This window comes from Acomys russatus, chromosome 28 (assembly GCF_903995435.1).
Source record: "Acomys russatus chromosome 28, mAcoRus1.1, whole genome shotgun sequence".
NCBI classification, from domain to species: domain Eukaryota; kingdom Metazoa; phylum Chordata; class Mammalia; order Rodentia; family Muridae; genus Acomys; species Acomys russatus.
The window spans coordinates 22458294-22530382 of record NC_067164.1 but is presented as its reverse complement, the minus strand read 5'-3'; positions in this window follow the sequence as shown (position 1 = coordinate 22530382).

The following is a 72089-nucleotide window of genomic DNA, read 5'->3' as shown; positions in this document are numbered from 1 at the left end:
TCTTTGAGAAAGCCAGTTTATGACATTCAGTAGGTTCCAGTCACAGTCCGCATGTGTCCTGAAGACTCAAGTCCCAGGCCGGGAGAAAAGGATTTCATCCATATGTATTTCCCTAGGCCCAAGGTTGAGAAACAGGGTCATTTTCTTCCTTACATTCTTTTTGCTGCACAGTCCCCATGTACACGGCTACTGGTACATTCTGCAAATGCAAACATGAGAGATGGAACAAAATGATTCTGTGGTTATTATCATTTTTATAGGAGACTTGGGTAACTGCATTTCAATTTCCAGCCACTCTACCAGATGGCTGAAAGCATCCCTTCTAAGTCCCCAGCCGCCTGAAGAAGGAGCTCGGTGTGTCTGGCTGTGCCAGTGTTACCCATTTCTTATTTGAAGTTCCATCCTTTTGTGAACCTGAAAGCAAAGCCTTAGCAATCTCTAGGAGGCTCTCTTGTAGGTATCTGTCTGAGGATTTATCACCAGGACACCCCATTTCTAACAGCAAGTTCGGGGCTTCTGATGACAAAATGCTGCCCTAGGTTTTGATGTTTCCTTAAAAGCAGGGCACAGTGTAACACATGGGCGAAATGATAGCTAAAAATTTAAGAGCACCGAGCCATGATGTTAGTTCATTGGCTTCAGGTTGATACTATTTGCTGGGGCAATTCTGAGATGATGCAGTGTCCATTTCTTCGGGGGCAGTGACTCCTGTGCGTAATGTTGTAATAAGTTGTTGGGTGGACTGTGTTTCCAGCTAGTCATCCCCGTCCATCCATCTTGATGATGGTTGAGCCAGGAGGCAGGCCAGCTCCTCGTTTCATCTAAAAGATTCTTGGACCCTTCAGTTTGGAACCGGTGTATTTTATGTACTTATTTGGAATGTTTCAGAAGCGTCTTTTAATCTTTGTGTTACGGGATTGCTTAGCTGCGTTTCACTCATGGATGTTACCATGCATCCCTTCAATCGTCCAGCGTATGCTTACTGCACGCTAGGCACACGCTGTCATGGTGCCAAGTGTTGTCCTGTCCGTGAGAGATGAGGGAGGAATGCAGGAGGGGCTACAGAGGGGGGACAGTTAAAGCTCCTTGTGATAAGCAAGTGTGGTGTGGGGTAGGAACACACCAAAGGGTTTAGTCTCAATTTAGCAGGCGGGGGAGGGTTTTCTTCCTGGAGTGCTGTCCTAGGCTAGCTAGCGTGTGTAACTACACTCTCAGCTGGCTCTTTCCCCGACTCTAGTATCTCAATTCCTTTAGCTAGCTCATCTCACTTCTCATCTTAATAAATATCAGTGATGGGCACATTCTATAGTTTTTTATAATTATATACTTCCCTAGGCATTCTCAGTCATAACCGTGGCTTTACTACCTGTCATACACAGATGGTGCTGACAGCATCTCTAACCAGGCTTCGAGTACTACATCAGCAACTCACCCATTATTCTACTGAGTAGCAAGTGATGAGTTAGCACGTCCTAGGCTGTGCCTGCACCACTCTCACTAGTAGTCAATGAATCTTCAGCCTAGCTGGCAAGGTTGTCAGGATCTATCTGGATCATAAAATACATAAATATGTGAGAATGGTGCACGTTAGGACTAAGACCAGGGAGAGGGAAATTGCTAAGGGCACTTGGGGAAAATCAAGAAAGTCATTGTAGAAGGAAACTAGAAATTTCCAGGAGAGAATAGAAGGAGTTTCCAGGCAGAGAGAACCTGGTAGTGTGTACACACAGTTTTGAAGGCATTCCTGCCTTGTCCAAAGATCCAAGTTAGGTATGGTGATCCACAGGACATGTTGTGGGAATCGCCTGACAAAATAAGGCAGAGAGTATCGACAGTTGGAAACAGCTACATTTTTATCATGGATGGCACATACATGACATTGGGGGAGCCAGAAAACAGTCATCAAATTGGCAAAGGATGGAATCAAATGTTTTAGGTGCATTTTGATGTGTCCATGTTTAGCATAAGAATAAGGCAGAAAATTAAGCAAAGGGTAAAAGGCTCTGAGCTATAGAAGTGGTAATGAGAAAAATGTCTTCATAATTAAGAGCATAATAGTGGTTTAAATATGAATGGGCCCTGTTTGTTGAGCCCATAGGGAGTGGCACTATTAGGTGTGGCTTTGTTGGAGTAGGTGTGGCCTTGCTGGGGGAAGTATGTCACTGTGGGCATGGGCTTTGAGGTTTCAGAAACTCAAGACAGTTCTGGATGCCTCCTGATCCAGACGTAGAGCTCTCAGCTCCTTCTCCAACACCATGTCTGCCTGTATGCCGCCATGTTTCCAGCCATGATGATAATGGATAAACTGTAATCCAGCCCCAATTAAACATTTTTTTCTTTATAAGAGTTGCTGTGGTCATGGTGTCTCTTCATGGCAGTAGAAACTCTAACCAAGATAAGGAATTTTCTGTAATAGCATGTGATGGGTGAGGTAAGAAGAGTCAAAGAAGAAACTATGGTTGCAAAGTGACTTAGTGAATTCTGTTAACCGAGGTACAAGCAAGATATGAGGTAGGAAAATATGATGTGCTTACTTCTAGACAAGTTACAGATGCCCATGGAACATTCTAGTAAGCACATTTAACTGTCAGTTGGGAACAATGAATTTGAAGCATGGAAGGGGATGGACAAACACACTTAAGATCGTTTTTTACCATGTGGAGGCATGTGGATTGTGTTCATGGTCACTTAACCTCCAAGAAAGTATTTACTACTTTAAGAGTCTTTAAAACAAACCAATAGGTCTACAAAGACCTACTAAATGGCTGCTGAGCCATTTAGAATAGGAATGAGCGTACGATCTGGTCTGGCTTTCACACTCCTCTCTGGGAGAAACACCATAATGTAAGAATGATGAACCAGTATGGATGAACCAGGTGTTACAGAGTGTGTATGAGACACAGAGTTGGCACAAAGATCAACAGGATCACACAGGATTATGAAAGATGTGGAAGAGAAGAAACCAAAGACAGGACTTAGTAGGATTTCTCCAAAGAGAACAGAGACTTCCTAGATTCACCTGCCATTTCTTGAAGGCCCCTTTGTTAGTCTGGGGTTCTAGAGAGCAAGTATCAACCCAAGAGTCACGATCATCAGCAAACACATGTGTGACAGTCTTAGGAACCCAGACACAGCTCAATAGCAAAATTAGAGTAATGAAGTAGCAACAAAAATAAGTTTATGAAAAAAAATAAGTTTATGCTTGGGGGTTCTTAAGACCATCAGAAATACGTGTTTTCCAATGGTTGTGACCCACAGGCTGAGAGCTAGTACTCTAAAGCAACAGAACTCATAGAATGAATCTCTCTATATAGAAAGGGAATTTATTACAATGGCTTACAGGCTGTGGCCCAGCTAATCCAACAATGGCTGGCTGTGCATTAAAAGTCCAAGAATCCAGTAGTTGCTTAGTTCAGAAAGCTGGATGTCTCAGCTGGTCTTTAGTACATTCTGGAATCCTGAAGAAATAGGCTATAATGCCGGGGAAGGAATGGGCTTGCTAGTGAGGGTAAGAGGAAGCAGAGAAAGAGCAAAATCTCCCTTCTTCCATGTCCTTATACAGGAGTGGTATGCAGCCTTCCTAATGCTGCGACCTTTTAATAAAGTTTCTCATGTTGTGGTGACCTCCAACCATAAAGTTATTTTTCTTGCCACTCATATTATAGTTTTGTTACTGTTAAAAATCATGCTGTGCATCTCTGATATTTCCTATGGCCATAGGTGACTCTTATGAAAGGTTTGACCACCAAAGTGTTACAACCACTGCTATACAGGCTTCCATGGCCCAGATAAGATCTGGATTAAAGATTCAGATTAAAAGTAGGTCTTCTGATTTTAAGATCCAGATTAGAAGTGGTTCTTCCTACTTCAAATTAAACAATAATCCCTCACAGGCATGCCCTCCATTTTTGAGTTTTATTTCTAGAGGTCGTCAAGGTGATGACAAAGGTTGGCTAGCCATCACATCACCCAGTCATCCAATCCACTCCTTCATGCACAGCAGAACCCAGCCTGGTCCTCACTTATTTGGTGGCTGGTTGAATAAATGGGTCTGGAGTAATTAGAAGAGAAAGAAAAAGCAGAGGAGGAGGATGAAGAGGAGGATGAAGAGGAAAAAGAGGAAAAAGATCACCACCATTACCACCTCCCCCCAAACAGCAGCAGCAACATCAATGAGATCTCCCCACGCCCCCCAGAGAACTGTTCATCATTGGCTGTAACCTTTCTCCTGAAGCGCTTGTGCAGGTGGAATATAGCTTACAACTAGGGCAAGACTGCATCTGTTAGGGCACTAATTACAAAACATCGTTATAGCAAGGCCGGCCTTTTTATTTTTCTTTCTGATGTTCAGTAAAATTGTGTAGCCATCGATTTCCTGTCAAACCATCACAGGATAATGGTGCATCACCAGTCATTGGCTCACAATAGTGCTAGGCCTTTAATCAGGACCCATCCTGTTGGGCCTTGCACCCTCTGTTCTTGCTGTGTGTCCATTTAAATGGTGTGTGATAGCCAGGAATTATGAAAATGCCTTTCTCCCTTGACCTCTCCCACCTTCTTTGTTTTTCATCTAACCCAATTTACACTGTATTCTGTGACTTGCATTGCTAATTAACAGTTGCCTTTCCGCTCTTTACAGATGGGCTTACTTAGGTAGAGTACAGAATTACCACAGAAACAAAAGAAGGATGTTGGGTTATAAAACTTCTGATAAAACATATCCCTGCCTTCCACACATGCTCCAACACACAGCTCTTCCCAGAGCTTGGCACCTTCGGTTTATTTGACCAAAGCTGCCATCTGCATCTCTCTTGAGAAGCATTTCATGAAGCGTAGTGTCCGGCCTTGAGACTAAGGTCCTTTGACCCTCACCTCCCAGCTCTAAATGACTGTGTTATGGCATCCTGTATTTACTTCTTTTATCTGACTGACTTTTAGATTTTTTTGAAGTTTAAAGTTATTTTTCTGTATTTTATCTCTTGTTACAGAAAAGAGTATGCTTTTATAGACGGAGAAGTATAGAAGCCCCGTAAATGGTTTTTTTTTTCCTAAGTGTTTCAGGCTTTGTGTGTGTGTATGTATGAGTGTGTATGTATGGTGTGTGTGTATGTGTGTGTGAGGGGTATGTGCATGAGTGAGTACAAGTGTGTGCATATGTGAATGCATGTGTGTGTGTGTGTCTGAGTATAAGAGTGAGTGTGTGAGTGTGTATGTAGGGTGTATGCCTGTGTGAATGTGTGTATGTGGGTGTGTGTATGTGTGTATGTATGAGAGGGTATGTGCATGAGTGTGTGTGTGTGTGAGTGTGTGCATATGTGAATGTGCATGAGTATGAGAGTGAGTGTGTGAATGTGCGTGTTGAAAATGACCATCCGAGTCACTTTATTGTCTTCTCTTTACAGCGTCAGTAATTCTCCATGCCCTTTAACCAGGAACACGGACATCAGCAGTATAAAATAATCCAAAGATCATTTGAGGAAGCGAGAGCCAATGCCTCCCTGACCTTAGTCATTTGCTCGTCTCTCACTCGAGTCTCAATTGCAGCTTTCCCTCTGTCTCCACGGCCCCCATGTACTCTGTGGTTCACAGATCTATTCTTGTAAATGGGCATCGAGACAGACTTAGATCCCTGTGTAGGACTCTCGCAAGTCATCGCAGCGGCTTTTGTTACAGAGAATACATCATGCTAAGTCCTAGAAAACTCCCAGAAAGGAATTGCTGTGGTTTTGTAGCCCAGGAGTTCAGGTTCAGAGATCCGAAGGTTCAGCCCCTGTCCTCCTGCGCCATAGAGCTGGGATCTGTGTCCGCTGCCCTTCCATTGAGCTGCTGTCCCTCAGAGAGAATCCGGTGTCCCTGCTCATACTTTCACGCAAACACCTTTTAAAAGAGGGCCAGAACGTTGCTTCTGGATAGACATTCAAGAGCCTGGCTTCTTCCTCTGCTCTTTTGAAAGCTGGTGGTGATAATGCGTGAGTGTAGAAATGGAGACGGAGGCGGAGAGGAGATTGCTAGACTTAAGGATACGGATTCGCTCTGTCCACGTCACAGTTGAGTACGAAGCGTGAGAGACAGAACTTCTCCGCGGGAAATGGCTAAGTCTTGGGGACGAGGTGGAAATGAATTGTTTACACTATAGGACAGGTCTATGTGTGACTTTGGTGATAATCGGAAGGCTCCACACTTTTTTCCCTCCCAGGGGAATTGCTTCAGTCCTTGGGCGGTTTGCAGTCTCATGCAGTATTAGCCACCATTTCCTCCCTCCTCCCCCCTCTCCCCCACTCGCCTTCTTTGGTCGTCTTTTTCTTCCTGTCTCTTTTTGGCTCTCCTTGTGCCAGACCTGACCGTCTGTGGCTCTCCGCTCTGGCCTAGCTCCTCCACAGCACAGTGGCAGAGGTCCAGCTCCTCGGAGTGATGAGCGTGAGGGTGTGTCTGCGTGCAGGGGAATATTTATGGCTTTGTCAGCTGTTGGCACCGCAGAGATGGGCTGCGGATGATGAGTGCTTTACCGGGGTGAGTTAGGGAAGGAACTGGAGCACAGCTCTCAACAGCAGGCTTGTCCCAGTGCAGGGCCTCCCCGAGAAGTAGAAAATTCCTCCACTCAGCAATAGCCCCGGGGTCCTTTGCTGTTTACCTCAGAGTATCCTCTGGCGACTCATCGCTTTGTCCTCTCCACTGAAGGTGAAGGGGGTGAAGGGCTCATGTACTTCTGTCTACCTCATCCTGACTCTGTGACTTAGCTGACCACCACTCTGGCCCTCATAGTGATGCTTACTTCTGTGACTATGAGAAACAGCCTACAGTATTGTGGCACATGCTGTTACTATCGACAACCTATCTGAAGGCTTGGGCTCATCCATTCATTAGCGTTCCAGGTTGCCAGGAACATGCTTGCTGTGCCCCTTGGAAGAAGGAAGGCCCTGATCTAATAAACCAGGATATAAGAATCAATGATGGAGCCCAGCCTGCACCCAGATTGGTTTGATTCCCAGTTTATGTTCAAGGTGGATAAACACGCTCCATGCTGTTGTCATATGGGCTAGGATGAGGCAAGCATGATTTTGACAGTCTCAAATAATCTGAGAAAAGAGAGAGAAGGGAATATTATCTCATGTCACATGAAAACTGCATTAGAATAAGGACAGGCTTCCTCATTTGCATGTAGTATACAAAGCCCTTTCAAGCTATGGTGGCATGGCTAAGTAGGTGTGACAGAAACCTCATGGGCTTCAAAGCCCATGAAAACTTTACTGTCTGGTCCTTCACACTAGAAAATCACCAGCCACGGAAACAAATGTCCCTGGTTCATAGTCCCCATATTAAGTTAATAGCTCTGCTGTAAAATGTGCCACACACTGGGGCGGGGGTCTTAAAACCACAGAAATTCAATAGTCCAAGAGTCCAGAAGTCCAAAATCAAAGTGTAGTCATTTCTTCTGAAACTCTGGGTAAGAGTCTTTCTTGCCTCTGCCTCACTTCTGATTGTGACCCACGGTGTTCGCGTGTGGCTGTCCTATGCTGTTGAATCACCATACAGTTGTTTTCACCTCATTCTCCTCTCTGTGCCTGTGCGTAGTAGTTTTTCCAATTTTATGAGGTCACCGATCAGACTGGATTAGAACCTACCTCCATACCTCATCTTAACGATTTCTTTACTTTTCTTTCATGTCCATTGATGGTCTGCCTGCGTGTATGCCTGTATGAAGGAACTGGATCATTCTGAAATTACGGGCAGTTGTGAGCTGTCATGCGGGTGCTGGGAATTGAATCCAGACTCTCTGGAAGAACAGCAAGTCCTCTTAGCCGCTGAGCCATCTCTCCAGCGCATAGCCTCATTTTAATTGGGCCGCTTACAAAGTCTATTTTCAAACACAGTTGCATGGGCTAGAATGTCAGCTCCTCGTTTAGGAGGGTGGAATTTGACTCATAAGGACTCCAGTGTGCAGTATTTTCCTCCCATCACCACTGCTCTTCCTTCTTCTCCTGCCTACTTCGCTTGATGCCCTTTTCTTTCCTTTTGATTTCTATTTCTTCCCCTCCAATTAACAAACACTTACGACCTCTCCCCTCTGCTTTCAACCCTACCCCTACACTGTAGTCAACTGTAGCATAGCGAAGATAGTTAAGAATTTGCTCCTGGGGTCCACAGCTTACCATTCAGTGTAGAAGAGGAAGTCGCCCACTTGTAAGTACTGCTAAAGGAATTTGTCTAAGTACAGTGGGGTGTTACTCTTTAAATCCTCAAATATTGCGTAATAATCCTGTAAAATCACTGGTGTGGCTCTAATGTTTAAGGTACAGATTTTCTGCACTATTCTTTATAGATGCCCTCTGCATCTCCTTTTTGTCCCTGCACCTTCCCTCTCTTCTCCCTTTGGCATCTCCAATGCCAGATGACCTCATCTTTTGAGCTAGGAAGGACAATGGCAGGTGGCACTGAACTTGGTTCCTCAGAATTAGGTAAGCAAGAACTTTATCCACTGAACCATGTCCCCAGCCCCAGTTTTCATTTGTCTTAGATGAATTTTTTTTTTCATCATGCCCCAGTGATGGTAGAGTGCAGTTCTGCTCACAGAGTCTACCCTAGAAGGACATGAGAAGTCACCGCCCCAGGTTGAGGATTGCACGTTCATTAGTTAAGGAACCTTTAGCCTCCTCTGAGGTACAGCTGCTAGGGATGCTGGCTTGTGTTTATTCTGCTCACAGTTTTCTTTTGTTGTGCAGAAACTTAAATTTTCTGTCACCCAGTTCCTGAGCCCTTGGAGTTCTGTTCATAGAGTTCTTTTGTCCCAACATCTTGAAAACTATGTCTTCCTCTAGCATTTTCAGCATTTGGGGTTTAAATTAAAGCCTTTGATCCACTTTATGTTGACTACAAGATGAATGGTCTGGATCTAATTTCACTCTATTGAGGGTAAATTTTCTGTTTTGCTAGCACCATTTATTTAATCACTTATCTTCTTTTTACTGCATTTTTTTTTTTTTTTTGCCATCTTTGTCCAAAAAATTAGGTGGCCTAAGCTTTATTGGTTTATTCTGGGTCCTCTATTCTGTTTCACTGTTTATCTGTTTTTATGCCAGCCCGAGGCTGTCTTAGTGTAGTGCAGGCATTGTGAGAACTCCAGCTGAGTTCAAACAACAAGCTTGTTGTTTGCTATTTGTGATCTTTTGTGTTTCCATATGCATTCTTAGATTGCTTTCTAGACATCTCTAGATTTTTAGATTGCTCATTTCTAAACATTTCTATGTATTAAATTCTTAGATTGCTTATTTTAATTATTAACCTAAATTATTTAATTTAATCATAATTATTTAATCTAAATTCTTAGATTACGCACTTTAGTTATTACTCTAACTTATTTAATTTAATCTTATTTAGTTAAACTAAATTCTTAGGTTGCTCATTTCTAGACATTTCTAGATAGGAAATAGAATTTTGATGAGTGTGACATTGAGACAATAGATTAAGTTTAGGAGGTGATCCTTTCCATGCTATTAATTCCTTCAGTCAAGAACATGGTTGTCTTTCCATTTTCTCATGTCTTTGCTTTTCTTTCTCAATACCTCAAACATAAAAATCTTTCTCTTCTTGGTTAGGTTTATCCCTCAGCATTTTTTTTTTTTTTTGGTTACTTTAGTGCACGAGATGTTTTTCCCTCAGTCTCTTTTTGTGAGACTGTTTTTGTAATTTTGATATTGTATCCTGTAACTTTACTATAAGTTCTGTATTAGGTCTAAAAGGTTTTTGGTAAATGTCTATTAAATTATATAGTAACCTTTAAGTATAGCATAACATTGTCTGCAAATAAGACTAGTTCAGTTTCATCCTTCCCCATTTCATCCTTTTTGTGTCTTGCTTTTGTCCAATTGCTTGGGTAAGAGAGAGGGGTAGGCATCCCTGCCCCATCCCTGAATCTCGAGGACATGTTCTCTGTTTGTCTCCATTTAATATAATGCTGCCAATTGGTTAGGGGGCTAATAGCTAGAATTTACAAAGAAATGCAAAAATTTAAACATCAAGGAAAAAAAACTGCCCACCAACAAATGAGCTAATGAAATGAAGAGATAATTTTTAAATAAAGAAACATAAATGACCAATAACTGTGCCTAATACCCCCAGTTTTCAAGGGGATGCACAATGAGACTACTTTGAGATACCTATACCCAAACCAGAATGGCTATCGTCAGGAAAGCGGACCAAAAAATGTTGGGAAAGTTGTGGGTAAAATGGAATCCTTATTTGCTACTGGTGAGAATACAAATTTATAAAGCCATTATGGAAGTCAGCTGGACATTCCTCAGAATATAAAAATTTAACTACCATATGATGCAACTATTACACTCCTAGGCATATGCACAAAGCATTCCATATCATACCACAGAGGCATTTGCGCATCCTTGTTTATTGCTGCTGTATTTGTGATAGGAGCCTACATGTCCACCAGTAGTGGGTAATGGGACTGTGGTACATATACATGGCATGGGGACTATCATCCAGCTGTAAAGACAAATGAAATAGTGAAGTTTGTAAGCAAATTGGTGGACCTAGAAAGTATAATCTTGAGTGAGGTGATCCAAACTGAGAAGAAAACTACATGTTTGCCCTCATATTCAGATCATAGTCTATAATATATATGTAACTAGTTATAAGTGTAGGTGTAGTTTAAAATTTAGAAAGGCGGCCAAGAGAGGCTATTATTAGGAGATTAGAATGGATGGGATGTAGGCAGAAAGACAGATGAGTCATGAATGAGATTATATAGCTATTTTTCTTTCTAGTTTCAACTCCCTTCATGGGAGCTGCTGCTGCTGCTGCTGCTGCTCTTCCTCCTCCTCCTCCTGTGATAAATGAATTCAGCTTTCTGAATACTGCAATAGCAAAAACTATGTTTATGGTTCAAATGAGTCTTAGTCCTTAGAGGCAGTCATGTTGGAGATTAGACTTTCTCTTTAATTCCATCAGTTCAACAGGAATGAGACACAACTAGTTGCTGAACACACTTGTCATATTAGAAAAGTCATTTTTTAAAATTGTTTTGGGAAAGGAGTTTTGTAACCTGAAATTTTTCACTATTTTTCTTTGTTTGTAGCTATTTCCAGTTATTACATCATCGTGTAATTTAATATGTAAACTATATCACTACATATGAAGCATGGGTTACAAGCAACGTGCACCATATTTTCCAGCATAGGAATAGATTGTAGAATTACCGGTCACTCAGCATCGTCTCTACTAAGTACAGCCTTGCTAGGGTTAACAATGGTATCCCGAGAGTGAGCTTTAACATGCTCCCTACTCAAGTGGTCTAGTAACAGTTGGATGAAATGATGGGACTCCACTCAGTGAAATTATGGGAGCTGAGTGGGTCATGAGTCCTGTTCTGACTCTTCCTTGATGTCAGGGTTCTGTCGCCCCACCCCCATGCCTCAGTGGACACTATTGATGAGCCTGGTACCTGCATCTGGTGTGTTTTTCCAGGACTGAGGAAAATCCAGGCGACCATTGCATGTCACACTTGCCCTATAACCACCCACTCCAGACTGCTATGTTGTGTGGATGGTAGTTCCCATCAGCCCCCTGGACTGTAGCCATGCTGTGTCGGTCATGATACAGAAGTGGGAGTTTCTGTATAAACAGAAAACCATGGCAGAGAAAGAAAAATCATGGTGGAGAAGAAAAGTGATAAGAGAAACATTAAGGGAGTCACGATGCTATCAAGTTAACCCACAAGGTCAGAGGCACATGGGAGGTGTTAAATATTTATTGAATGACGAAGAAAGAATGACTTTTGGGTTTTGGCACTATGCTGGATACATAACTTATGAGCATCCATCTTATACCAGATGAACAGACATTACGCTTTGATTGAATGACCTATTAAGTATGTTTAGTTTTAAATGCAGACATAAATAGATTTAATCTTTCCATGGTTCGAATTTCCTCCCATCAGCTTTGCCTTAATTATCCACAAGTGTTCCAAGCCTTCATTAGCTAAATAGGATGCAGATGATGGCCATTAGTCTGGTATATAAATCCTGCTGGCACATTCAATGGCTTTTCACTTGGCTAATTGAAATTTTCAGTATTCATGGACTACAAGAAAACACTGTAATTTTATCATTTATTTGGGTGCATAATTTTCCCCCTTTGGTTGGTGTTTATAATTATGCAGTTAAAAAAATAAATGTGAGTGCTGAACTTTGCCTGGGGGGTATGCCATTTTTAAAGCACATGTGTATTAATGTTCGTCTAAGGCATGAAAATGTGTATTTTATGACGAGACCCAAGGATCAACTTACTAAGAAAGCATCCGAGTGTGCACTCTGGGGACCTGCCCATTTAAATGTAAGAGACTTCAAACTGTTAGCGACAGGCGTAGGCTCAGTCTTGACATCCACCAACAAGTGAGAAATACATTGGGCCTGTGAAGTGCAGATTGGAGGCCCTAAATGGATGTGTTTTATTCAGGTGCCATTCCCTTAAAAGGCTCTTAGCTTTCAATTGTATTTGGCCATTCATCAAAACCAGCTGGCCCCTGTCTAATGGTATCCAGCTAAAAGTGAAAAATACACCTGTCCACAGGCACACATCCACACCCAGGGATTGGAACTCCATAATGCTGCCATCTGAATACATTAATTTTTATAATCTAATAACTTCCAATTTAACCAAGTAAGTATTAAATGTTTGCTGCTTAAAAATCTGTATGGGTATTAGATGGTGGAAATAACTTAGTGGTGGCAGAAGACAGTTTCTCAGTTTCTTTTTCTAAGCCTAATTTAATGGGGATAGATAAACAACACGTGATAATCCTGAGAAGGGAACTATGGGACATGTGGCATCTCCTCTAAGTGGCCCCCACCACTGCACACCAGTCCTAGCAGAGAATGGGTAAGCAGCTCCCCTTCCGAGGCTTTCTTCATTCATGCTGCACTGGATTCCCATTAATTACTCATATTCTACCAGTGATCTCTCTAGCCAAGAATTAACTAGGCTCATTTCTTTTAAATATGAAATTATTCTTTTTTTTGGGGGGGGGGTCTTGTTGCCTTCTGCCTATGGAGTTATTTCTACAAACAATTATAAATGTTACCGGGAGAGACAAGTCTAAGTACTCTAGTCTTTAATTTACCGTGTTAATGCTTCAGAGTCCAACGGAAAGCTGATCTGTGAGTGTTCCCTTTGTGGTTCACCTGTTGTGATGCTTGACACCGTGAACGTGACTGGATGTCCTGATAACTGACAGAACATGATTTTGAGGTACTATCTGTAAGGATTAGTGTGAAAATCTGTAAGCATTAGTAGAACACTGAGACCATCTGCATTTCCCTGTGTGACCAGCATGTGCAGTCTACTAAGGGCCTGGATGGAACAAAAAGGTGAGGAAGAGTCAGTCTCTCCTCCCCACCATCTCTCTCTCTCTTCCTCCCTCCCTCTCCCCCCATATGTATTTTTCTATTTTCAGATATCAAAGCTGCTCCTGGTTCTTGGTTCTCTAGACTCTAAAAATTTATACTGAGAGCCTGTCTCCTTCACAAAACCCAAAACCTTGGAGTAGCAGTCAGACCACGGGCTCCATAGTTCTCAGATCTTCATCTTAGGTTGAGTTGCACACCTTTGGCTTCCCTGGTTGGTCCTCTAGCCTGAAGATGGCATCTTGAGGGACTCACTCCTGGGCCATCTTAGTGGAACAAGTCAGATTGTGTAATGTCTGCTCAGCTAGGTTGCTATATAGCCTATTGGTTCTTCCTTGGAGGATGACTAATACACCTATAAAATTGCTTGTGCCTCAGAAAGTAATGCCGAGCTGCCTGTGCCATTCTGTTGAGCATCCTTCTGTTAGTAGATGGGCAAAGAAGCAGCTACCATACTTATGAATTTCCAAACGTTGTTCCTGATGAAACCAGAATCCTCTGGTTTTTCATTTTGAAAACTAAAGGCCCCCAAGATCAACACGGGTCCACGTTAAGAAGGGACAAGGGTCAGGCTTTAGGCTTCTGAGCAGGGGTCCACTTTTGATGTTCTGTCTAAGACATCCTAAGAGACCAGCAGATGTTAATCTAGAAAAAAGAAGTCATGTTTAACTAAAGCAAATAGTTACAAGGAAGGTCTGCCCTAAGTATATGCATGTTAAACTAGAGTATAGCACAGTACGTTCAACCATGTGCCACATGGATCTCCCAGCTGTGGCCAGTTGAGTGCTCTCAGCTCTGGGATACAAAGAGTCATGTGGCCCAGCAACACATGTCCCCTTTCTAGGGCAGCGTTTCATGTCCCCATGTTTGCATGGGATATCTCCTGTCTTCAGAGAGTCTATGAGGTTGGCCGAGACCTTTGTTGACCCTGACTGGAGCACACTGCTAGCCTCTATGCCATCCTGTGACCTTCCTCTTCAACACACACCAAGAATACCCCTTGCATGTAATTTCCATTTCACAGCTTGCTCTGTAGGGAATCTAACCTGTGACCTGCATCTTCAGATCTTTTTCCTTCACCGAGAATGTCCAGTGCCCTCATGACCCGAGGCACTTTACTGTCCTCCAATCAAAACCTGCTTTTGAATTTATTTATTTATTAAAGGAAATGACACCAGAAGGTCTGCTTTTGGGGGAGTAGATCTGATGAATTTATTTCCTTTAAGATATAAGAGACTAATGAGATGCAAGCATGACATTTCCAGCGTCTTTTCCTGTAAAGACCCCTGCACATAAGCATGTTATGAGGGAAAGCCTACTGCTAAAAACATTAGCAACACGAGAGACATTTCAGGCATAAACACATAAAGATGTCGAGGCTTGTATTTGGGGAACTTGCTTTAATTGTGGACGTATGATGCCGTCCACCCTGTGCAGGTCATCTCACAAACAAGGATGGAAGTTGGGGAATTTGAATACACACTGTGCTTCCCTGTGCTTGTGTAATGGCGACAAACACATCATTATGCAAACTTTCGTGGAGGTGACTCATTAGGAGTTTCTCCTTTTGCAGGAAAATATTGATGCCGTAATCAGGAAGGTCACAGCGTGAGAAGGTTACCGTGCTTTGAGTCTTTCATTCCTGTAATTGAGCCGAGCTTGTTATGGGAGGTTCAGAAAGCCCACCCAAAGTCACTCACAATAGTTGCAATTAGGAAACTGGATGTCAGTTAAAGTCTTTTTAAGGGAAATGAAGTGAAATTGATGAAGCGTATAAGTAAAATCTCCTTAGAAAGTAGCTAAATTAAGGCTAGGGACTATCACTGATCCATGCCCTTCCTCTTTTAGGCTCAGTCCAGGTGTTAAGACTTTACTATGTGTTGTCCTTTGGCTGAAGCTGTTTCTACAAATACAACATTTACAGCTGGTCATATGATTGTCTCCTCCTCTCCCCCAAGCCTTTTTTTTTTTCTTTCCCCATTCCTGACTCTTCTTTTTTTTTTTTTTTTTCTCCAAATGCATTTCTCAAATCACCTGGGACTGTCGTAAAGAAATGGAATGGTGGTGTTTAATTTTGTGGGTCATTTCTCCTGGGGCTATGGTGCTGAAATCTGAAGTTTCGTATATTCCTGGGGTTGTTAGAGATGATTCAGTCTGTAACATGCTTGCCATGCAGTCTGAGAACCCGAGTTTGGATTGCCATGTAAAACCTGGCTTCAGTGGTGCATGTTGGTAATCTCAGCACTTGGTAGGACTGAGGTAAGCACATCTCTGCCGCTCGCTGGTCAACCGTCGTAGTTAAATTGAGAAGTTCCAAGTTTAGAGTGCCATCATCTCTAAAGATAACATGATAACCAAACAAGGAAAACGCCTGACCTCTGATCTCCGGGTGCACATGCACCAATGTGCACACACACCCAAGCATGTACACATACCCTACCCCACATAAAAAGGTATTTTAATTTGTTCTTGGTTCTTCATAGAAGGTGTGTGTGTATGTATGTGTATATGTGTGCATGTGTGTGCATGTGTGTAACAGGGTGTGGGCGTGTGTATGTGTTTGATGGGTGCGAGTATGGGCCAGTACCTGTCACAGTGCATGTGTAGAGGTCAGAGGTCAACTTTGAGAAGTCAGTTTTCTCCTTTACTGTGGGATCTGGGCATCTCATGCCTCAGTTGGCCAGGTTGGTACATAAGTACTTTTGCATATGGAGCTATCTTGCCAGACCTGTTGGTATGCCTTGGGCTTAGTTAAAGATGCAGTTGTGGTCCTTGAGGCTCCCCACTTGTTAGTATTATGGTAGCTGGAATTTAGGCCTTACCCAGATCCTGACTCCTAGTTAGATCAGAGAAGGACACTTGAATTCAGTGGCGAGCAGAGAAACTCTGCCACCAGACTTCTGTCTCCTGGGGAAAATTTCGTTACAACTTCTGGTATACAAGCCCTGTTAGAGATCTGACTAGTTGCTTTTAGTTAGGGGCAATTTTGTGCCCAGGAGATCCTTAGAAATGCCTCAAGACAGGTTCCTGGTACAACTGAAGCTGGCAGCGGGAGGCTATTGGCTCCAGGTAGAGAGAATTCAGAAGTGCAGCAGGTGCCCTGTGATGGGTCCTCTCTGCAACAGAAACTTGTCTGCTCCTAAACGTTCAAAGACGTGATATAGAAACATCCACGTAAGTGGACAATAGTCAATGTCTAAGTGCTAAGTAAAGATGCACTTTGCCATTCTGTAGGAGTGGTTTACCCCTCTCCCTTCCTCTTCCTGAACTTCACTTTACGGCATTGTTATGTGGGAGTCTGCCTTCCAACAGAGAGTTGCAGAAGGCAGGACGCTGTGAGACAAGGAGCCCAGCTACCCTTCTGTTATCAATCTTGCATCTATCCTATGCATATTCATTGCCCACTTTCTGTTCACTATTGGCTACCTTAGAGTAGACCACAAAGGAGATTTAGTCATTTAACATGTGCATTAGTTTTGTAATTAAATTAAGAAGTAGAGTAAATTACAACCCGAGGTGTTTGTGTGGCTAGCAATGGCTGCGTGTGTGTTTGTGGGATTGTTCAAGAGGAACAACTTTACCTGTAAACTCCCAGCAACACTGGGTGCTAGAAAGCCTTGTAAGTGGCATATCACGCCAAGAAAATATACATACCAACACGTATAGGTAAGAAGCCAGCCACAGGGGGAATGAGTGTGCTAAGAAAAACAAACATACAAACAAACAAAACAGTGGGAGGGCAATGCCAAGCCATGGCATGATTGTGTAGAGCCTCTCTCTGAGGAGAAAGTTCTACTCTAGAGCCCAGGCCCACAGTGAAAGTCACTCAAAGACATCATCAGTTGACTCTTGTCTGTGAAACAAGGCGAGAGTCATTTCCTCATTTGCCAAATGGTCTAACCTGAGGATGGCGGCTTTGAGAATGCCTGCCGAGGGACAGACACATTTCAATGCAGGGAAATCTGTGACAATGGGACATGAGGTGCCCTCAGGCCAGACGCAAAATGGGAAGGTGACGCGGCGACGATGGCGATGTCCTCCACTCTGAAGCTCTGATGTGTTTGTGCCCTTTCTATTTTGCAGGGCACCATTTTTAGCACACTGGCTGGCGAGAAGTCCTCAGCTGACTACAAAAAGGTAAGAAGTGGGCGTGAGGCAGCCCAGTGTCGGAGGACTGCCTGCTTCGGGCTTGGCGACACCTAATTGAGAAGCTGTGAGCTCTGAGGATGGTCTGATGGCGTGCTGTGAAAGCTTTTAGGGTATGAAATGTAAGGCTCATTTTAAGGATGTGGAAATTGTTGCTTTACAACATTTTGTTACAGAGAAACACTGATTTCATATCTTTCCATGTTGCTATTAGCTGATATTTTGTTATATAAGATGAGTATCAGGGGAGTACTGCAAACTGAACTTCAGGCGCCTATATTTTTGATGGTAAGTGAAATGCTTGTGAAACATAAGCTCAATACAACAGCGAAATGACTCCGCACTTTGGAAACTGGTTTGGATTCACCACTGTCAGGTTTGAGAGAGCTGTCACGCTTTGCAAAAGGATTAGCCTCACCAATATCTGATAGATCATGTCTGCAGCCTGCCTGTAGCCACGGCGTGGCTAATTCCTGGCTCTGAGGGCCAGGGGTCACTTTGATCCACCTCTTCAATCTCAGATTTAACTGGATCCTGTCCTCCTGGTAGAGGAGGCGAAGTGATTTCACAGCCCAGACAACTCAAACAAATACTTTGACACTATCAATGGATATGGAAAAGCAGGTGTATGAACACTGGCTCATGGCTAACGTGTTTCTTGGCATTTCGTAGGATTTTATATCATGGCAGGATGTGATGGTTGGTTTCTGTGAGGAAGTAGGCAGAAGTATTTACCTTTAAAGGGAGTATGAGGCCCCATTCCCTTAGTACTTTGATAGATTTTTTTTATTTAGTGATTTCTCTTTCCTGAGTTCTGCTGTGTCTGCCTCACTCTCTACAGCAAGCTGTGAGCTGTTAGGGATGAGGACCACGTATTATTTTTAGAACCACAGATCTCAGTGAACAAAGAGACTTTGGGGAGATTGCTAGGTTCACCTTTTCCCCAGGGTGGGACTGGCTTTGATATTATTTATAGATGGACCTCTGTCTTCCACTGACGGTGAACTCTATGAGCTTGGTTGTTTCCTAGTGAGACAAGTCAGAGAATTAGAATAATTTGGCCCAGCCAGCATCTGCCTCCTGCGATCTCTACCTGCTTATTTAAGTGTAGATCAGCTCAAGTGTCTTCTTCTGAATCTCCTCCCAACCCATTTGCTGCCTAATATTTTCCTTCTTATTTCTGATAGGCCATTGATGTATTGATTCCTATGGGCAAGGTGTGTGGAGATTTGTAACTCTATCACTTACTACCTACTTGGATTGGTTATATACTTTGATCATCTGTGAAATGGGAAGAGTAATTGTACTGACCTGATATGGTGTATAAGATAATATGTGCAACATACATACAGATTTGTCCAGCACATACTAGATTTTATATTAGCTATTGCAATCATCGTTTTATAGCAGGCTACTTTTTTTTTGCATTGTCTTTGTTATTGATGTCTGGGACACAGCTGGCATGAAGTGTGAAGGGATTTCTTATTCTTCATTCAGCGTGCTTGTTATGAGCCAGCCACAGTGAAGATGTGAGCTATGATGAAAAGACTAGTTGCGGGCCTTCTTGAGTGTAGTGCTAACCCTGCTAATAGTGTAAGCTGTCGTTGCTCTCGACTTATAAGCCACATCCTTCTGTTGGCCATGTTGACACCATAGGCCAGAGATGGTTGTATCGCAATCAAAAGGATGCACATGGAAACCAGTTTGTGGTGAGCACAGGGTTAAGATTGATGAGGAAATAGAAACAGTAAGAGAGTCTCTAAAGGAATTCATTATAAAAATGGTCAGAGATGAATAGTTGGACAGGGACTATAGGGCTGAAGGAGGGCACCTCAAAGTAAGTGAGCGTACTCAAATGCTGTCAGAGAAAAGGCATTGAGAGGGAAGAGTAACTCTACAGAGAAGACTGAGAGCTGTGGGATTCAAAGCACAGAATTAACCTGAGGTACATGGAACGGGGAAGAATAAAGTTCGTTTGGGAAAGGGGAACTAAAAATGCAGCCACGCTATTATACAGCTATGATCAATGTATTTGCTTTTCTATGCATGGAGGTATGTGCCTGTGTGTGTGTGTGTGGGGGGGGGGGTGATTGTTCAGTCTCTTTGAGTCTGGAAAACTATTGTTCATCCATGATGTAGAATAATTAGAAAAAAACCAAGGTGCTTATTGTTTTTTCTGCTTTACAGATAAGGAAGTTAGGAAAGACTCTGATACATTATTAATACTAAGATACTTTTCAATTTAAGCAGTCTTGTGTGAGTTAGTGTTTTGCCTACATATATGTATTTGCACCATTGTGTGCACCTGATGCCAGAGGAGAGTGCCAGATGCCCAGATCCCCTGGAACTAGGGTTAGGTTCAGAGTCACCACATGGGTGCTAGGAAGTAACCCCGAGGCCTGTGCTCTTAACTCCTGAGCAATCTCTGCAGCCCCATGACATAGTACTTTCCCCATAGCTGCCTCATCTATAGATCTATTTTGAATGTATAGCGCCACTCATGTGATCAACAGTCTCGGTCTTGTAAAGTCAGAGAGTAACTACCCTAAGAAAATCACCCACGAACGTAGCTCAGATAGTCAGATTGCTCCGGAGGGCAGGCTGCTGTCTGACTGGAGGTCTTTCCCGTGCACTTTCCCAAGCGTTGGTGAATCTTCTCTACATCCTGAGCACCCCAGTTAAGAGCCTCATCGTGCCAAGCGGCAAACCTAGTATTGTACCTGGTTTCTGCCTTCACCTCTCATATCAAGCTATAAACACCGCATCGAGATGGCTCTGGGATCTCTCCATCATCTATCTCCCTTACTTTGAAAAATTCTTCCTTGGAGAGACTATGACAACTCTTCTTTTTCTTTTTCTTTTTTAAATTTAATTTTAATTTTATTAATTTATTCAGATTATAACTCAATTTGTTATCCCATCACTTGTATCCTCCAATTCCTCCCTCCCTCCCACTTTCACCCTATTCCCCTCCCCTAGGTCTAAGACCGAGGGGGACCTCCTCCTCCACTATATGGACATAGGCTGTCAAGTCTCATCTTGGTAGCCTGCTTATTCTTTCTCTGAGTGCCATCAGGCCTCCCCACCAAGGGGAGGTGGTCAAATATGAAGCACCAGAGTTTGTGTCAGAGTCAGTCCCCACTCTCCACATAACTGTGGAGAATGTCCTGTTCATTGGGTAGATCTCTTCTTCTCGATCTTTCCTTGTGCCGAGTTCTCCCTTCTCCGCTCCACTTCTCAATTTGCTATTAGAGTTACACCCCAAAGTAACAAATCACAAATGGAGCGGCTCATCCAAGCCCTTACTTAAAAACATCCAAGTGACCTAAAAGAACCTGTTATCATGCATAATTAATAACCGCTAGTACTAAGACATAAACATAAAAATGTTTTTAAAATCTAACATATTTCAGTGTTCTTCAGTACAAGCCCCACCCAAGCCGCCAGGGAGTCAGTTCCACGTCCATTGTTTCCGGTCATAATTCATCCTGAGAGGTGACTGGCATTTTTGTCAGTTCTCTTCACCATATTCTCTGAGGTGGCTGGAGTGGTGGAGGCCTGGAGCACATGTTTCTGAAGGTGAACCTTAAGAGCTCTGTGTCAGGGGCTGGAGAGATGGCTCAGAGGTTAAGAGCACTAGTTGTCTCTCCGATACCATTGGGGACCAAGTCTTCAAAAAACCTGAGCCAATGCAAGACGTATTTCATCTAAAACACCACAAGGTATTGTCATGAAACCAATACTAACTGCTTTGGGAGGGCAAAGTAATAGCCATTATAGAAACTAGTTCAGATGTATACTGTCGGTTGTTCTTTGAGCAGACAAAAGATCAGTTTTGGTGGCTGCAAATTCTAGAAGGTTCTTGATCTCTATTACTTCAATTTTCATTATTTCTTTGTTTGTATTCTTGTATTTTAAGTAAATTGTTATAACTTAAAAGAATAGAGCACTGGTTGTTCCTCCAAAGGTCCTGAGTTCAATTTTCGGTAACCATATGGTGGCTCACAACCATCTATAATGCAATCTGGTGCCCTCTTCTGTGTGCAGGCATACAAGGAGGAAGAAGACTATATAAATAATAAATAAATCTTGAAAAAAAAACCCAAAACTCTGCGTTGCTTCTTCCTGAGTACTTTGCTCTCCCTTGTCTTTCTCAGAAACTTTGCTCTTCTGTGGACAGACCCCTCATATCATGACTTCTGTGACTCAGTGTTCTTGATTTATTCAGATGTACTGGGTAGTTTTATTGCCAATTTGACATGGCCAAGGGTTACCTGCAAAGAGGGAACTTCAGTTGAGTAATTGCCCAGGTCAGACTGGCCACTGGCCAGTCTGAAAGATTGTCTTAACTGACTGTTCATATGGGAAGGCCTAGATGTCTGCGGGCGGCACCATCCCTAGGAGAGTGTAGTCTGTCTGGGCTGTATGAGAAAGCTAGTTGAGCCTGAGGTAATGAGTGAGCTCATAAGAAGCATTCTTCTATGGTTTCCGCTTGCGTTCCTACCCTAACTTCCCTCAGTGATAGACCGACCAGGAAGTATACAGTAAGTAACCTCTTCCTCCCCATGTTGGTTTTGGTCAGAGTGTTTTTATCACAGCAGGAGTTAAAGCTAACCAGGACACCAGAGAGGCTTGGAACTTTGACCTCTTGGCTATTTAACATCGCAAAGTTAGTTTTAATATAGGTGTAAGTATTTCAGCTTAAAAAAAAACAAGTTTTAGAATATTTGCACATATATGGCACATGCATGTCTCCAGGATGGAACACAATATTAAATATAAATATAAATATAAAACCCCTCTGTGCTCCATATGTATCTTATACACATAGCCCGAAGGAAGGTTTAGACATGTCACATGAAGTCAGATGTGGAAGTCACCTCCTGATCATCACACAGTACTCAAAATGTTTCTGGATTTCAGGTTTTGAGACCCGGGATATTGAAACAGCGCAGTGTCTACCAGCATAAATGGCAGTCGCTTCCCTTGCTCCCAGCTTTCCTCTAAAAGCTGTGTGCTTTACCTGGGCTATCTCATTTGACTATTGTAGCTGCTCTCTGAAGAGAACGTGCTCTTACTGTTTTATAGATCTACAGACCGAGGCCCGGAGGCACAAAGGAGTTTGCACGGGCTCCTTCCAATAAGAGGTGTTGGAGTCTGGCACCTGTGCAGTGTGACTCTTGGTTTTTCACTACTTCTTCCCCAAACCTCCAACCCCCGCCCCACTGGTATTTCCAGACTTTTTAATGGGTTCTACCTCCCCCTACACTATGAGCCACTGAAGAGGAGGGGCAATGCTGGTTCTGTTTGGAATAGTAAAACAAAAGCTGTGAGTGGGTCAAGGCTTGGGAACATTTACCAGCAGTTGGAAGCACTGTGCACGGATGGCCTATCAGGTAGAGTAAGATCATTCTAGCACCGTGTGGTTCTAGCAAGCAGTCTATTTACTTCCTTTTTACTGGGGTTGAAAGAAAGAATACTTACATTTAAGACTTATTTGTGAAGACCATTTCTTTGCGCTAAAACAAGACTCTAACCAATAGCTAGGGAGGCTGTGTGCTCAGGTAGCAAAAATGGGAAGTTCCCCAAGGTTTGCCCCCTCCACACCATGCTATGGCATTGTAAGGGCCTTTGTTTTCTAATATTTAATATTTTTTATTTGCTTTACATCCCAGCTGTAGCCATCTTCCTCCTCTCCTCCTGGTCCCACCCTTCCTCCATCTTCCCCCATCTCACCTCCCCTACTCTTCAGAAAAGAGGGAGACCCCCCACCCACCCATGCCAACCCATACTGGCACATCAAGTCACATCAGGACTGAGCATATCCTCTTCCACTGAGGCCGGGCAAGGCAGTCCTGCCAGGGGGGAAGTGATGGAAAAGCAGGCGACTGAGTCCTTGTCAGAGACAGCCCCTGATTCCCTTACTAGGGGACCCACATGAAGCCTAAGCTGCCCATTGGCTACCTATGTGTAAGGGGCCTAGGGGAACCTTTGTTTTCTTAACTGTTAATGCAAACAACCTAGAAGCATCTAGAGAAAGCACATGCATTTGTCCACTTGTTCTGGATAATTGATCAAGTACATCCTATTGTAAGGTACTTTTTATTGCTGATGTGTGAATAAAAACCAAAGGAGCGAAGCCCTGAGCTGACTCACTCCAGGCCACGTCTCAAGCTCAACAAAGCCGTGCATTTTCCACCCCATGCTGTTTAACTAAGGCTGACATCTGTGTAGGTGTGTGTGTGGGGGGGGGGGGGCGGCGGTTCAGCCTGCAGGACATACCCACTTTCGTTTTCCCTCCACCCCATGCTGTTTAACTAAAGTTGACATCTGTAGGCTGTGTTGGGTTGACAAGTGCCAGAGAATGGTCCTCAAGTGGACTTCTTGGTGTCTTGTGCCACCTACTTTTTGGTTACAGCTTTGTGGCCTGATCTTTTCATATCTCTCGGTGAAAGATATTTGGACCCTGCCATTTTGGCTCAGTGTTTTTTTGTGAGCTAGGCATTCTGACCCAGGTTATTTAACTTACCCAGTGAGTTTGAGAGCAATGTACAAGAAAGCCATACTTACCACCATTCCTAGGCTCAGTCTGTCCCCTGTGGTTCTCACCCTGGGCTACAGATCACAGACTAAGAATGATGGACAGGTCTGGCACAAGAGCCAGAGATAGATGAGTCCCAGGGATAAATTTAGTATAGAGATATTTGTCTCACAAATTACTTGAACATGAGAAACAGTGATTTCCCCCCCAAGTTAGTGCTAAAGTTACTTTATCCTGCTCTGTTTCCATCTATATGGGTAACCGAGTACAAACCCCACCCAGAGTCCTTACTTAGAGTCACAACACTAGGGTTCTCAGGTTGGACGTTTGCTTTTATAATTTAGAAAGTGGGACTACAGAGAAAGAGAGTTCAGTGGTTAAGAGCACTGGCTGCTCGTTCAGAGGATCTGGGTTTGATTTCCAGCCCCAACATGGCTGTTGGCAAGCATCTATAGCTAGAGCTCACATGTTACTGCAATTGCAGGGGCTCTTACATACTCTTCTGGCTTCTACGGGCACCGGGCACATGTGATGCACAGACACACACACACAAGCAAAACACCCATACTCATTAAATAAATAAACAAATCTTTAAAAATAAAAGAAAATCCAGAAGGCATTTTATTAGAAACCCCTTGGACATATATTGGGGATTCTTCCTTCTTTTCTTCCTTTCTTCCTTCCTTCCTTCATTCTTTCTTTTTTCTTCTTTGTTATCTCTATACTTCTGGTGGTTTTAAAATCATCACTTTAAAAGATAGCATAGGAAAACTTGATATAAAAACTAATAGATAAATCCCAACACTTAGGAGGCAGAGTCAGGTGTATTCCTGTGAGTTCAAGACCAGCTTCATCTATAAGGCGAGTTCCAGGCCAGCCAGGCTATGCAAGGATACCCTATCTCATATGCAGAACAAAAGAAACACCAAAAAGTAAACTCCAAAGAGTATTAGCATGGGCATATGTGATAATATAAAGGGCATCCAGTTGTTAGTAGTGCTAATTTTGTGAGATATTTGTGGCTGTATTCATCTGTCCCTTCCAATGTGCGACTTTGACTTGGGGCCACTCTACTGTCATTAAGAGCATGTATGCAAAGAGAATGTGCCCACATGGCCTCTGAGCTCAGTGGATGAACCTTTCACCTTTAATGCACAGTGGTGATGCTTCACTATGTTGATAATTTTCCTCTAGGAGGTGACTGAGAATGCGCAGTGTGATGGGCTGGTGGAAGCCTAATTCATCAATACTGATGAATGCGTCCCTAGGTAAAGACAAGTCAAGGTAGTCATGCTGACGGTTAGGATAGTCAAGATAGTCATACTGACAGTTAGGATAGTCAAGGTAGTCATGCTGACAGTTAGGATAGTCAAGGTAGTCATGCTGACAGTTAGGATAGTCAAGGTAGTCATGCTGACGGTTAGGATAGTCAAGGTAGTCATGCTGACGGTTAGGATAGTTAGATAGTCATGCTGACGGTTAGGATAGTCAAGGTAGTCATGCTGACGGTTAGGATACTTATCCATGCTCAATTCTCCAACCTTTTGGAACTATACTGTATCTGTGTTTCCTCTTTTGTTGTTCATATGTTTTAATTCTTGAGATGATAATACAATTACAACGTTTTCCCTTTCCTTTTCCTCCTCCCCAAACTCTCCCACACAATGCTCCTTGCACTCTTTCAAATTCGTGGCCTCATTTTCATAAATTGCTACTTCATGCATATATGTATGGGCATAACTATTTCTAAATATAACCTGTAGGTTATGTGTTTGTGTTTGGGGCATGACTACTTGGTGGTGGATAACCATCTGCAGCACTCTTCACTGGGGAAGACAATTTCGCCCACTCTCAGCGTTGCTCAGTTACCTATAGTTATGTATAATTGAGATCTCATGGGCTTCCCCTCCCCCACCCGGCCACTTTGGCTCATCTATTGGCATCATCCTTGTTCAGCTCAGGGTTTGGCAGTCATGCTGGTGAGACTTCATGGGTGTAGTTTCTATGCTTACTAGGAGACACAATCTCACAGTAAATTCCTTGGTCCTTTGGCAACAAGAGGGAGGCCATGCCTGGTGCTGGAATCCTGGTTATTGGAGGAGGATCTACAGCCACCACTTTACTAAGCCAGCGCCATCCCTAACAGCCATGTAAACATTTGTCCCTATGCCCATAGATAAGTTTAGTCTTCACCCCTCGTCAAGGAGACTTGTCTTTGCAGCAGTGGGAGACCACTACGGGAAACTGCAAGGTATTAAAACGCAGAACTGTGAGCCCAGTCCCAATGGATACATCCGCATGCTTTCATACCCAATTCAGGGAGCACTGCAGAACAGGGTGGGAGAAGACTGGTAGGAGCAACAGAGGAAGACAGCAAGGTTCCAGTGATCTGATCAGGGAAACAGGAAAAGGGGGCTCTTTAGGGAAGGAGAGGGGGGAGGCAAATTACAATAAGGATGCCTGTTAAAGCTATAAGGCATCATGCTATTAATTATTTACCTACAAAACCTAAACCAACCAACCAAACCCCCAAACCTCTATAATACACAGAATCCTGTATGAAAATATGAATATAAATAAACAGTTTGATTCTCATCTGGCTGACAGCGAGCGCTCCCTCCAAGAGCAAAAGACCACCTACCAAAGCCCCGAATGCCAGACCCAGAAGCCCTCTCTTGAACTGTCTAAGGGACGCCCACAACAACACGCATCTATTGCTGTTGCCCTTGGTTCACCTCAGAGTAAAAATGCGATCTATCGCTGAAGACACCATGCACCTCAGAAACGGCCCAGATAACTGTGAGCTGGAGCTGACCAGAACTGCAGCTTCCTGGGTAGTAGCTTTCATGGTCCCTGAAGGTGCCTTGTGAGCTTCCAAAGGTGGGAGCAGTCAGCAATCCTACATAACTATGATACCTATGAACCCCAAAAATGACCAGCATGGCGCATTAACACTAAGGGTACAGTGGTGCCTTTCTGGCATAGACACAATGTCTAGCTGGCATCCAGCGAATCCCACAAGCTACCAGGATAGATTCTCACGACTCCAGCCTCTTGGCAGGATTCTCAGGCTCATAGGTCATGATGACTTCTTCCCATGCCCTGAGAGAGGGCACAGAGATGAAGTCAGCCCCATCAGCAGCTTGGAATTCCTCCGTTCCCTTTTGGAACGACACAGTACCATGTTCTGGAGCAGTCACAGCATGGGACAACATTTCAAGTACGTTTCAATGCTGTTGACTTTAAAAATAGTGTCTGGGGAAGCAGCAAAGCCTCATTGTTGGTAGGACGCTAGGTTTGCAGAGTTGTAGGGCTCTCTCCTGGGAACAGGATGATGTGTGGACATTTCCAATGTCCTTATCTCTTTCTCACATGTGAACACAGGTTCCCTGTTTATGGGAAAGAGGTTACACCCCTCCTCTTCCTCCCCCTCCCCTCATTTCTCCTTCCAGGCCCCTTCTCATCAAGAAGGTGTTCCTGGCACCTGTTTGCAACGTCTGGGATAAGAAAACTATTGGTTCTGGGTTCCATGTGCCCTTCTCTCAGGTCCCCTAGTCTGGTTTTGGTTTTTATCATTGAGTTTTCTTGTCTTGCTTTTAATTGTACACTCCACCGAGGATGGAAGGTGGTATGTGCTGTGGTTCTCACAAGCTTAGTAGCCCTATCCTATGAAAGATTCCCTCAGCTACCACCCACGGATCTATAGTTCTGTCTATTCTGTACCCTCTCTGTCCCTCACTTGTCTATTAATGGAGAGGAATAGCAATGTCCACCTATAGAATTGTAAGGACTGAGTATGTCAGTTCATGTACGTTTCTTAGAGCAGTGTCTTTGTAAGTAAGGGCCATTGGTATTCTGCTCCTGTGTTTGCTGGGGAATAATTTGAGCCTCACTAGCTCGGCATCTGACTTTTTCTTTTTTGCTCTAGAAGAGCAACAATATCAGTGACAGTGCCAGCAACAGACTTGGCCAGCATCAGCCTTTGGAAAAACACTAACTACAAGGATGCTGGAGAGACTCTCACATGCGCATCTGCTTCTTAACTGTTCTAGTTCCTAATAATGGACATATAGCCAAGCTCAGTTTTGTCATCGGTCCAGCTCTGCAGAAGCAAAGCTTTTCTTCTTTTTTCTTTTTCTTTTAGACTAGGCCTTATTTTACCTGGGGCTGGGAGGATGGTAACCCCCTAAACTACCCCACGTTACCTCCCAGCCGCCATCCTGTGCCGTCCGCTTTAATCACTTCTATCATCTGGGCTGCTTCCTAGCCATGGTCCCAACATACTTGCTTGTGCCGTTCACCTGGGCTTCTTGTTCCCATGTGGAACTTCAGAGTTCCTCCTTATGGCCCATGTGGTTCTTTTCTCTCCCACAGTGGCTCTGCTCCTTGTTTCTCCTCTGGTGCCTCTCAAAACGCTTTTCTTAACAAATGATTCATAAAACCTTTCTAATGGTGAAAGGAGTGTACTTTTCTATCTCCTCAGCACTGGTCACACTTCTGAGCGCTGAATGGACATTTAAACACTTGCTAATTCATGGCTGTAGCATAGCACGGTTGCTTCAAATATCTGTAGACACTGAACTAAAAATGAAGAGGAAAGAGGGGTCCAGTCTTTCCCTGCCAGAACCTGGAATGGCCATAGGTAGGATGATCTTACCTTCTTAGAGAGAGAGAATCAATTACCAAATATCTCTCTCCCTCTAATAAATGTTGATTTATTGCATCTTCTAAATGTTGATCCTTCCAGCGTTCTTATAGGTTGGGGGGAGGAGAAGAAGAGTCCTTCATTATAAGGTCTTGGTTAAGTAGGGTCAATACGTGGTCTGGCGTGGGCTCTTCTCATGGAGAGGAGGCCTTTCAGTGGACAGCAGAGCTGGTCTGATATATGAGGTGCTAATGGGAGTGAGTGTACAATTCCAGGGTAGTATCGATGCCAATAGTCGCATAGAAGTGGGGGACAAGGAGTGAGGGACACTGGTGACTCTCCCACAAGGTTTAGTTCTATATTCTTGCTAAGAATACTTTGTTCTGAAGCTTCTGATGATAAAATTTCTGAAAGGAAGGGTTCACATAGACTCAAGGTCAAACCAGTGAGTAATACTTTACAGGATTAAAACTTCTAATAGAAAACAGTCACATAGTCCAAATAACAGCACTTTGTGTTTCTAAGCATTTCTGACCCCAAGGAAGAACCATAGAGTAAACTGTGGCCACGCATTTGCCATCTAATGATATCGAGTTTTATGTGGTGTCCTCAGAACCACACGGGCAACTTCACCTGGTGCCTTTTGGGGTGTGGGCATTTTCTTGAATGGGACCTCGATGCTGCTCAGCACCCAGCGTGAGCACTGGAGGACAGCCATTGCTCTCTCCCAGCCACGGTTGTCACCACAGTCTCAGGATAAACAGCAAGTTTAGCTTGAGGATTTTATGATGCACTCAGCATCGGCAACAGCAAGGCTGTCAATCGGAGGATGGTCGTTAAGGGCAGATGCCATGGGATACGGCACTCTGGTTCCCTTTGAGCTTTAATGATTGTGCTGCAGCTGCATGGAAACACGTTTCAAGAAAATGACCTTTGCAACCCGTGTTTCAGACATACATAGCTGCCTGGGTAATACACATTTAGGCTATGTGGAAACAGTGGTAATTAGCAGCCCCCTACACACACACACACACACACACACACACACACACACACACACACACGCACGCACCTGCTACAAGGAAACATGGGTTTTTGTTGCAGCAATGCCCCATCTGCCAAAATGACTTCAGGGTGGCAGCAAGGAAGATGTGTTGACTACTCTCACAAACTGACTGTGAATTAAAGATTGTGCTATCGTTTTGTAGGCAACTGCTCCAAACTGTAGTATGTTTAGCTGAATAATTGTTAGCTTGATTTCATGTGTTTCTTTGTCAGGCACTTAAGATATTATGGTGACCTTTTGGCTGAAAATTGTGTTACCTCCATGACAGAGTTTTTCTTCTAGGTTGTATTATTGAGCCTTAGAGTGCTAGCACAACACACACGTTCTCTCTCTGTCTCCTTCTGCCCTTCTCTCCCTCCCCCCATACTCCGTCTCTCTGTCTGTCTCTTTCTCTGTTTCTCTGTCTGTCTCTGTCTCTGTCTCTCTCTCTGTCTCTGTCTCTCCCCTCTCTCCCCTTTTCCCTCTATTTTTTTTCCTTTTCCAAAATCTTCTATAAGAAAAACAGGACCTTAGTTATTTGGCATGTGCGCACATGAGTACACACACGTAATTCTACAGGATGTACTTTGGAAGGTGGGCATTCATACAAACATTTTGTCTTGTTTTTCTAGTCTACAGCAAAGTACACTAAGTGTGAAAAGAAGCAGAAAAGATTAAGCAATGAATCAGCATGAAGGATGGGAAAGAGTTTGTGTAAATTGGATCTCTTTACTGGCTTGTAAGTCTTTTGATAAAAAGTGCTGTAGTCAGAATACTTAATTTACCTCAATTAAGAATGATCACTCTGGCTATTGTTGCTCAGGACGGGAACAAGTTACTCTACAATTGAGCTAATTGCAACCTCTGATTTGGTTTTCTGCTCTGTGCTTTTCCTTCGGTTTATGTAAATCATCTGCACTGTATAGGCAAAAGCAATCTCCCCCTCCTCTTTCTTCCTGTGTTGATTGTTTTTCTTTATTTTAATTCTACACGTTGGTGATTGCTATAATCGCCTAAATCATTGCTCAAGACAACCACAAAAATGGCAGCTGTGATGATGACCTCAGAGCTGCTCAGGGAAAGAGCCAGTGGCTGCATAGAGTGGACCTGTGAGCTGCCCCGCTCCATCCCCCCCCCCCCCGCAAGTCCAGGGAAGACAGGAGTCAGCAAAGCACAGGTGTTGGAGAGGGGGTGGCTGTTTGTCCCCTTTCTTAAAGGATGTCCTTGATGGATCTTCATGATCACTGCCAGCTCGCAAACTGTGCTTATATTACATGCTATGACAAAACGTGTTGATGATGGTTGCAGTGATACAAGTAGTTCATTCAAGTAGCAGTTCAGTGCTTAGTGTAGGTAAAAATATCCCTGCTAGTTCAAAACGTGCTCTCTGGGTTAGAGAGAGACTGCACATGACATTCCTCAGTCTGTGGCCATTCAGAAGGTTTCATTTGCTAAAAGAGGGGATGGAAGAGCTAGTTGCACAGGTTTTGGGGGGAAAAGCATTCCAGGCTCAGGGAATAGATGGTGCAAAAATGTAGGCTAGACGTGCCTGGAGCACAGAGGGAGGAGGGAGGAGGCTAATGTAGCTAAAAGAAACAGACTACCATTTATTGAATATTAAATAAATGTAACAGCTATTGATGGTTTATCATGTGCCTGTGACTTAATAGACCCCTTGTAGAGATTAATCCACTTAGTCCTCACGAGGAACAGCTACCATCTCTATTTCTAAATGAGGAAATGGAGGTGAGGAGAAGTTAATTAGCTTGTCTAGGGTCACCCAACAAAAAGACGCAGGCTGATATCCGTGTTATCTGTTGCCAGGGTTCACGTTGTTTCTTTAACCACTTATAAAGAGCACAAGTGGCTCTTGAAGTGCTTCTCACTTACTCTGAGTAGCATCCCAGGTCAACATGAACATTTTCTCATTATTTATTAAACCATCCCATTTGTGACCATTAGTCTGGCTAATATCACTTATTAATTCATTAGAAAATATATGTAATATGACAGTAATTGAACATTGTGTTATATTATTATAAGTGCCATAAGCCAACTCCAACAGACTTAAGGGAAATGCCAGATATAATTGGGTGAAGGCCAGGGAGAGTTGACACTGGGTGCGAGCACATTCTCATGCTTAAGTGATGTGACACCCTGGGAATTTCTCTATGCTCTTCCTATCATCTGCTCACCCTTTCAACAACTCTGGTTGCAGTGTGCAGCAGGGGCCCTCCATGACATTGAAAACTGACTACTGACCAGCCAACTTGTAAAAAAAGAATTTGCCTTTATCTAAATTCAGAAGAAGTCCCAAGAATTGACCCTTACTGACCCAGTGTGGTTGAGGAGCCACCCGTGAATAAATTACAGTGTCTAGAGGATTGAGTATGTTGACTGAGCAGGCCTGGGCACTGATTAGGGTCACTCAAACTTCTGGATCAAGAATATAGAGGGCTGTCCTCCAAAGAAAGGTCACAAGAGATGGACAGGAGCTAAGCAGGCTTACGGACTGCTGTCTAGGGCTTCCCCACAGCTCTGCAGGCTTATGGACTGCTGTCCAGGGCTTCCCCTACAATTTCCTCCTCTTGGTTCTTTGCATTTTTCTCATGTTCTTTGTCTTTGAACTATTATATTTTCCTCTCTTAGTTTTTCTTCTTTTGCTTTGCCAAGCAGGAATTTGTATATGGGGGAAAAAAAAAACTTTCAGGACACACTGAGAAGGAGAAGAGAGAAAATAAGTTTTGAATAAAAGTTAAAGGATTTTATAGAGCTCTGAGTTCCATTTCAGGATAACATCTTTCAGATCTCACATAGAGCCCGGACCTTCGTTTTGGAAAAATTATATAAAATATTGTCTATATAATGACTTACATATCATAAGCTTTCAAATGATGATAGTAATTTATGTAGGTGGGCAGCTGATGACCCTTTGAGAATAAAGGGTTGGGCATAATAATATCTGCAGAAAATGAGCCCCAGTGGGTTGGCTTGGCACCAGGTGGGGTCCTGTCAATAACAATAACAACAGTATCGTAGTAGCAGAGACTCCTGACATCACAGGGTGTTACCAAGTAAACTATTTCATTAGACAAGTGTGGAGTGTTAGATGTAGATTTTGTGACATTTCATGAAGTTCAAACATAGGTAACCTCGGGTCTGTCTTCCCTTTGGACAAGGAGGAGCTCTGGATCCATTGCCAAAAATTCATGCAACCTCTTTTTGACAGTTTGAATTTTGTTTCTGCTCAGCTCAAGCAGGGTTAAGTGTCAGATTAGGCAAATTTAGCTTGGCACCTGAAGCCTGCTTATATTTATGGGGATTTAGCTGCTTGAATACATTCACTTCAAGGATTGACAAAAAGATTTAATTCCCTAGCATTTCATTATTACTGTGGCTTTGAACACAAAACATTCATTGTGTTGAGGGGAAATAGTCCATTTTGGTTTTTAAAGTAGAGAGAACCATCCACCAGGCACCTCTGTACCATACTCTCTAGCCTGAGAAGGGGTCCTTTTCTTTGTTCTTCGGTCTTTCTTCTGAAAAACGTCTCTGTTTAGCTTTCTCTGGTTTGAGTCACCCAGACTCAATTAGTTAATTATTAAAGGTCTCAGAAGATAATTTGAAGAGGGAAAGTCAAATAAACTCCTGTTAGAAGTTAGCTAATGGTTTAGTGTGGGAGAGATCAAACTATACGTGGGCAAGGTGGAATTGTATAACACAAGCATAAACTAAATGCTTTCCTAGCAAAGAGCCCGTTGTGAATGCACCTTTTCAGGAGAGCCACCAACTCACCTGCTCATTTCTGTGCATCTCTGGGTTTCTGCATAGATTTTGTTTGCATAGTTTCCAAAGGCTATTTCTGTTCTGACCCAGGGGAGGTCATTCCTGCCTACCTCACGGGAACTCACCTCATAAATACCATGAGCTTCATCCTGCTCTATTTGGGGTTGAGCCTAAATGTAATGGTGTCCTTTGAAGCCACAAACCATGCAGCCTTGTGGAACTGCCTGTGTACATTGGGAGGAAAAATGACGCTGTCGGTGTGGAATTGCAAGATAAGCAGAGAACCCAGCAAATGACTCAGTGGGAGTTTTCCCCAAGGGAAGGATAAAGAAAAGAGTACACTGTGTCTTGGCAAAGGAAACTGGTACTTAGTATGATTATTGCAACGCTGGGCACTGGGTTTCTCCCACTGGGAGATCAAATGGGATGAAGGCAGAACTGCTCTTCCAAAGCCTCCATGAGCCCAAGCATCCAACCGAGATGTCACAATGGCCAATATCCTCAGCAAGAAAAGTCCTTTAATTAATTAGTGCTCGAGATGGCAGCTTGCCACAAAACACCTGAACATGGTAGCCATGAAAAGAGCTGCAGAGGGCCCGTGCCAGCAACCTGCTGCTTTGTCAAGAGCCGCAGCCAGCGTCCACCTGTCTTGGCTGGAGAGACAGGTGCTGCATCCTCCTGATGAGAGTCTTTCATGTGACATTTCTTTGGAGAGAGGTTCCTGGCAAAGGCCTTTGTGCAGACTTAGAGATGAGACAAGGATGAAAGGGCAGTTGCTGTTCTCTTTTTCAGTTAGGACGCCATATAAGTCAGCACTCGGAGCAGGCAGCACCCATCTGGTGAAAGGCTGCAGCCCTGGTTCAACTTGAGTATAGAGGGATTTTAATCCAGCAATGTAGCTGTCTGGCAAGGGATCACATCTGTGTTTATGTGTACTTTTTGACTCAATTTTACTTTGGTTTCTTATGACTCTTTCTCCCTGTTCCATGTCAATCCCTTTTGACACTAGGCAGGAGAGAACAGTTAGTGGAGACAGGGAGCAAGGGGGCAGAGTTCTTTTTAGCTACTTCCTGCTTTTTAGGGTCATTGGGTTATTTGGGAAAATACCAATCTCAGTTGGCAGGGTACCCACATCCAGCAACAGCCTTCTTTCTTCTCTCACTGTCTCCTCCAAGTCTGTCTGTCTGTCTGTCTTCTTTCTCTCTCTCAGCATTTCATCCAAGTGTCATTCCTCTCTCTGGGCTCTGATATTTATCCTCTATCAGAGTTCTCAGAATTAAGCTAATTGCATCTGGCAAAGACCACACCCCTCTCCAAACCTCATGAGGCAATTATCAGCTGAGAACAAACTAAAAGCAGCCCATTCTACACACTTGGGATTAAAACAAAAGCCTGTTCACATAACATAACTGAGTTCTTAAAGAAACCAAACTTCCACTGCATCTGTGTGATCCGGCTGAAATGCAGACATGCTCTGGATTACAGGATGATCTGTCTGGAATAGAGACATGTGTCTTTAACATATACCTTTAATCCCTAACAATGAAGGTAAGGTTAGTTTATAGAAGGAAGCAGCCATGTTTGAAAGTGATGTCTAATTGAGGGGCAGACCAAGTGATGAATCAGAGAAAGATTTGACAGAATGAATCAGAGATAGGATGCAATCAACTCTCATGAGAATAAGATAGGAAAGAGAGGCTACGTAAGAGCAATACAGGGAGAGAGAAGAGAATCTTTTATGGGGAGTTTTTACTGAGAGGTGTTTGTTTGTTGGTTGGTTGGTTTTAACCAGGACAGTTTTACAGAGATAGGTTGCAGAAAGAACAAGCTGGATACAGGTGAAGGCAGAAGAAGATAGGAGATGAAAACATCCTGCCAGAATTAATTTGAGGCCAGGCAGGGCAATTCAATCAGAAGCCAAGAGAAACCAGTTTGAATCAGCCAGCTTGGAGAGGAGTTTGGGTTAGAATAGTTGACTTAAACCAGCCAGCAATAGTTCAGAAAGAGTTGGAAAGGATTGAGAATGGCTCTCATCTCATCCTCACATCTGAGGAAATGAACACAACACTTAGATGTGACCTTATCATTCTCCGTTGTTTTGGACATTTCAATGAGACCTGGAGGCCCTGTAGCATTATCAGGGTGATCTGGTGTTTTGAGATACCATTCCTTTCTGTCAACCTCTAAGGTGACTTGGGACTCTGTTGTGAAAAGCAGCCCTGCCACCTGGCCAGGTGTCTCAGAGGAAGCCTCCATCAGGTTTGTAGATGTTTTATATACCTCGTACCGCCCCCCCCACATTCTACCTTCTGCCCAGGTTGCAACAAGAAATCCCTTTGAAAGACTAGCCTGGAAAGAACAGGGATGCACTCTTTTCTGGGGATGTCCTGAGGACAACCTTGGGTGTGTTCCTTGGGTGCTGCCCACCTCCCCTACCCTTTCCATTCCATCATAGGAATCACAAGCATGCACCGCCACACCTGAGTTTTAGCTTGCAAGGCCCCAGTATTGGTGTGTATTTTAGTTGCTTATGGTTTTAGGCTACCATGAATAAAAGTATGATTATTTGCATACCTACTTCTTGATGGCCTCAAGCTCTCTTTCATCTTAGCATCTATTCAGCAAAGGGCACATACATTTATGCCTAGCTTCAGTAGATGTCCTCATTGTGTTAGTTCTCAGGGGACCATTTCAAAAGGGGGGAAAGTTCAGTTGTTGAGGGACCTGTGGTGGGGCGGTACAGCATGGATAAAGGAGTAGAGAGGAGCCGCTCACCTTACAGCAGTGGGAAAGTAAAGAGAAGAGGCTGGGTTGAGATGTGATGTGCCTTTCTAGGGGATGATGTCGGTAATGTGTTTCCCCCAATTAGGTGCCAATTTCTAGTTTCCATCACTTCCCAACAATGCCATCATATTATGAGGTCATCGGAAGAATCATCTTCTGATGAAGTCAGAGCCCCCTGCATCCAATGACTTCCCTAGATCCCACCAGCTAGCAATTAAGCCTCCAACACTGGAGCCTGGAGTAGCATCTCAGATTCAAACACAATACCACTCTTTTCTAAAGCAATGTGGCACTGTCATTTGCAGTCTGAGAGGGATAAGTTGCTATTATCTAAAGCTCAGTGAGGTCATAAGCTCACAATAAGAATAAGAATATCAAGAATAATAACAATGTAATAGAAACAATGATGCTTTTATGTTTCCTCCAGTAACATTCACGGAACCCAGATGAAGAATCTCTGCAGTCCCTTATTGACAAGCCTTAGTACCCTCTTTCTATACTTTTCTCGATTCTGGGAATGAAGAGCGTGCTTGGGCTTCTAGGAGATGTGTCAGTTCCCTGGGATTCTTTCTTAGGGTTTTGACTCAGATGCACCTTCTCAGAGGCCTTCACCTCTCAGAAACTAAAGGACCACCAGTTCTCCTTGTGTCTCATAGACATTGTCCGCCTCATTCAGAGTCTGTAGGAAAAGGAAGGGCCCTGTTGTCGCTTCTTGGCATCGTGTTTCCTGGTGGTCCTAGAGGAGCCAGCAGGCTTTGTGCCAGGGGACAGAGATAGGAACCTTGCCCCCTTCACATATAAGGAAGTTGTCAGAGCACCCCCTGCTCTCCCTGTCCCGCACACATGTACCTCAGTTGGTTTTCATTAAGAACTGGGTGGATTTATTTTAGACCCAAGGTCAGAGAGTCCAGGAAATCCTGTCTGGGCGCCTGACCTGGCCCATGCTGCAGAGATGGAGCCCTGGGAATAGACTTGAGAAGAGAAAGAAGCAGAGCGTGCTGGCTGCTCAGTGGCCTCTGCCAAAGGTGGACCTCAAAATGAACCTCAGTGTGTCTTATGTATGGCTGATTAATTGACTTTGAGACAAATGCGGTGGTGGGCACAAATAGCTGAGAAAACTGAAGTAAATGACTTACTCCTCTTAAGGTAGCTTGGTTGGGAGCTAGGACAGACCTCAGCGTTCAAGTCCTTACATTTACTCCTTTTGTTTAGCTGAGTTATTTTGTTTCCGTTGCATTCTTCCTGTCAAGTGCCTGTCTTCCTGACTGGTGTATTTGACTGGAATATCTCAGGTCTCACACGGAAGGCGTGGAGTATAGGCAGCATCGGGTCAGCCCCCTGCTCTCACCCACAACGGAAGGCAAGTTTCCCTTACCAGACATTTCTAGGAGTTTGCATGAATTTTTCACATGGATGTCTCAGGACCCTCCCCCCATGGGAGCTTATGAACTAGTTATCTAAGGGAGGTTATGGCAGGCTGGGCTTGCAGTTTTCCATCAACAGCCCACTTTCCTGCCTGGGCACCATCATGGTACATTTCTGTTCTATAGCTCTGCAAAGTGCTGCTGTGCTTCAGTGATGAAATGGGGAACACCCTCCTCCTGGCTCTGCTGAGAGTGTGGGTCCTTAAGCCTCCAACCAGCACAGCTTACACCCAGGGTTGCATAGTTTCCTGCGTATAATGCCTTTGGCTTCTGTTCTTGATGGATGGATCCCCAACACTCCTCCCAGTCTAAGAGACCTGCCCCAGCATTATCTTCCATTATGCTTGTATGTCCCCTCCTTAATTGCAAACATTTCCTCTAGAACACCCTTGCACCAAAACATGTACCCTCCCTTCTATTCAGTAGTGACTCCTGGGTAACTTAGCTCATAGCATGCACTCTCAGGTGCTGAGTTTCTCTTGGCTATGAACAGAAAACCTTAGAATCCTGATCCTGGCTGCCCAGCATATCATGGTAGCTGCATCTCCCAGCTAGCGAGTCCCTTAAGTCGGAGCTCAGGAACGTGTGATGATAAATTTGACAAAATGTTGGTCCAGGCACATATCATTCAGTTTATAGAAGAAATTCAGGTCTGTGTTTCTTTGTTCTTTCTCTGTAATATTGCCTGTTTCGTCAGTGTCCAGATTGGAAGAGTTGAGAGAGCTAGAGTGTATGTAGATTCTTATCATGAACCTCACTCATAAAAAAGGAAGCCGGGTCACTCATCGCACCCATCCACATTGCTATGTCAGCATTTCTAAGTTGCCCTCGGTCTGCAGATCAACCCTAGTGTGGTCAGTGAGCACCGAGGAAACCCATGACCTGGTCAGGAAAACCTGCCATCTTGGCTTGAACTTTGTGTCATTTCATCGCTGTTTTTAACTGTGAGCTAAAGGGGGAAAGCTCTTGCATGAAGGAATAGGCACAAATCCAGAGATCAAGGAACACTAAAAATTAGATTTTTATGAAGAATAGCTACTCATAACTACAAACACCCAGGAAACTGCTGTGATTAAGTCAGGGTGACCATGTTCAAGTCACTGGGTCATAATAAAAAAGACTTAGTCCTTTAATCTGGTTCCATTATGGACTTAATGTAGTTTGGAGGAAGCATCTTAGTTCCGGCAATCTATTCAACCCTTTTGATAGCCCATCCATGGATCAGATCAAATGAAGGTGGAAAAATATTTGTAAAGTTGTGTCTCGACTGAATGTGTATAGCGTTCTCAGTAAGTGTTTACGTACCACGTGTGCTGGACTGTTCTTGGAAGCAATCTAGAATTTACTTAAAGCAAACGGGAACACGTGCCTGGGTGACATGCAAACATTACACTATTTTATGTAAGGGGCTTGCCCATTCTCAGCATTCGGTGTGTCCTCAGATAATTGAAAGGAATCTCCTTGGATCTAAGGGAGACCCAAGTTTCTTGCTGTTCAATGGTTATGAGTTTGTAGGCCAAATGTGCAGAATGCTCCATGAACACTTTGTCCCCCCCCCCCCCCCCCCCCCCCCGCCCAAGGGCCTGGAAGCAGAGAAGAAAGAAGGGATCAGACAGAAGGTCCTTCTGTGGCACCTGTGAGGCAGAAGGGCAAGACAAAAGCCGGGCAGTTTCCGTGAAGGCAGGGTGGGGGACAGTAGCGAGATGCATCTGAAGTGAGGACACTTTCTTATGCTTTCCCATCCCTTTCAAATGACAGTGGCTAGGGCAGCACTCTGTCTGTGGATGCACTGGGAGGAACCCTGGACTTGATTAGCTTCTCAGGAGCAGGGACCGCACTGTCACTCCTGTCGTGGCAGCGGCACATCCAAACTAGCCCTGGAACAGGGCAAGTCTGCTGCACATGCCCAGGAAGCAATGGGCAGATGATGAACAGATCCTCTTGAGGATACAAAGCAATCTCAGATGAACGTTCGCCAATGTGGCCATGAGGGAGTAGGTGAGTGCACAGCTCCTATTTGATGACTTTTCAATTAGGTGACTTATCAGACCATAAAACACACACATAGGTGGGTGCAAAAACAGTTGAAAGTGCACAGCGCCATGAAATAGCAGGTAGCCCATTTGTGAGCCTTGCGGCACACGCTCGCTTATTTATATATGGTGGGAAGTGGTGATGCAAACGCCGTGTAAGGGCTTCCAAGCCACAAGAGTCTTTTTGCTTTCTGCTTTCAGGAACTAAGGCAATCAGCAGAACGCCTCTTGCCACAGTGGCAGAGACAATGCCACATAACATGCGCACTGGAAAAGAACAGTGGACCCTGGGGAGTTAGGCAAGTCAGTAGAAATACTTAGATATGTGTTGATAAGTTATTTAAGGGTTTGACCTTGAAGTACTTTGCAAAAAGTTAGGCTTTAAAGAGTTGCCCCTGCACGGGGTGTTGGGGTTCTGATTCTGCTGATATGTGAACGAATGACTCAGGCTGGATCAGGACTTCTAGAACCTTGTATCCATCTGTTATGCTTTCTAGACTATTAGCTTCTAGGAAAAACAAAAAACAAAACAAAACAAAAAAACAAGATGGGAGAAGTGTCTCTTTACAAGCAGGTTTAGGATGAGATTTGGGAGAATAAAGTAGCCTGAAGGGCCTGTATATATTTTCATTCAGAATCCAGATGGTCCTATGTTGTCTCAGTGGCTGTTCCTTCTATAAGCAAGATGTAGTCACGACTAGAGAATATTCAGTTAGGGTGAAAGATGAGGATGGTTGAATTTCCTGGATAACCCCTTCAGGATCACGTATCTGCAGCAAGAGAGAGCCGCATGTACCAAAACCTTCTCACGTTAGGAGCTTGGGACAGAAGAGAAAAAGGACCCCCTGGCAATGCCAGACCATTTGACTTGTTTCTCATTACCTCTCATGTGCACAGCTGTGTCTGCCTTTGACATCCTGGCTCTCCTATTCTGCCGGGGAAGCCCTTCATTAGGACCCTGAAATGAGTCACCACTATGGAAGAGACTCCCCCCACTGCCCCCAGCCTGCTTCATGTTCTGTGTTCCTAAGCATATTAGACATACCTTTAAATGTAGCACGTTCGTATGCATACTTATAATATGCCTATCGTGTGCCAAGCAACACGAACACAACAACAATATGACAAAATGACCTTCTCTTAGGGGCTTGTAGTCCAAGAGAGAAAATGATGTTTGTGGCCAAGGTATAGGTGTGCTGTGGGAGGTGACTTGCTGGGGAAGAGGGTGCACTGACTGCTTTATGTAGAGAGGACAGCTTAGATAAACAACCCCAGGAGGCTTGAGGTATCTGTGGGTTATGTTCTGAGTGTCACCTTCAGCCTCATCTCCCCTAACTCATGGGTCCAGGTCTCACTGTGTGGGAGCTAGAGAACTATGGCGGCCCCCTTGTTGGCCCTCGTTTGGTGTCACCTCCAGGGTGTCCTCAGTGCTGCTTCTGCTTGTGATTGCTCAAACTTGGCTATCACGGTTCAGCTCTGCAAAGTCCAGGTCCTTAAGCTGACTGTGTTCTGAGACTGACAACTGGAAGTTTCCTATCTAGATATTTAGAAATTGTGGATGGGCCTGGTGTGTTTGTGTGTGTGTGTGTGTGTGTGTGTGTGTGTGTGTCTATATATTTCATGCAGCCATCAGCAGATACATGCCTGTCTCAATAAAAAATACCCATAACTAATTGAATTTGACAGTAGATATAGATATAATTTGTATATGTATGATATGATTAGGGAAAACTTCCCAGATGATTCTAATGAACTAAACTTTGATTGCCACTGCCAAAGCTGAAGCCAACATGAGGTATATTCCCCCTGGCGAATACTGGTGTGGACTTATACTTCCTACCTGTATCCATTTATGATGGCAACTGATAGGCTTAACTGCCATCAGACCCATTCATCTAATATTTTCATAGCTATAGGGCCAGCCACAATGAGTATAAAGTTACCAAGATAAAAATTAATTTTCTATCCTTCTTACACATGGCTGTGGTCCAGGAGATGTAAGGTTTTACTAGTGAAACTGGGTAGAGGTGATTTTTTTTTGCTGCTGGTCTAGAATTCTGAAGATAGAAACAGCCTTCCTCCACCCCCCCCCCCACACTCCCCCTCTCTCTGCATCCTTCCTCCCTGGCTGATCAGAGCAGTGTTGGAAGCCTCATGCTGAGAGGGCAAAGATGTTGTCACTCCAGGGCTCTGAATGACATCCTGGCACACGGCGGCCAGCCAACCTCAAACACCCACTGCAGACCATTATATAAGACACCAGTGAGCGAGCTTCTGTTCCCGAATGATGCCCAAATTCTGCCTGATTTTGGCTCACCTTGAAAGTTCCATCAACAATCATATAGCAATAATGAAGTGGCAATAGTTTTGTGCCCAAGGAGAAGCTAAATTTAGTTCTGAGCTAAATTAACTCCCCCAAAGTTTGTAAACACTGCTTAGGTGGTTTGTTATGTATGACTAGGGCAGTGTTTCTCAACCTGTAGGTAGCGATCCCTTTGGGGATCGAATATCCTGCATATAGGTACTTACACTGTGATTCATAACAGTAGCAAAATTATAGTTATGAAGTAGCAGTGAAATAATATTATGGTTGGGGTCACCACAACATGAGGAACTGTATTAAAGGGTCACAGTGTTAGGGAGGTTGAGAACCACTGAGCAAGAGCTCAGAGCATCTAGGCAAACAGACTAACTAGGCCAGGCCAAAAGTACCTTGGTCTTCCAGTGTTGAATTGCACATCAGCTCTGTGACTGACACCTAAATGGCTGAACACTTTGTCTCATAAGCCAGAATGTTAAGAAGTGACAGACACCTCAAACTTTGAAATCTGTACCCTGTGTCTAGGAATCCATTTAGCAGATGCCAAATCCGTCATTTTAGAGGAGATTAGGTACAGGCAGCCAAGGGATGCTGATCATTTCTGAAATACACACTCACTCAGAGAGAGCATCCAAAAGATATTAAACACAGAATGAGGAAGGTTGGATCTTATCATTTGTTAGTTATTTGCATAAACAGGAAACTCAGCATCGTAACTCTGTCTTATTGCCACCCTACTAAACCAGATGATCTTTAAAAGCCGGTCAAGATGTGGGTGGAGAGATGGCTCTGTGGTTAAGAGCACTGGCTGTTCTTGCAGAGAACCTGGATTTGATTCCCAACGCTCACATAGCATTTACAACTCTCTGTAATTCCAGTTCTAGAGCATCTGACCCATCTTCACATCTCCATGAGCACAATGCACACACTTGGTACACCAGCATACCTGTGGGCAGAAAATTCATACCTATAAAACAAAATGAATCAAGTCTTTTTAAAAAGCCATTCATAACCCAGAACATGACTATAGGGACTCTGGTAGCTCTCGTTGTATGACACTTGTCCCTTCATATTAACCATTGAGGTCATGTCTATATCACATACACCCCGAGTCCCTAAAGGGAGATTAGATCAGCTTTTAGTCCACATTTATGAGGCCTTTATGATGGATGTAGTCATGGGCCTGCCTTCCTTGTAAATGTTTTTTTTTTCCCTCTGATGAGCGCATGAGATGAGAGACATTCCCAAGCCTTTCTAGATCTTTCTGAACTCTCACTGCTTCAACTCAGCTGTTCTGAGCCAAACTCCTTTCCAAATTGACTGATTCTTCTGGCTGATTCTGCTTGGCCTCTAATTCTGGCAATATATTTTCATCTTCTGGCTCCTCATCCTCTGGCTCGTTCTGTATTCACCTGTGTCTAGCTTGTTCTCTTTGAAACCTATCTCTGTAAAACTGTCCCAGTAAGAAACTCTTGATATAAACTCCCTCCTCTCTCTCCCTGCACTGCTCTTTCCTCTCCTGCTCTTGTGAGAGTGGGGAGTATTCTATCTCTGATTCATTCTGTCAGATCTTTCTCTGAGTCATCACTTTGTCTGCCCCTCGATTAGATGTCACTTTCAAACATGGCTGCTTCCTTCTACAAATTAACTTTACCTCCATTATTAGGGATTAAAGGTATGTACTTAGGGCATGTCTATATTCTAGCAAGATCATATGTAATCCAGAGTGTGTCTGCATTCCAGTCGGATCACATAGTCCTACAAGGTCCTTGGATGTTGCTGGATTAAAATTCCCCTATACTCCCTCCCATGGCTACAATGAAGATTGATACCCTCACCAACATGGTAGATTAAAAGCACGTAGCAGTTGCCTCTGCTGTGTTTATCAGGGAGATCCCTGCTGAGACAGCTGATATTAAACCCAACCTCTGATTCCAACACCATTTATGGGACCTGTTAGTGGAACCCTGGCCTCTTCTCCATATAGCCACTGCAAAACACAGTACAACGTGTGCTATCTCTATGTATATTTTAAAATGCCCCTCTTTGTGGAAAACCTGAAGGAACCTTTCTCTATTATTTTGTTATACTCCAGAACTTGTCTGTAACTCTAACATCTGGGAGACACGTGGGAAAACCATTGTTATGTAAGATGATCTCTCAGATACTCACTTCTGTCAACTGCTGATTCCTGCCTTTGGAGCCAGGGAAGCAATTTGAATGGAAGAACATGATGTTCTCAAGAAAGATGTAAAACTCCATCCCAGCCAAAGCCTGGAGAACAACCCCTGCCATACTATTAAAAAAAAAAATAGAGCTTTTCCACAGTCACTGCCTCCCACTGAGTCTTTTCTTAGAAATCTGTGTTCAACTTTGCTCTCTGTCCAGCTCAATATGATCTGTTAGCATGTGCCATTGTGAACACGGTGGTGCTCAGGGCTCCTGCCTGGTGCCCTCCTCTTTGATTCTGACTGACACACTTTCAGCGCCTCAACAATTGGCCTCCTATCTGATTTCAACACCCACCTTTACCCAGACCTTTCAGGCTTTGCATCTCTTCTGCTAGGATCTGGACTTTCGTTTTTCTTGAAATCTTCGGGCTTAGCTCACTCACCAAGCACCCAGCTATACCTGCACAGGCCTGCACAGATATACACACAGGTACACAAGCATGCACACGTGCACATGCAGAGAAACGGGGTCATGAATGTGTTAGGCAGGATGAGGAGCAGTCAGACAGTGAGAGGCCTGAGTAGTGCTGGGGTTCCCACAGGGGAGGACCACTGAAGACCCCTGAGCAGGAGAATGGCAGGTAGGAAACCTCCCTCTTTGTAAACACAGTGTGGGTGAGGCTTTACAGGTGATTAATGCTAGGCAGGATGCTCACACATTAAGCCAGGCTATAGCTGAAGGCACACATTAGCCGGTTTTGAGCCCATTGTTATCATCTCAGCCCACACACTCTTACTGCCCCCCCTTCCAAATCAAAATAATTTCGTTAAAACTGGGCCAGAACCAGAGACAGAAATAGCCTTAGCCTCTCTCCTTGCCTTTTGTGCAGCAGTGAAACAACACCCGGCACCCTTGTCCACCTGTGTTCAGCCCCAGTAATGTTCGTTTCTTACTTCACAGTTTCTAAGCTGAGTAGGCAAGCGAGATGACAATGGATGGAAATAGTCTGGAACTATTAGTGATGGGGCAACAAAAGAGGACCAAGGAAGAAAGAAGAACAATAGGAAGTGGGCGTTTACTTCATACAAGGGGAGGAGATGGGTGGGTAACCCAACCTGTTAAGGAAATGCATCCAAGCTAGTGTATGACCACATGACAGAGAGGGATGTAAGAGAAAGTGAAAGCAGCTCATATGGCTAGAGAAAAGAAAAAACGTCATGATGTTTTAGTTCCAACAATTAAAATAAATGGAAGAATGAATCGACTGTCCAAGGCGGAAGATGAACACAGGCTTAATCTCTCTTGCATGGAATCCCAGTTGGAGTGTGAAGTTTGCGAAACTAGAAGATTCATAGATGCACATTCTCTCCAAGTGAACTTATGATGAAAAATCTATTTAAAAACACACAGCTTTCTGTGTTGTAAGAATGACAGTCTGGGGAGAAATTTAGTTTATATCGTAAGGGGAAAAAAATGGTGATGCCTAAGGCAGCCACCTTAGAATGCAGAGGGCAGAATCGGAGGCTGAAGGCCAGCATTTCAGTGTGGTTTACAATGTGAATACAAAATGTAAGAGCTGATTAATGATGCTAGCAATAGCTATGTTCCACAAAAAATAATAACAGACATGACACACGAGTGAGTAATGCCTCTGAAACGTCAACCATGGCCACAGATGAATTATTTTTCCCTAGGAAGCTGGGAAAACTCAACAGGTGAAAAATGTGGAGAAGTTAAAATCCTATTTAAACAAGGAAGCATGCAGGTATAAGTTCATCCCACAGAAGCAAGACAAGCACGGTAATCATGCCTGCAGTCCTAGAACTGGAGAGGCTGAGGCGCCAGGTTGTCAAGGTCTGTTGTCCAGCCAGTCTGGCTCAATCACTAAGCCCCAGGTTCACTGAGCAATCTTGTCTGAAAAAATAAGGTGGAGAGTAACTGAAGAAGACACTTACATTGACCTCTGGCCTCTACATATCATCACCTCCATACAAACACATGAACATGTATACACACACACACACACACACACACACACACACACACACATACACACACACGAAGAAAAGGCACATCCAGGAATGTGGGAAATCTCACTGTGGACCTGATCATGGGTAGGAGGAATGGGAGAGCATGAAGGGAGAGCTGACACAATCAAATTCCAAAAGACGAGGCTACAAAAATATCTTCCAAACAGACATGGCTGAAGAAGTGACGCGCACAGACAACTCCTAAAGGAGGGGACGACGCCCCAGAGTAGCAGTGCTCGGCGAAGCATCTTATTTTGGTGTCGAGGCTTGAACCCGGGACCTGTACACACAAAGCCCACACCTCCAAGTCCTGGTTCCTGAACAAAGTGTTGGAAAACTAAATGGGGGAAACTGTGGGAAATAGGATAAAAACAATTTTAATATTAAAGTTACTATAACAAGTTTTATTGGCATTAATGACTGAAGTTATTGGCTAAATTAATAAATGCCACATCACCAGTGTTGTGATGCAGAGAAAAACACAGATGAAAAGGGAAATCCCAGAACATTCCAAAAGAAGAGGATAATAGAACGGAGGCTTGAATTAAGAGTATACTTTCCTTTCATCTAGCAAACCGTGATTTTTCTGGAGGAACTTGGAAAACCTTCAAGTGTTTGTTAGATGCTCTGAGAGGTCCTGAGTTTGCCACTAGGCTGGGCGGGCATTTGTAAAACCACCGAACGGAAAGGACAGAGACTAATGCCTGAGGACAATAAACTTTGACCCCTAACTTCAGGTTTCATTGTATATGTAGTCTGTTAATTTCCGAATCAGTCACAGTTAACCAAGGCAACAGAAGCCGACGATGTATAGTAAGAGATTTGTTGCGTGAATCTGGACCCGGCTACATGAGGCAAGGAGGCGATGGTGGTAAGTCCTAGCCTCTTTCACCATATAGCCATATAGCCTGGTGATCACAGGATAGAGAAGTAAAAAAAAAAAAAAAAAAAAAATGCACAGCAAGCGATGTGTTTAGAACATTATAGACATATGTGTGAATGAGTTGGGAGACCAAAGGAGAGCCATGGGATTGGCAGACAAAATGTAAATGAACTTGTGTTAAAGATGTAGAAATAGATAATGATCCAATGAAGAATTTTTTTTTTCTTTTTGCTATGCATGAGAAGATTAAAAAGGAAAATGGGAATAAAAATAAAATTAAAAAGTCAGCAAGCATGGGAGAGAAGCATTTCCTATGCTGGCTTTCCTCTTACATATTCATGACTTGCGGCTCCTCCCCCTGGAGTATATGTGATCCCATCAATGGGGATGATATCTTTTTATGGCCTGTTAAAGAACACAAGCCTCAGAGGCCAGCTGCACATCTGCTAGGCTCCAGGAGAGAGGATGCTCTTTTCCATTATTTTTTTTTCCACATTCAAGGTTACTGCATTTCAGCTTTCAGTAGTCACAAGCTGGCTCATCCCTGTCAGCTCTGTCCTGGGACTCTGTCTAAGGGAAGGGAGGAAATGAAGGAAGGACAGACACAGTACAGGTGTGCTGAGTGCACTCTGATGGAGTGGTACCCACACCCCTGGCAACTGAGAACCTCAGTGTTCATTCTGCACAGCACACCTGGGGAGGAGGATGCTGCAGTTGCTATCTCAGCACACACAGGCTAACGGTTTGTAAACACTCATGCTTGGCCCTAAAGAAGGCTTTGCCTTTCCCAGCTTTACCTAGGGGAAAGGCTTTGCCAATTTCCCACGGGCCCAAGGCTTTGCTCCCTGACATGGCCGCTTCATGTCAAACAGTACACGTTCACTGAGAACTTCACTCACACAGGACTTCACTCACTCCCTATGAGAAGGTGACAATGATGGCTGAATGTAAGTGTAGCTGACGTACCAGATTCCAGAGTCATCTCAGAGGCCTTTACTGGAAAGACAGAGTTTCTGTTATAAATATATCTGCAGTGTAGTTCCTTAACCTTCTGCCGAAGAGAGCAGAATCAATTTATAGGGCTTAATTACCAACCATAATTTGTTAAGAATGCAGAAATGGATCCTAGAATCAGGAAGGTAGCCCATCTTCAGAAAGGGACTGGGCATAGACATTGGAGTTTCCAGTTCTCTGATTTCTGCTCAATAGCTTAATTTTCTTTGGGACCATCTTCCTTTGCTTACATGGTAGACTATCTACTAAACCATGGGATATTGGACCTAGGGTTACTAGTGCTGAGCTTTACAGAGAGACTCCGGGTTTCAAGCCTGGGTAGATATTTTGGGTGAAGTTCTTGGCCTAGCCAATCAGCTGTGGCCCAGGTCCAGGAAAAAGATAGGCTTTGAGAGTCACAGTGGAAAGATGTGTGTATCATGGACTATTTAATTCCTTCCAGGGGGTATACATGGGTGGGCATACTGTGTACTTCTAGTCTCATTTGTGAAAATCTCCCTCCTTAAAGATTTATTTTTATTATGTGAGTATATCCCTGAGTGTATGTTATGTGTATCATCTGGGCACACAGGACAGAAGGTGGCGCCCAATCACCTACACCTGGTGTTAAAGCCAATTGTGAGGCTCCGCGTTGGTACTAGGACCCAAAGAAGGTGCCTTTGCAAGAGCAGCAAGTGCCTTGAACGGCTGAGCCATATCTCTAGCCCCTCCTTGTGAATATTTTGATTTCTGTCTTTATTATTATTATTTTTGTCTTGATCTGTGCAGCAGCCATTATTGACACATCCCTAGGAAGCAGCGCTGCAGGGAAGTTTCCAGGAAATAATAAGCCATGTGATTAATTTGTTTTCTTACTTTGGTAAAAACCATAGTAACATATTAAAGTAAGTTACTTTTTCCTCCCCTCTTTTATTCCAATCTGCTCACCATAGAAATAAAAACAAAACAAGCCAAGTGAATAATGATAATGACGATAATGATGATGATAATAATAATAATAATAATATCATCATTACTTATTTACCTCCTCCCTCCTATGTGCTCAGCTGTCAGGAGTATGGATGAAGCATAGAAGATGCTCTTGAGACAGAAGCCTTTCTTATCTGTTGGGAAAGCAAAATGAAAAGTCAGATATAAGGCTGTATATCAGGTTAATAGCCCGATGCATATGTTAACACGGTGTGTTTAATTTCATGATTTTTCTTGATGAGTAAAATACTTGGGGCGCTGGCTCCCAGGAAGGCTCACATTGTGCGTGTCCCCTCCTTCTCCAGGGAGGGAAGATTAAAAACCACTGAGATCTGGACAGACTCTGGGAAATGCACGCTTGGGAAGAATATTGATTTTACAATGAAATATTTCCGAGCCCATGTAGAGGGTTTCACAATCATATTTATTGCACGTCTCTCTCCATTACGCTGCACTGCTTCTCCACAGAGCTAGAAGTGATGATAATGGCTCTGGTTTTCTAAGCTTTAGCCCGTGTAATAGCCATATAATGGTGACGTATTTTACACGGCAATGCCCTAATAAGAATACTATACATAGGATTAGGGGAATTGTATTTGACAAATTTAATTTTAAAAAGCCAATGGAGGGATATCCCAGTGAGTTTAAACACTTACTTAAGTCAAAGTGGGATACTGCTGGAAGGTTAATTTTGCCTTCATCACTGCCCTGGGCCCTGTACCCAGAGGGCTTTGCAGTTGTTTTCAGGCTAACCCTAGATACCCTTAAAGCTCTCATGAGCTGCAGGGTGAATGGACGAGAACTTCAAAGTGAGTTTTCTTAGTTGCTCTGCATTGTCTGTCTCTCAGTGGGCTTTATAGAGAACAGTTGAGCAAATAGAATCTAAGTGAACAAGTTTAGGGGTTTGTGGGGGAAGGATGAATGACAGATTAAAAAGTCATTCAGTGTGTCTTGGCCCATTCTCTCTTTCTTTCATAAGTAGTTAGTTCATCATGGCAAAATCTTTATTAGTTTTCTTGGCAGGAAGAGACTGTGCAGCTTTGTTTCCCGTGTAGTGGTTTTCAAGGTTGGTTATGTAAGAAAGATTCATCTTGAGATAGTTGATAAAATTAAAAACTGAATTCAAGCTTTCAAGGTAAGATTTCACATCATGCTTTTTGGAAGATGGAACGGAATCTCCCTCAAAAGTACTGCCAGGGAGGGAGACCTGCTGTGACTCATGGCATGGCCTGCCACCTGCCTCAAGGGCATAAAAGACCTTTGGCAAAGTAAATATAAAAACGTAGATTCACCAGGAATTAGAGATACAGTGTTTTTGGTTTTGTTTGTTTCGTTTTTGTTTTTTGAGGCAGGTTTTCTCTATGTTAGCCTTGACTGTCCTGAACTCACTTTATAGACCAGACTGGCCTCCAACTCACAGAGATCCACCTGCCTCTGCCTCCCTGAGTTCTGGGATTAAAGGTGTATGCCACTATGCCTGGCTAGAGATAGTGTTTTTATTTCTTTAAACTTTACTGATTTATTATCTGTGTGGGTATTTGGCCTATATGAATGGCCCTGTATCACGTACATGCCTGGTGCTTGCAGAGGCCAGGAAAAAGCACGGAATCCCCTGGAACTAGAAGAAAACAGAGTTGTGAGCAACCTTGTGGGTGATGGGAATTGAACCCCAGTCTTCTACAAGAACAGTCAGTACCAATATATTTGTTTATGTATATTCTGGATTTTCCTGTGAAGCTTTTGAGATTAACATTTAGGTTAGATAAATACTTTAAATGGAGTAGATTAATATCCATGATATGTGTGGGCCTCTGTTCATTAAAGGCTTTGGCAGGACAGAAGATGGAGCTCTTCTGACACAGAGAGATGCTGCCTGCAGAGAGCCTTGGGCTTGACCTGCCACTTGGGCTTTCTTTTGAATTTCGAACTTCCTAACTTATAAGTCTCCTCACCTCCATTTGGTTGTGTTTCTTCTAAGAATCCTAATATTAAATTAGAGTTCCATTATTTAAATAGCAAAAGGAAAGTGGAAATGAAAATAAAACAGTGGCTCTCCATGAGAGTGCATAAAGCCCCAGGATCGGTCTTCAGTACTGGGGGAAAAAGAGGACCGGTTAGCTACTCTTGTTTTATGTAATCTGCATTTGCTACATACTCCCTTTGAGATATTGTTTCAAATGTACAAGTTTATAGTCATTTAAAGGTACAAGAACTCAGCGAGTCGGAGTAAAGGCTGCAAAGAAGCGCATCCTGTGGAACAGGTTTTACTGAGCATTAAGCTATGAGTGGCCAGGTTGAACTATGTGACACTGCTATGATTCGAGGGTATCTGGCTTACTTTTAGAAATGCAACTTCACATGGCTTTTTCTAAAGGGGCATATTGCACTTTCCACATCATGGGAGGGAATGAACATCTCTTGATTCTTCCACATATACTTGTTTTCCTTGACATCGGATCAGTGGTCCTAGGATCGCTGATGTGGTATAAAGTGGGGACAGTTCAATGTGCTATGTAAGGCGTATGCACATTCGGGCAGTGATTATTCTGTGATGCCTTTTTTTTTTTTTTTTTTTTTTTTTGCCACATTTAACAATTTTAGCATTTTAAAAATACAACGCGATGCCATGGGATCATAGACGCAATCTCTCCCCCTTAGCATGCCTCCTCTCATAGCACGGCTTTCCACAGAGGCATTCACAGCACAGCTATTGAAGTCCACTATAGCTATAGCTGTGGTGTTGACAAACCCGCCAGTGACTCATTGCTGGCATCCCTGGTGATCTTCGACTTGTGTGAAATAGTTCCTACTGTTTGGATAGCACTTGACGGTTTGGGAAACTCATTCTCCTTTCACTCACGCCTGAGCATCATAGCATCGTTGTTGTTCTCACACTTAGGATGGAGAAGATGCTATCCAGATGCCTGAATGTACTTGGTGAGATTTGTATAATTTAATGGAAGGGGCTGGACCACATGAGTGCCAGATTGCCTACATTCACTGCCCTACCTTCAACAGATTCTTCCATTTTGTGCACTCATTCAACACTGGACCAGGATGTGCTTAGGGAGAAGGAGCCTATGAACATCTCCAAGGCTTCGGGTCCTAGTGGAGGGTTGGATGGGTGGGGTCTAAGCAGTTGCCTGGGCACTCCGAGGAATGATCTCAGCATCCCCAGGCTAGCTCTCTTCTTGGAAACAATGCTGACCTTGTTCATGAGGCTGCACGTTCTTTGCAAACACAGCCCTTTGCATAAAGCGGAGCTGACAGTGTGGGATCACAACAGCCCGTTGCCCAGAATATTCCCTCATTTGCATGACGCTTTCAGAGAAAAGACAACATTAGGCCATCCATGAGGCATGTTATGAGAGAGCTAAGTTTAGCCTGGGTGCAAAGTGTGGGGAAAACATCTGTTAGGTACTTCTTAAGGACCTGCCTGAAGTGCTTGCTGGAGAGCATTAGGGAGTCAGTGGAGATAGTGCTACCCATCAGAAATGGACCAGGCCTTTCACAACAGTGCAGGGAAAGCTCCGCTCCAGCCAGGTGTGGACTGACAGCAAGTCTTCCCGAGCATGCTCTGAAACGCCTAAGGACTGTGCAGAGCCTGACCCCAGGTTAGAGAATACGCTACATGCATGTGTGAAAGTGCCAGAGGACAACTCATTATTTTGTACATGTAATTTATGCTTTAAATATTCCATATAATTCAATAAAGAGAAGATATTTTAAATTATACTTTCTGTGGACATATTTCTTCTAGTGAAAAAAGAGGAATTAAAAGATCAGCAGACTGCTCTTTGTGGTCACAGGGTACCTCTGTAGCATCGGAAAAATTACAGGCCTCTCTCTTCTCTTCCAATCTCTTTCTTTCCATGTTTAGCACCTTTGCTGGGGTTTCTCTTAAAAAAAAAAAAAAGACAGAAAGAAAAGAAATGCTGTTCTTCCTCATTATTTGGTCATCTGCATTTCTTGCCACTACTGCAAGAGCTCGGAGAGAGAGGTTCTGAGTATTGTGACTATAACTTCTACTTAATTTCACTATTTCTATAATTATATAGTTTCTTTCTTGTGAATTTATTTTTTTTTTTAGGCTTTTGCCTGGACATTTATAGCAGCTTCATTTTTTTTCTGGCTCAGTGCCAGAGGGAAAATTCTGGCACAAAACAGACACTAGCAGACTAGAATGCGGGATCTTTCTCTTAGGCTGCCAGTCACCACTCCTTCCTGCCCACAGTCTTCAGGCCTGAAAGAGAAAACTGTTCGTCTGCAGAGCAGAGGGAAAGGCATTGCTGGGTGCGCTGTATCTGAGAGAACAGTTACCGTGACATTAAACAATGTTAAAGCGGGGGTGGGACCTCTGGACTTCATTCTCACAGACAGTGCACTGAGACCAGCTTTTTAAGCTGACAGAATCATAGCTCCCTCCCACTGTCAGAAGAGCAAATAAGACAATAATTGAGAAAAGACCTTATACGTTATAAAATACTATATGGGCTTTTGCTGAAGTGATGCTGTGTTGAACCTTGAGTCTCTAGATTGTCTACTTTGAGTTGTCCTCTCTGATTTTGTTTTGTGAGTGATCTTATGTAATTAATATATATATAATAAGAATGTACACACATATAAATATTTATAGATATAGTGTGTCTGTTAAGAAGCATAAACATTGCTAATTAAATATTTGTAAGAATTGTAAGGATTGGTCTTTTAAAGTTATAATACTATGCAAACACTGGGTTTACTGTCTTGCACTGCTACATAAAGTAATGTTAAATAAAATGGAAAATAAATCATAAGACCACACGGAATCTTGTGAGGAGAAGGAGAACTGTGACTTGTTTGTCAAATGTGACAACTACCTAGTATATATTTTTGTAAATAAAGGTTATTTAAATAAAGATAAATAAATAATATATATATTTTTGTGTTGTGTGTGTGTGTGTGTGTGTGTGTGTGAGAGAGAGAGAGAGAGAGAGAGAGAGAGAGAGAGAGAGAGAGAGAGAGAGAGAGAGAGATGATAAGAAAGGATGGGGTTAATTACTTGCAATAAAGTATATGGCCCCAAAGCTTAAGATATTCATATCTGGCCTGAGGAAGATAATGTTTGCTGACTTCTGAATTAGGTACCAGTGTTTTGGCAAAAGGAAAAGCATTATAAAACCTCCGTGTGAACATCTCTGCATTGCCCATCATTGTTCTGGGATGGGCCTTTTGACACTCTGGTGGGGAGAAATGTGCTTCTTAAAGAAAAACATGATCAAGAGTTTGAAAGACTCACACTGTTTCAATCCCCGAACACAGATGTGATGGCTACCAACAGTGTTACTCCCCAGGCTCTTCAAAGCTGAGTGAAAGTTCTCCTAACTTTACAATTTCTCTGCCTGTGTTTCATGGTCTTCATAAGGACCAGATAAACACACCAATATGGAGCTGGGGCTGTAGGACAGTTGAAGAGCCCTTGCCTAGGATAGCCAGTACCTTGGGTTTGATCCCTAGCTCTCTTGAAAACAAAACTAAAAACCAGAAATATATCAGTTTACATGACTTTGGTTAGGATGTAGGGTCATTATTACTACATGGTAGTCCTTTAAAACAGCCTTTTTAGTCATGGTTGCTGTGTGTTAGGCCCCCTGTGTGTGAATAGGCATCCTGTAGGTTTTTTTGTTTTGTTTGTTTGTTTGTTTGTTTGTTTTTAGGCTTAGGGTTTTTTCAAGTTTACTTCAGGTTGACTTGATCCTGGGCTTTGAGTCACTATATTCACTTCAATCAAATGACTCTGTTTCCTTGGTCACACAGACACAAAGTCTACAGACTCAGAAGGACAGGTCAGGACTAAAAACAATATTGTAATTTCAGTTCTTTCAACGTCCCTTTCTAGAAGTAATTCATTTCATGTTGAAAGTCCTTGGGCTGGTATGTAAGTCATGGCGGAGTCTTTGCCTGGCGATCTCAAGGCCCTGAATCCAAAAACGTAAAACAAAATAAATCAAGAAGGTCCTTCCTAGAATTTAATAATCTCAGAAAGTATAAAATAGACGAATTATTTCCAAGACTCAGTAAGAAGATGTTTCTAGCACAACAACTAAAATTGCAGAAACGACACTCTGCCTCGAGAAGAAAAAAGCCAAAGAGACAGTGTGCAAGTCTGGGGTCCTGGCTGTGGTTAAAATGACTTACGGCAGAGTCCATTTGCATTCTTTGTTCTGCTACAGTCAGTGTACACACAGAGACACCAAGAATAACTGTAGTCAGTGTGCTCGCTGATGGATGCCTCCCTCGGTGTTTACATTCTCCCCCAGAGATAAATGTATCCAGGAAGGTAACCCGTGGTAACCATGAAGTGTGTGAGGGAGGCAGAGCCCCTTGAAGGCATATGCAGTGTTTCCTTGGTGAGGAAAGTTGTGGGTTCTTCTTCTGTTTTCCTCTTCTCTTTTCATTATTTCCTGGGATGCAGTGTGTCACATGTCATAATAATGAATGCACTGTGAGGTCGCTACCAGTGCAAGGCATCTACTTAACAGCTTTGCAAGTTTACTCTCAAGGTTGTTTAACTGTTAGAAGGTCTGGGGGCTCCTAAGCACAGATGCAGGGGCACAGTCTATGCTAAGGAGACTGTTTCTTCACCCTGAGAAGTGCAATTTTGGTGATTATGAAGTGACATGATTGTCTGCTTTAAAAAAACATTCAGGAATCATATTTATGAAAAAACAGGCCGTGCAGTCCAGCATACTAAGGTAAGTGTGTGCACATGAGCATGATTTACAGATCAGTATGTCCCTGAGCAGAGACAGCATGATGCTTTCTTGGAAGGCTGGATAACTTAATAAAAAAAAAATCTGAAAAAGACCCATCTTTTCACTCATCTATGTACAAATATCAAGATGGTATTTGCGAATATATAGGAATGGAAAAGGCACTGTTTGTGCTTTCATGTTAAATCTTCCTGGAAAATAGAAAAGCCTGCAAAACCAATCATTTAATCTAAGACCACAGGCAAAACCTGCAACAGCTCAGCTGAGAGAGAATGGCTCACTGTAGCTCACTCTCCAGAACAAGACTTGGCAGCAGTTCCTAGTGATTTAAGAGGAAATATTTGTAATGATAAGAAATTAATGGTGACTCTGTAGTGACAAAATGCAAAGCCAGTTTCATGCAAGGACCAAAAGTGGACTTGTTCTCCCTTGTACTTTGGCATGTGAATAAGTACCAGAGTCAATTTATGATGCAAGGAGGCATAAAATAAGTTTATATTTGTGTAGACCTGTCATCTGCCTATCTATCTAATCTAATCTATCATCTATCAAAACTGTGTTAGTAGTTAAATTTTAGTTGGTCGGGGACTTTTACATGTATGTTTACATCTATGGGCTGCATGGAATTGTTATGTGATAATAATTTTATCATTCAACAATGTCAAATTTATTTTTAGGGAATAGACTTTGTGTTTCATTTCTTAGCAATTGAAAATAAATGTTATTAAATAATATTTGCTTAGTATACCATGGTGGCAATTGGCAGGTGTTTTAGATAAACAGGACAAGAAATGTTTTGTCTTTTTACATTCTATATGGCATTAATAATGGCGTGAAGTAGAACATAACGTCATGCTGAGCCCTCCAGCCATCTCCACCTCATGCTGTCTGCGTGTACAGAGCAGTGTGTTCAACTTGCATAGTCACCGAGTGTAATTTAACATCCCGATAGCGTTCAGAGGCGAACAGTGCCAACACCCAGCAGTCTGATAATGAAAAACATCAAGGCTTATAGTTCAGGATTTACATCGTCTAGTTGTCTTAAAATCCTATAATCATGAGAGCCCAGACTTATGGGCTGTGACATCTTTCATGCAGAAAAGCAGCAACAGAAGGATTGCTATACTACGGGAGAGGGTGAGGTGAGGAAGAGGAGGGATGAAGAGGTCAGGGTCCAAGTCAGGGTCATGTAACTCCATTATCACCTGTGCCATTGAACTCTTGTTTTTTGGTGTGTGGTTAGTATGTCTGTAGAGGTTCACAAGCAGAGCTTTAATCGATATATAAACATTTATTTGCAATCATATCGTGTGAGAAAGCAGAAGTAAGATTACCGATAGTCCTAATTTTGGGGAACTGTGATTAGGTAACTGTGGAGGCAATCCTCTTTTGGTTCATCCATGGAATCAATTCTGTGTGCGAGATTAATCCCAGATCCACTTATATGAAATGGAAGGAGGGAAAATATTGATTCCGTTTTCTGGAAATGCTGCAGTTGCTACTCAGCAAGGTCCAGGCACAGTGTTGGGTTGTCTCTGTTCCATTCTGCAGGTCTGCGTAACTATCCACCCCGGGCCTTTTTCTGTAGCAGAGGGTGGTTCCTGCAAGTCTAACAGAATAAGGACAATCTTTCCCCAGTGTCTACTCTAAGAGAGTACGTTTACTCTCTTGAGGGTGTTTTCCAGTTTCATGGTCAGCCCCTGGTCCTCTACACATGTTGTGTGTGATTGGTCTGGTTCAAATAATCTGACTGCCTGTGTGGTTGAGACTGTAATATTGCGTGATAACATGGCTGGCAGCCCACTAATGTTCTCTCAAGAAGATTAGAGTAAGCGTGGGGAATTATTTAGTAATTTAATATGACCAGGAGACATCAGAAGTCTCTCTTTGCTCCTCAGACTTGCGTCCCTTTCTGCTGATATCCAGATGTTAACTAGGGCCATGTTTTCAATAAGCCATGTTTTCAATAGAAGGCATTCTTAAATCCAGTTGCCTCCTCTGAGAAATTTCTTCCATATTTTTTTTTTTTTTTTTTTACCATTTTCTTTATTTACTTTTATTTTATTTTATGTTTATGAGTAAGTCTGTGTACCACATGCATGCCCGGTGCCTGCAGCTGCCGTAAGACACTGGAGTTACAGACAGTCATGAGTTGCCATGGGTGCTTGGAATTAAACCCAAGTCCTCTGGAAGGGCAGCCAGTGCCCTTAACCACTGAGCCACCTCTCTGGCCCTCTCCCATATTTTAAAATACCGAGAATCTGAAAATCCATACCTACCCTAAACCGATCACTTATATTTGAAAGGAAAAGTCTTTGTTTTCCTAATCTCCAAATCAAGAGAGATTATTGAGACACCAAACCTAAACAAAAGTAGGTTTAATGAATTACGTAGGCGATGCACCTATCAGACACATGTAAGTAGGTTCAGTTCACGGAGGAGATTTGGCTGTCAGAAGCAACACTTCCCATCACTCTGGCATAATGTTAGTGAGGGGGCATCTGAGAACTCTGTTTTTAATCAGAGAGTTTTATTAAAACGTTAGACCCTGTGGTGGTTTGAATGAAAATTGCCCCATAGGCTAATAGGGAATGGAGCAATTAGGAGGTGTGGCCTTGTTGAAGGAAATGTGTCACTGAGGGTGGACTTTGAGGTTTCAGAAGCTCAATTTAACCCCAGTGTCACTCTCTTTCTGCTGCCTGCAAATCTAGATGTAGAACTCTTGGGTCCTTCCCTATCACCATGCCTGTCTGCCCACCACCATACTTCCTGTCAAAAACAATGGACTGGACTTCTTTTGAGCTGTAAGCCATCCCAAATTAAATATTTTCCTTTATAGGAGATGCTGTGGTCATGGAGTCTTTTCACACCAATGAAAATGCTAAGACAGGTCCAGAATCCTTTCCTGAATGGGACCTTGTCATTGGTTTATTGCAATTTAGCTAATTTCCTCCCTAAGTTCTTGGTGAGTTCTTCTAATTTCTGGAATTACTTCAAAGCTCAGTCTAATAAGCAGGCTGAACCTGGACATAATTCTTTCAAGTAGTTCTTCAGGTATGACATCATCTAAATGGCTTCTGGGTATAACTTAGGCAGTGAGTTCTGAACTTTAAAGCTGGAAATGATCACTTTTCTAAGCGTGCTAGCAATACTTACTTCTGAGCAATGTAGCTGAGTCCTGGTGTCCACAGAGTCGTGGAAAGAGTGAAGCGATTCAGGAGGTTGAAAGGCACAGTGGCTAACTTGCCTCTAACATTTATCAGCCTTGCTGTGTAGCAAGTTTCCTGGACAGTTTTGTGGCTTTCTCAGTAACTTCAGGGCTACTGTTAATGTTAATTAGGTAATGTTTATGAAGGACCCATCCCAGAAACACACACAGTGGATATTGATACAGATTTATTTTTTTAATTTCTATTGTCGCTTTGACCATTACAGTATTCTTTTTGAAGCATAAGGCAATATCCTGTCAAAATTGACACAAGATTTGATTATCTCCTTTGCCAACATCTGATTCTGTATGCGTATTTCTGGATCCAGGTTGTACAGGTTAGTTTTGTCAACAGGATACTAACTAGAGTCATCTGGAGAGGAGCTGCCTCCATCAGATTGTCCTGTAGGCATGTTTGAGTGCCATTTTCTTGATCGCTGATTGAAGGGAGACAGACTAGTTACTGTGTGTAGTGCCACCCTTAGGCAGGTAGTCCAGAAAGGTGTATAAAAGGTAGCTGAACAGGAAGCAAGAAAACCAGGAAGTAGCATTCCTTTCTGTTCTCTGCTTGAGTTCCTGCCCTGGATTTCTTTAAAGATGAACTGTGACCTGGAAATAGAAGCTAAGTAAACACCCTCCTTTCCCAAGTTGGTTTTGGTCAGTGTTTTTTTTTTTTTTTTTTTTTTTTTTTTTTTTTATCATAGTAACAGCAAGCAAACCAGAGCAAATAAGGGTTCTACTCTCAGATCAGGGTTTTTAAGAGTAATTTTGCTTGATCGTTTTATGTATATGTGACTGCTTCAAATGTTGCCTATTTCTCTCAGGTGCGTTTCTCTCAAATGCAGATGTTTCTGCATTGGCTTTGGAATTGTACGATGCCGCCGGCTGTCTCTGCATAATCTGCTTTTCCTCACATGGGAAATTTCTGAGTTTGGTTCTAGGAGCAGCTTTATCTCTCTTGGGAAAGCTGTGGGTTTCCTTGTATCAAAATGAACTATGTGGCTTATCTTCCTTTCCTCTTGTTTATCACAATGATTGCAGTTGGTCTTTTCATTCACTCATACTCACGTGACTTGACTCATTGTGTTTTGACTGTTTACTTTCTCCTCCCATTAATACTTTGTTGATTTAGTTTATCTTTCCATGGTACCTCATATCATTTGGGGAAAGAGGTGAATGAACTATTTGCAGAGATATTTTATTTATTAACTTTTACAGAAGTTAATGAAAAAAAATCATCACTCACATAGTTTTGTATTGATTTTTATTTGGGAGTTCACATCTGTTTATTTTGATTATATGTAACTCCCTTAACATAACTGGTTCTGTCTTATCACTGTTAATTCCTTTCACATGTTTGGTCAACAAATGCTTACAGTTTGTTAGGAAAGATGTGACAAAAACAAATCTAATTGTCACTAGTAAGCTTGTGTCCTATTAGGGAACTTCGCCCTTGACAGGAAGTGCTGGGCCTGGTGCTATCAGTGCTATTTCCTGTTTAAATAAAATGAAACTTAAGTATTATGCTGTTAGTTTGGATGAGAAAGAAATCCTATTTTGATGCAGGCCTAGCCTCTCCTACCGCCATGACTACGCAGGTTCATGAACTGGCTGTTGTGTTCATCACTGCGGTAGCTTTTCTACAATAATTACGTAAGATTTCCTTTAGCATCTGTGGGGAAAACTACAAAGTCTGTTGTTACATCTCTACCTGGATTCTCAAGGACAGAAAGAAAACATGACTTTGGAATTCCTTGTTGATTCCCTGCCCTTTTGTGCCATTTTGAACCATAATTTCATGATGTTACTCAAGTCAATCTCCTGTCTTTATTTATTGTTGTTGTTTCCTTCCCTGTGGTTGTTTAGGGCAGCAAGAGGCCTTTTATTCCACTGCATGAAGAAAGACAACGCAATATCAATAATGATTATTTTATTCATGGGCATCCCTGCCTCAGAGGAGCCTAGAGCACTTTCAAGCCATGACCTGTTCAGGGTTATTTCTTTTCACCTCAGAGAGTGTTTTTGTGTTTTGGTTTTTTTCTTTCACACGATACTACATTTTATTTAGGAGTGGATTCCTTATGTGTGGGGTAATGACAGTCATTTTTTTAAATTTACTTTTGCTTAATGCCTTTGAACTACTCTTATTTATTTTATACCTTTTGGGGTCCTGGACTGAGCAGAGCATTTATATTCTGTACCTTAAAGCTGAGCAGAAACCTAGAAGTGAGAGTATGAGCTAGGCAGGGAGACGGTGCGTTGCTGAGTTCTCGGGCTTTGATTCTGAGAATGGACTCCGTGTGCAGGAAGAGTTCTATGAATTGACCAGGGCCCCTGGTTACCACCTTATCTGATCTTTACTATTAAAGTGGGAAGTTGTTGTTATCTAATTCTATAACTGTCAGGCTTCCAGGTTTGTATGCCTGGGACTGAGCTCTGGATGCCATGAGCACTTCACCTGCGAGTTAGACTGTGAGAATCTAAGCTGTTCTCCACAAAAAGGAGGTTATGTTTCCAGCTCAGACAAGAGCGCCTATAAAATGGCTGCCTGGCTGGAAAAGCCCCTGGCCAGGAGAACTTTCATGGGTGTGTCATCTATGAAGTCACCCTTTCCAATACGTACGTACATACATACGTACATACATACACAGAGACAGATAGATGCACATATATGCACACATACATACACACTCATATACTCAGACATGCACATGCTCAATACACTCTCATCACACAAACATTCACACACATACACACTCATACACATACACACGTGCAATACACACTTAAACACATATAAACATACACACACAGAGAGACACATATACATAATCACATACATACAAATACATATATCCATACACACACAGAGAGACATAAATACATTGAGTTGAGTTCTGTTGTTGCCATCTTAAAATTCTAAATAGTTTGCACAAACAGGTGCACAGTGTCATCTAAGCGTGTCCCAGGAGTTGCCTAGCTGGCTCTGCATATGATTCTGTACTCACTTGGGTCTGGCAGCATCAAATATGCTCTTGAGGGATCAGCCTTTTGAGCTTACACCTTTTAATTCTTAGCAAATGCTAATGAAATGGCATCTGTGGAGACTGGCTGCAGGACGGACATGTGGCTTTTCTAATCCTCTAAACACGCTGGAAATCAATTTCTGAGTTAAGCCAGACCAGTTCTGCTAGTGCCTGGGCCTGGCCATTGGTTTTTACTCCCCTATCCCCTATTGCTTTATTGAATTCCCTGGTAGTGAAGGCCATCTTAAAAGTCTGGATGGTGCTCCTAGCTGCTCACTGAGAAGATGCTGCAAGGGCACTCTTTATAACGTTATCCACTGCCCATGTCGTCAGAATCAATGAGGGACTTCTCTCTTTGTTCTCAATACCAAGAATAGCTGTTTTCTCAGCCAGTTTAATTGGTTGGATTTTTAGAATGAGGATCATGTGATTGTGCCTCCCATTTTTGTCCTGGTTGCTAAGGTACTGGAAATAATGTCTACAAAATGCATAAAATTGTCGTATTTTTGTGTAGTAGTTTCATCCCTCCTTTCATCTCATCTTCTATACTTCATTTTTTTTCTGCCTTCATTTTCTGTCACTTTTTTTTTATTAGTATATTGGTTTAGACAGGGTCTCTGGCACAAGTTGGCTCAGTTTCTCTAAGATGAAGATGATCTTGAACTTCTGATCTTTCTGCCTTTGTCTCCCCGCTGTGCATCATCAAGTTTGTTATGTAGTGTTGGGGACCCAACCTAGGGCCTGATGCATGCTGAGCAAACCACTCCACAGCCTCTCAAAGAGTCTATAGTTAAATACTATACTGTTTTTCTCACAGCATGCATTATTTCATAAGTTGCCTTGAATCTGGTCCAGAATATGGTAACTGATTTTAATACTAATTAAATTTAATTCTAATTAAAAAGTTATTAAATATGTCATGTCCCTACTTGGTAACATATGAAGAGGCAAATTTTCTTTAGTGACAGGGTCTCACTGTGTAGCTCTGACTTACCTGGGACAGTAGACCAAGCTGGCCTTGAGTTCACAGAGGACCCACCTGGCCTCTGACTCCAGAGTGCTGGATGCCCTGCTTTCCCCATGAGTCTGTTAAATCAGCTTCTGATGATGCAGCCTTTACCTGCTCTAGGCTCTCATGCTCTTCCTTTACTGATCAAACAACTGAAAGTTTCTTTTGATTTCCCAGTGAACCGCATAGTTCTCTGGTTATGGGGTTATGTGATGTGCTTGATTTGGGCTAATTTACATAATTTTCTGATTAAGCTACACATTAGCCTTTTGACCTTTGCACTTACTCAGAGTTGGAGCATAATTAGCCAGTACACTTTGCTAGAGTTAACATCTGCTTATTTTTGTTCTTTTGCTTCAATTAACAGACACTTGTGATGATATATAGGTTTTCTTTTGGGCTAAATATGAATGTTATTTTCATTCTGACAGGTACTATACCATTGAGCATGGCTCATATTTAAAAAAAAAAACAAAAACAAAAACAAAAACCAATTACCTACTTTCTTGTAATCCAGTCTAAAGGAACTTGTCAGTGGAAGGCTGAGTTCCTCAGCACTGAGAGTCTCCTTGTTCTAACACTTAGAAGAAAACAGAATGTGTGAGGCTACCCCAGGAGCCATTTGTGCTGCTTCTTTTCTCAAAGGAGAGTCAGATAATTCTGCAAGTCATTTCTCTGACAAGATGGAGAAAAGCCACCTACAACTAGCTTTGTTCTGACAGTGATTATCTCAGAGGAAAGGACTCATGTGACCTTTGCTGGATGGCTTGCCAAAGGCCAAGGAGGTTTTGAGCTGCAACCCTATGCATTATTTTTTTTAATGCTTCTGTTATTTAAAACTCTCTAATAAGCTGAGGCAATGCTAGGATGCCCACTCACCCCTTATTTTTATGATTTTATTTGTAATACATATAATTTTATTTTAATGCATTTTAATTAAAATATAGTTGTGTAACCTACAAGAAGAACATCGTGATGGGTGGATCAGGGCCCAGGGGGGTCTGCTCAAACTATTGCACTAACCAAGGACAATACAGTAGTAAACATCGAACCCCTACTCTGACCTACCCAATGGACAGGACATTCTCCACAGTTATATGGAGAGCAGGGACTTATTTTGACATGAACTCTGGTGCTCCATATGTGACCACCACCTCCCTTTGGTGGGGAGGTCTGGTGGCACTCAAAGAAAGAATAAGCAGGCTACCAAGATGAGACTTGATAGCCTATGACCATATAGTGGGGGAGGAGGTCCCCCTCAGTCATAGACCTAGGGGAGGGGGATAGGATCAAAGTTTGAGGGAGGGAGGAATGGGAGGATACAAGTGATGGGATAACAATTGAGTTGTAATCTGAATAAATTAATAAAAATAAAATAAAATACAGTTGTGTCACTTCTGCCTTTCTCCTTCCTCCATCCATCCCTTCCTGTGTCCCTTCTTATGCTCCCTCCTATGGTCCCCCACTCTCAAAGCTGAAAGTCCACAAGCCCACTCAAGTCGTCATAGGCAAACTTGAAATGGTAGCATTCAGGAAAACAATCAGTGGCATCTCACCCCTGCCTTCACGTATTGACCTGCAAGCCCTGAAAAAACTCCTGCCAGAATGTCGCTGAGGTGTTTATTGCTCTTTTTCTGTTCTCTTGTTTCAAAGTGTTTGGGATGGCCTAAAAAAAAAAGAAGGTTGAGTGGTAGCTGGTGACTAAGACTCTGGGTTTGTTCTCTAGTACTGAGGAGAAAAGAAATGAAAGAAAGAAAGAGAGAAAGAAAGGAGAGAGAGGAGAGAGAGAGAGAGAGAGAGAGAGAAGAGAGAGAGAGGAGAGAAAGGAGAGGAGAGGAGAGGAGAGAGAGAGAGAGAGGAGAGAGAGAGAGAGCGAGATCCGATCTCCCCTTCTATATAGAGTTAGCGGATCTCTCTCGATCGTCTATCTATATCGGAGGTCTCTCTCTCATTCCTCCATCTCTCTCTTCTCTTCTCTAGCTCTAGCGCCTCTCTCCTACTCTTCGTCCTTCTCGCTCTCTCGCCTTCTCTTTCTCTCGCTCCTCTCTCCTCTCTCTCGGTCTCTTCTTTCTTCTCTACTACTCATACCTATCTCTCTTTCGCTCGATCGGCTGCTCGCGCTCTCTCATATTCTGTCTCTTCTCTCTTACTTTCCCTCGCTCTCTCTATCTATCGCTGCTCATCCTCTCTTCTCTGCTCTTCTTCTACTCGATCTCTCCCTCCTCACTCTCCTCTCCTTCTCTTTCGCTCTAATTACTCTCATTCGCTGCCTCTCCCTATACTCCTCTCTGCGCTTCTTCTCTCTCTCAGTTTTTTCTATTCCTCCTTCCACTCTTTTCCCTCTTTTCTGCACTAATGCCATACATGTCTTCAAATAACCACTTCATTCGTTACACATTTAAAATGCTTGCTTTAGTTCATCCACACATGCAGTTTCCTAAAAACCTTCTCGAAAGGACCTAATACTAGGATATTGGAAATGTTCCTCATCCATCTTGTGGCTCATTTCTTAGTTGATGGTGGCCTTGTAGCTGGCATCATGACTGAGAACCCGGTACAGCACAGAAGGCTCGCTACCTCACTTCCTCTAGTTTTCTATACATTGCCATGGGTTTCTTGGGCTCTGAGCAGGACTCTATTTCTTTCCTTAGCCAAGGTGATCTCGGTGTCAGGTTTTACCTGGAGCTTTTGTTTTCTGTCGTCACAACATGGTATTTATATTATTACCACTTTCTCCATTTGTTAATGTAGGTTGCAGAGTCCACAGGCTCCTCTGGACTCCTCAAGGCTGTGTTATTCAATAATGTGTCAACAGAGCATGGAGGCTACTCCCTCTTCAAGTTAAGAGTGGGGCCTAGGGCACATTTCTCTGGTACTTTGAAAATTCAGTGTTCAAGGGCCAGGAGAAGTTACAGTAGGAGTCATCAATCTAATACTACCCAGTAAAAAGTCTAGTAAACAGCAGGTAGCCAATAAATTATTAGCTACTAATTAGAAAAATAGTATCTATTTGGGAGGGATAAATAATATTTATAATACCATTATGTTTGATCAATTACAAAAACAGATGGTTTCTTTTGGTGTCAACTGGAAGGGCAGAAGCTGATATCATCATGGGAGGGCAGAAGCTGATCTCATCGTCGCTTTAGGAATAAAGATTTTTAACCTTGAAATTGTTATCAAATCCTCAAGGTCCCTGAAAAAAGAAGCAGAGAGCCAAAGCTGGGTATGAGGTCACATGCCTACAGTCTCCACACTTGGGAAACAAAGGCAAGAGGATGGCTACAAGTTTAAGGTCAGTTTGGCCTACATAGTGAATTCCAGGCCAAACTATGGTTCTACAGTGAGGTCCTAGTTCCTCCCACTCCATTCCCATGCACAAAAGAGGCAGAAAGCTAAACTTATTCTATATTGTTTCCAAGCCTAATTCACAGGCTTATTTTTAATTTTCTGATCTACGAGTTGCGCATGCGTCTTCATTTTGATGATGTACAAGAAGCTAAAAGAAATCACAAGATACAATTAATTATGATAAAAAATAACTTTAAGTTAAAAGTAGTAATATCATTGAACCAGAGGTGAAAAAGACACAAAGGCCTTTCTTATCTTCCTCAGAGGTCGGCAGTCTACTATCTTCTCCGCATACACAGGCAAGGCTGAACTTCCACCTTCAGTCAGAACTCTCACCGTGAATAAAAGACACCCAACTCAAAGTGTGATCCCATATCACCAGTTCAACTAGAATTGCCAAAATATTAATTTTTGGACCACACTCTTCAAAATTATGACTTAGTAGATCTTAGCGAGGGACGTTTTCTGAGAATGTTAGCTTTCTAAGTTTCTGAGGCTAGGGTAACGGAAAGGATCAGACAGCCTGTCCTAACACACACTGAGGAAGGGCCATCGATAGGGATAATAATGAACAATAAATAAGGTGCTGCAAAAGCTTCCATTGTCATCGTGACCTAATCTAGAATCCTGTAGGGGGAAAGTCTCAGTGGCCTGTGAGCACATGTCTAGTGGGGACTGTGCTAGATGTGTTGATTGACATGAGAAGACCCAGCCCACTATGGGCAGCACAGATCCTTAGGTTTGGATCTTAGATGAAAGTGGTGAAAGCGAGTGGAGTACTGGCATGCATGTATGTGTGTAATGGTAGGTCATTTCTCTCTGCCACTGAATGTTGGAATAACAGAGTAGGCAAGTGAGCTTCATAACACTAAGTCCCTTAGTTGCTCTTGTTAATACATGGAAGGGTCAGATTCTTTTCGTGACCTTTCCCCGCTCTCTCATACCATGTTGTTTCCTCTAGTTTCTTAGTTTGGGAAATACGACATATAGGAAGGGGTTTTGTTAGAAGTGACAGGAAATTCGTTCTGCCGCCCAGAGCAGAGGTGGGCTCTGCTGATGGTGGTTCAGAGTAAAGGATCAAAGTGTCTTGAGTTGGCATCCCTGTTCCCTCACCATCACATTAGTTATGGCAGCTCAAGCAGCAAGCCTGTGTTCAAGACAAAAGACTGAGACCAGGAAGGTGGTTCCGACAGCTTTGTGCTTACATCATTTTGTCCAGCACTGGGACATGAAGTTGTTTTTCTCTGAAAGAGATGCTAGCACATGTTTTGTTTTCCAGTTCTCTGGTAGAGGTGAGCAGAGAAGGTCTGAAATTGTATAGTCAGCTTAAATATAGTGTGTGTCACAAGAAATTGGGAGCCCAGCCCAGAAAAACTTTAAAAGAAAATACGCTCTGTGTGTATCTGTGTGTGTGTGTGTGTGTGTGTGTGTGTGTGTGTGTGTGTGTGTGTGTACACAAGGTCCATTTGAATCATTCTTTATAAAAGCCATTACTGCTATGTGGAGGTCAGAGGACAACTTGTGGGAGTTTTATTTCTGTAAAGTACCATATGTGCATATTTTAGATTTGACCCCTGGGATTGAACTCAGGTCATGAGGCTTGGAGGCAGGTGCCTTTACCCATTGAGCCTTCTCCTTGGCCTGTGGAAGCCCTGAATAACTGATTTCTACATGGCTGTTTTATCTGAAGGCTCAAGAGATTCATTGTCAAGGCTTCTTCCAAGGGTTGCTGTTCTGGAGGACTGTTAGTAATCACTGAAGTTCTGTTTACTGATGAAAGAGACTGACGGAGGAGTTAGGGGCAGCCATCAGCAGTGCTCTGATGTCCTCCAGGGTAGGCGGTTTGGGAGCTCAGCAACTTAGCCATTTACTTTTACATAGTATCAGGTAATTTGGGGCCCAAGAGGCAAACCAAAGTCCAGATGGTAAGGGCAGTAAGTAAGCTGTTTTGGTGATTTAGCCAGCATAACTATAAAGAATCATCATTGCTATCTTTATGTGTATTTATGTAAATTCTTCAGATATAATATAAAACAGTGGTTTGCAGATGTTTTCTACAAAATATCACGTAGTGTATACTTTAATTTTGGGTCTATAACTGCCTTTGTGTTTCAACTAATTTTGTTATAAAGCAAAACCAGCCATAGATAAAACATAAATATATCAATATGGCTACGATTCAATAAAACCTTATTTTTGAGAAACAGGCAGAGGTGGATTTGATGTGTGAGATGTATTTTATCCATTTCAGCTGTAAGGAGAGATTGTAATTACCACAGTTGCCAAACTTACACAACATTTATTATATTCCAGACCTTGTTCTTAGCCCCTTTCAAGCACGATTCTATCTGTTGTTTCACTTCTATGAGGTAGATACTATTATTAATTTATTTTATGGCTGGAAACACATTAGCTTTGTCTTACCCAAGGTCACTGACGAGCATGATGACAGTGGGCCAAGTCTGGCTTCACTGTGTACATCTTTAAAAATAGTATTTATATATCCTTTCAGAAAAATAAGTTAATAAAGCCGTAGATTGTTTTCCCAAAACTTATCAACTGATCCTTGGATCAGTCTATTCACATTCTCGAATGTGACACTTTGGGAAGCGGCAACAGAGCAGTGAACAAGCAGGCCAGGTCTTCATCTGCATTATCAGCTAGTAAGCAGAGACAAACAGAAAAACCAGAAGGATAATAAATAAAGGCAACCTTGCCAGAAAATGAGTTCGATATGCCTAGCTGACACAAGGGTGCATGAGTTGGGGCAGTGGTGGCCTCTGTCAGGAGGTGCGGTTTCTGAGTCATAAACAATGAGGTAACCCAATCATGTAGCATTTGGAGAGAAGGGGCATGCATGGCAGAGGGACAAATAGGTGTCACACCTGGAGGTGAGGTGACCTTGTTGACTTGAGGGCACACAGCACAGTGCAGAAACCCTCACGACAAGTGGTTGGAGTGATTGCGGAGATCGAGTCAAGAAGCCTCACTCTATGGGGTCTTGTAGGTGAAGGGGCAGAGATTAAGTGTTGTCTGTTATCCCGGGTTTTAAGTGTGAAACCGGGTGATCTGGTTGGCAGTTCAGCAAACTACTCTGGCTGCAATGAGAGGTCACAGAAAGACCTAGAGAAGAACTTGGAGGCTGAGGCTGAGGCCAGAGTGTGAGACTGGGTGAGAGAAAGTAGTAGTTTTGTCTGGGAAATAGAGCTGAGGGCAAAAACAAGTGTAAATATTCAGATTCCATTTGAAGGTTAAACAGAGCAGTGGAGAGAGAGGACACGGTGTCGAGGGGAAGGTTATCAAAGCTCCCGTGGTTCCTTGCGGATATGGGGTAACATTGGCAGGGGCAGAAGGGTCCAGGAAAGGAGCAAGGTTGGGAGAGAAAAGGACATCAGAAGCTCTTAGACCAAACAATGGTGTAGGACTGTTAGGAAACCAGGTCAAGGTGTCCCCAAACAGACTGGACTACTGAACAGACAAGATGGTTAAGATGGAAGGAACCTTAGGGCCCAGCGAGGTGAATCAGTAGGTCAATCAGGCTTTGCAAGTCCAAAGACCCGAATTTGGTCCCCGTGAATCAAAAAAGGAAAGAATCAATTTGTCATCCTCTGACCTCTTATGCATGCCTAACAAATAAAGTGATTTAAAAAAAATCAGTAGGCATACATATGATAGCATCAGTTAGAGTATTTCCTCCTTTATATAACAGGAAGCCAAAGTAAAAGTAGGTTAATAGCGTGACATTTGTTATAGCATATAAGAAGCAGCCCTGACACAGATGTCTGCATGATTGATCCAGCACTTCAGTGAGATCTTCCAAGACCAATGCCTTTTCAGTGGCATTCTGCATGGCTGAAGTCAGCACTGTGGGCTTCCCCATCCATATCTGAGAGGAAGATGGAGGAAGGAGGAGAATGGGGGGGCAGGGGAGAGATGGAGGAGGGAGGAAGGGAGACAGACAGAAAGAGACAGACAGACAGACAGAGACAGACAGACAGACAGAGGCACAAAAAACCAACTGGCTGTCTCTTAAGAATAATAAAAAGTTTATTTTGCCGAAATCTCTAGCAAGCCCTTGCTCAGTTTTTGAACATCAAAACTTGCCCATCCGATCACTGCATTGACAATGGACCCAGGGTTTTGGTGGTTCACTCAGATGAAACACCTGGACAGGAAATCAGTTTGGGAAGGTTGATGACCCTTATTCAGATCCATTAAATCACATAGAACAAAGGTTTAACTATAGAATGGAAGAAAGTCCAGACCTGTGACCTGCAGAATTGACTTGAGGAGTAGGCGACAGACAGTGGACTAGAAAGCAGTGACCAGTGAGGGAATAAGGAATCTGCAGTGTCACCTTACAAAACCAAAAGAAAGCAGTGGTGTGTGTGTGTGTGTGTGTGTGTGTGTGTGTGTGTGTGCGCGCGCGCGCGCGCACACACACACACATGCGCGCAGACGCGTGCACATGTTACTGAAACTAAATTTGAGGCAGAAGAGCAATTACCGGAATCTCTTAGAATACAGTAAGGCCATTGCACTGTAGAACATCATTTCTGGATCATAGCTGGATGCAGGATAGTAAGTCCAAATGCACAAAATCCACATGCCATTGTGCTTTCATCCTTGGAAGAAGGGCAGGAGGCAGGCAGAGCTCATGGTTCTTTTTACACTTCCTAACTGTGACTATCTATAGGTGTCAGTTTTCCATAACTTGACTCACTTTGCAGGTAAAAGGCCTCTGTCACAATCAACACAAAATTAATTAGCACACCAAGCTTGGGAAAAGCAATATGAATACGAAAATGTTAAAACCTGACTAATCCCTTCAGTACTTCTTCACACTTGAGCACAAGGGGGTCAGTTATATACATGGCAGCCTCAAATCTCCCCAGACCACAGGAAACTTGGGTGAGCGTCCATCCACATCCACATCCCATCATGCTCAGAACTAGAGCCCTGGACTGATGAGTGGCAGGTGGACTATTAGAATACTGTAACTTCAAAATCTCTTCAGCAAGCCCTGGGGGTGACGTAATCAGACATCATGTAGGGGAAATGGAGCCAAAAGGGAGAGGAGTGTGGAGGAATGCTAACAAGGAAGATTCTTGGACCTTCTTGGATCACTTTTTTAATGTTGTGTGTGTGTTTGTATGCATGCATGTGTGTATATATGTATGTGCATGTATGTGTGTTTAGGTGCATGCTTGTGTGTATATATATGTGTGTGCATGTGTGTATGTATGTGTGTTTATGTGCATGCTTGTGTATATATATATGTGTGTGTGTGTGTTTGTGTGCATGCATATGTGTGTGTATGTGTGTGTGTAAGTACATGAGTGAGGTTATGTGGAGGTCAGAGGTTGAGGAAGAACCAACTTGCAGCAAGTTCTACCATGTAGGTTCTGCGAATCTGAGCTCAGACCATTAGGCGCCACAGCAAGCACCTTCACCTCAGAGGTCCCTGACCTGTTTGCTTAACATTCTGTTAGAATTCAGAACTACTTCAGTGAAGGGCTTATGCTTTTACTTTACTTTG